We start from the raw sequence: 72089 nt of genomic DNA, 5'->3' as shown, positions 1-72089 counted from the left end.
ACACGTGATGCAATCAATGAATTTGTTTTTATGTTCATTTTCGCATGCAGTATCCGCAATTCTTTCTGGCTTTGTCTTCCTACACAGGCTTCCCAATTTATCAGGAGCTGAAAAAACTATGTTGATATCAGACCTTCCAGCAATCTTTATTCTGTGGGAGAAACTATGTATGTAGGGGATGACAGCAACCTTTCTTTTCTTTATGTCGGTGTTTGTACCATTCACTTGCTCGGAACCTTTTTTCACTTGGCTCGGGTAACCAGCACCGCTTAAACGTGAGACTTGCCATCTGAAGCTATTGTGCATTAGTTGCCGGCTTGGCTTCTTGAGCGCTTCACTGAAACACACCTTCATGATTCCCCCTCTTCAAGTTTGTATGCACGGAATGAAATGGTAAAAGTGGCTTACTTGCTCTAGGTTCTTAACCCCAGCAGGTTTTGTTATCGGTGAGCACAAAATTAATGTGAAGGAATCCAAACTTCCCGTCACATGGCTATCCTGCACCTAATGCACGATTGCTTCGAACGGCAAGTCTCACGTTTAAGCGGCTTTGTTTACCCGAGCCACGTGCTCATGTCAGTCGCAGCAGGACTGCTTAAAAAGGCACAGCAAAAAGGTTCTGAGCAGGTATATGGTACAAGTACCGATATAAAGAAAAAGATTGCTGCCATGCCCTACATACATAGTTTCTCCCACAGATTAAAGATTGCTGGAAGGAGTGACATCAATGTTGTTTTTTCGACGCCTACTAAATTAATGAGCCTGTGTGGGAAGTCAAGGCCAGAAAGAATTTTGGATACTGCATGTGAGAAGGAACATAAAAGCAAATTCATTGATTATATCGCGTGTGTTGTATACCGCATTCCTCTTGGGTGTGGAGGGTCCTACATTGGCCAAACTGTTAGATGTATAAATGACAGGCTATGAGAACACAATAACAAATTAAATACCCTGGCTGCTGACGGTTTTCTTGCCCTTCATTGCCAAAGATAAGTTCAAACCTAGATTCAAAAAAGCAGTCATCATGAATAGAAGCAGGTGCAAGATAATGCGCTGAACTATAGACACTAGAAACATATCAACATTTGGTGACGCATGCATCAGTAAGCCTTCAATTTCGTCATCCTCGAAAGAGCTTGATTATCTTTGTTCACGTTAAATGTGTACATGTGTCAATCTGTGTGGCTAAAAAAACTGCATGCGTGTGGTTCCTGGTTTTCTTTAGTTCATGTTTACCGTGCCTTCACACGTGTTGTATGACGTTTTGAGGGTATATATAGTGACGAGAACAGGAAATAAATCTGATGTTGGAAGTTAACACTGTGTGCATGTCAAATGTGCCTTTCTGTTGTACCTGTTGTTCAGCCTTGCGCTGCAATAAAATGGAAGATGCCATACAAACAAGCCCCTATAGCTACCCTCATTGTTAGTTTCGCAAGAAAAAGAATTGTCTTTGAAAATAAAATATAGAAGCACCTGTTCAGTCGGAAGCATTTTTTTCTGGATTCTGCTAAATCCGTATTTTGATTAATCCCAAAGAAAAAGTGTTGTGGCTATGGCTCTAAGAATATTTTGGCACAGACTGCAGGCAAATAGCATGAATTCCAACTAATTACCACGGAGTATCCCTGCTACGATATAAAGTAAAACTTTGAAAACACATCATTGCACATGTTTTAAGTTCAGTGTGTTTTTCTCTGCATCTATTAACAGCACGAAATTTGGCCATCCTGTTGCCATTGAAGTCGCAAACATTTGGGCAAATAGCTCTGCTCTCGTTGACTCTCAAAATCCACGAGAAGCGCTCATATTTGGACATTGCTTTAGTTTGAGCTTTACTTTAAAATTTCTTTAGGAGAGGCGGAATTCCCAAATTAAGCACGTCACCCAAGTAATGCTGTCTGGAACGACATGTTGCATTATTTGTTTGGTTCTGGGGTTGCCAGTCAAGGAATGGACAGAATAAGCAGTACTGCCTGTAGCTGCCACATATGGGGTCCATGTGTACTTGTTGCAGGTTCATTTACGTCGCGAAAGTGCTACAGGTTACTTCGAAAAGCACAGACTGACAAAATGGCAAATTTTTGGGGGAACACAGTGACTTATGTGGATTGACCTTGGGTGGTGTGTCTATAATTATAACTTTTTAAGGGGGTGGAGATAGTATGTTGACGCACTGACGACCATAACTTTCAATTATCATTGCTTAAGTAAAAAGTATATTGCACATTGATACTTTCATGACAAAAACCAACCAAATCTGAAAGAGGCTGAAAGGCACACATGTTGTATTGCAAGGCATGCTTTCTTCATATTGTTGCTAATTTATAAGCTGGTCATCTGGACAGTACTCTGGCTTGGTTGTTTTGCATCGGAATTGTACAACATGAGTGGTTTGAGCTCGTTTTAAGAGTGCTTCATTGTTTTGGGAAAACAGTGGAATCTGCAAGGTTTTCTATTAGAGCAGTGAAAGTTGAAAGCCATGGTCCGCAGTATGGTGGGGGTCGTGGTAGCTCTACCTATAGGCAGAAAATGTAAACTCTGACTGTCAATGTGCACGTGAGAGTTTTGCCTGTTCCAAGTGAGCCATCAAATAACTTGGGTAGATTTCATCTGAAGTTTTTCATGTTATAAGGCTAGGAACATATACCAACAAGGCAGAGTATGACATTTTTTTAGAGCACTGGTAGTTACATTTGTGACTTGGAAAACATTTATTGTTGATGTATCTGACTAAAAACGGTGATGATGGTGGTACAGTAAACTTTGTTACAAGAGGCACCCAAGGGACTTGGGAAACATGTCTCTTGTAACCAAAATTCTAAAAACACTGAGGAGTCGGACTAGACCACTTTATTATACATGAGCACCAAAGTGTGTTTAAACTCATCTTTGATGCGAACAGAGCTGTCTCATGGAAACATGGCTATGGCTCCGGAGTTTGATTACCGGCATACAAAGCGACCAGCACCGTATACGCTGTGACAGAAATCCAACTCAATGGTACTCTGTCACAGAGTCGGTGTGGGAGCGCGACGATTATAGAAGCATAATGGCAGAAAATTCAGTGAAATTGGTAGTCTCAACCATACGAGGAATGACAGCCGGCTGCGGAACGAAACAAAATAGAGCCAAGGGACTGAAAATTGCAGCGCATACCGGTTAGTACTAAGTTAGCCGCATTACGTGAGCGTGTCTGGGTTGTGTCTCTTATAAATAGTGTAGAATTTGCTCTAGGGACATAAAAAAAGTTGTCCTTAGTAACCGAGCACGGCCGCTGGATAAAAAAAGGTGCGGCCCGCCGCATGCATCGAAAACGCTGTGATCCGCCGCGGCGCCACACGTCAGGGGCTGTTGTCTGGCATCGGCATAGCAAATGCGTCAGGAACGCGCTTGGAACGCCGTCGCGCATGCCAGCCGACGGCGCGTTCCATCGCCGATGACTAGCGCCGTTCGTCCCAGCCAAGCGGCCGACAATGCAACTACGGCTGTCACATTCGCTCCCATTGCGACGCGTCCGACGCGGCAGGCCGCACCTTTTTTTGATCCAGCGGCCGTGAACCGAGTGTCTCTTATAACCATGTCTCTTGTATGCAATGTTGTTAACATGGCGAACATAGGAAAACCAACCAAACCATTTTGAAATGTCTCTCATAACCGTGTGTTTCTTGTAACGAGATTTTACTACTAATAGAGAGTCTTAATTGATTGTTTTTTTTTTCTTTTCAGGCAAAGGCAGGAGGCATCTGCAAGCAACCAGTCATTCCGATTCTCAACCAATCCTTCTAGTCAGCCCATTTCTAGTGTCTTATCTTGCAAGTTTTTTTCAGTAAAGCACAATAAACACGCAGTTTCGTTCAGATTCAGGTGGCTTGTTGCTTTTTGGGCACGAATTTGTATGTATGCTTTCTACACGTCATGTACAGAACTCAAATGCAACATGGCAACACTGACACGAAGATGAAGCGGTGTAGAAGACAGTTACACAAGGAGGAAACGTGCACACACAGCATTTTCAGTGTGGTGTATGTCCACTTATGTGCATTGATTTCTGCCCCATTTCAAGCTATATCTGATGTGAGTTAGCCATGTTGTAATGTACAACTTGGTATAACTTATTTCAATGAAACCAACAATTTTCTCATTTGCTGGAGATATACACCCGCATCATCATTTACAAAACAAATTTTGCACCTGTTGATACGAAGCAAGATAAAGCTGAACAAGTTCGTACGGATTCATGGTACAGGCACGCAAGCATAGAAGACATGGACACAAGAAGAACAAAAAAAAGGTGTTTCTGTCTTCCTTTCTGTTCTTTTTGTGTGTTTTATGTGTATACCTTTCCTCACTACGGTCTGTCCGTTTTTAATTAGGAAAGTACGGTGCTCAATTTACAGAATTTCCGTTCTACGGAGCTCACCGTTTTGTATTTGGAAAATACAGACAATTCTGTGATCACAACTACGGAAATAACCATTTTCTATTCGACGGAAATCACCGTTTTCCATTCGACGGAACTCTCCGTTTTCCATTCGACGGAAATCACCGTTTTCCATTTGACGGAACTCTTCGTTTTCCATTCAAGGGAAAAAATTTTTACAGACTATCCGTTTGACGGAAACGCTGTTTTTCATTTACGGAAAAGTGTCCGGCAACGTTTTACCTTCAACTTTCACCGTAAACTGAAGAAATTGTTTTTACAGTGTAGCATTAGTTAACTGCCACTGCTAAAATCGAATATAACTGATAGGTTAACTACCACCGCTATTAATACATTTATCATTACATTAGAGTTCTTTTGTACTCGCGTATAATCTTGTTAGACAAGACTTCTGCTGTAGAATCGACGACGAAAACAATTGAAATTGAGGATACGGCATGCAGGCGCGTCTTGCCCCGAGCGATAATACGCAGCGCATGACTTCGACTTCACGCTCGACATGCGCGACGGGGACTGACGTGCGAGTTGATGCACGATAGAACAGGTGCTTCTGAGTGACCGAGGCCATTTTTTAAAAATCTCATTCGCCGCGCCTAGTGCCCTATCTCTCCGATAAGGGCGGCGTCCCAGTCAATGACGAAGGGCGAAACGTGTGAAATGTTGAACGGAACGTGAGAAAATATGGGCGAGCTGTTTGCTCGTCAAACGAAAGGAGACCTTTTAAATATGCGTGAGGGCGAGCACAACTGCATCTGGCTGAATGCGCACCCCCGCAGTGTTCGCTCCTCTTGTCCTGCTTTAGCGCAACTCAGTATGAGTATGAAGGAAAAGGATAGACCGGTAGTGAAACTCTGGACCCGTGACACGAAAACCTTCGCCGGATTGCCGCAACCATTAGGCTGGAAGTCGGTCAAGTATACGAAATGCTAATGAGAGCCCAGCTTATTGTCCGAACAAGACAGAACAGCGGATGCAACACTAGATCACTGCGTAAGTGGGCTGGTAAATTGTTCGTGCACCAGCGCACCGTCAAAAGCACTGTAACAATCACCGTAAAAATGCGCGAAGTTGAATCGAACCGTCATAACGATGGAAGAAAATCGATCTCGGAACATTCGCGGCCATAGTAGAAGTTACGCTAGAAGTCCCCTAATTGTGGCTCAATCTCGCGGAAGACCTGGGAAACACGACGAACGTCAGTCAAATTTGAGCTCGGTACAAGTAACCTGATTTCTGAGGGGAGTATAACAATGTATCCCACGTACTTTGTCGATAATACTCGAGGATACGTTCGCGCGACGTCGACAGCAAACGTAAAGAACACGTAGAAAGAAATAATCCTTAAAGGGATACGGTCACAAAAGTTGGCAGGCGGTTTTTTGCATCGGACTAAAAGTTGAACTGTTGAAAATGACGAATACAACAAGATGCTTTGAAAAAAAGAACGAGAAACCTCTATTTTTTTCGATTTTCTGTTGCACCTTGCCTCCAAGCGGCCGCCGGCAGAAGCTGAAATTTGACGTCATAACAACAACCCGCGCGCGCTCGCGTGGCCAAGGTCGGCCTCAGCCGTCGCAGTGTTTTTGGGGTGTGGGTCCCTTGCAGCGTTTCTTTAACGCCTTTCGGCGATAATCGCACGAGGTCCGTCTGAAACATCACCGTCGGCGCTCCACGCAGGTGGTGCGTCTTACATGCGCCTTCCCGCGGTCGTCGCTCGGTATTGACGCGTTCGTCGCGGCGGAAAGAAATGCCCAGACATTGCTGTTATAACAGCATCGTCGGTCGTGACACGCCGTCGCACATGTTTCCCAGAGACGAAAAGGTGCGTAAACTTTCGATACCTGCCTGTCAGCCATCACGTCCAGCCTGGAGACTTCTAAAAAATGACTTCATTTGCGCGGACCATGTCGTTGACGATGATTATGTGACCAGCCCGGCTGTGCTGAAATGCCTCGGCATGCCGCTCAAAAGGGAACTCCTAAAGCCTGACGCTGTGCCATCGGCCTTCTCACGAAAACGCAAGGCGGAAATGATTATCAGTGCGTTTGAAAAGAGGAGGCGAAAAAGTGTCCGTATTTTTTTCGTTCACTTGCAGCCTTCTTGTGCAATGTGAGGGCGAGGCTAGGGCGAGATGCCCGAGGCTGGGCACGAAGGCAGTAATGCCTTTAAAAATGTTGGTAACAAATAGTAAACTACAAGGCTAGCGCGCGGAGCACGACTCACCAGATCAATCCTACATGGCAGCGGGGCACACACACACACGCCATAGAATAAAGAAAGACACACACACAGCTGTGCTTCTCCACAGGCTAAACGCGGAAAAAACTGGGGAGAACGCCAGACAGGTGCTGCCATCTGTCGGGCGGCTAGCGAAGTGGACGTGAGAGTCTCAGAGGTACTGACACCTCACAGCAGTTGCTCACGCCGACGGCATAAACTACTATTCGGTCATCCATGCAGTGCTGAAGTACCCCGCAGCTGCCTCGCCTGTGGCGCTCTTGAAAAAGCAAGTTTACAGAGGAAACGACAAATAATTCTTGCACAAGTGTTTGGTGCAGAGCGAAATCTTCGCGCTACGGTTCGCGAAAACCTGACCGGCACTTTCACGGCCGCCTGCTCTCTTTAGTCGCTTGACGCGGAAGGCTCGTAACCGTAAGCGGTAATATTTCTTGCCAAGTTCGAATGGTCCTCGTCTTCAGACGTAAACTCATCGCTGGTAGAGGCACCAGAACTCGAATCCATGCTCGCGATGGCGGCGTCGGCGCGCTTCTAATAACCGCGGCCGGCCGGTTGGCTATCCGACGAAGGTGTCGTGAGGTCACGCCTTCCAACTACCGCGGGTCAGGCGGCGATGCGCGCGCTCTAAAAAACGCCAAAAATAAAGCCATCGGCTCAAAAATGAGCTAAGTGACTACTTCTTTTCGGTGTAATCACACACTGAGGATTCATTTATAGCATTTACGTAAAATTTTCAGATTTGGTGTCTGTATCCCTTTAGAGCCCCTTGATCTTGAGAGTAGCGACACTCTCTGCCGCGCGTGGGGTTTCCTCCTCAATTCTCCTCGGATTTCTCCCCTCCCCGGGCCGGCGCGGTGCGCACGGCACGCTACACATTCCAGTGGCTCGCTGTAGCCGCATTAGCATCAATGCGCGCGCTTGTTTACTTGGCCTTTTGAAGCGTTCTATGGGAATTTAACCTTTGTGAAGCTGTCATGACGAAAGTACGCTTCCGATAGAACGTTGTGACTTTTTTTTTCAGGACGCTTCGATAAAGACAAGTGGAAGCGCTTCGAAAAAAGTGAGGACCAAGCAGTGGCGGAGCTGTTTGTGTCTACGTCGCCACTTGGGTTGTCCGTAACGCGGATGTGTATTGGGTGCATATAAATTAAGGAGCGTAGAGTATAAACGAAAATTTAGTTCACAATCCTGGCTCTTAAAAGGCTCAGAGAAGGTAACCAAGAAGAAATGTGATAGTATACTTTGAATTCGCCAAAAAGAGTGGGCCAAAACCTTTGTACCAATTCCACTGTGCAAAATACGTGCTGTGTTTGCGAAACAGCCAACATATAACTTTACACACGAGCCGGCATTCCGTCACCATGAACCGATGAGAAATTCCATTACATCACCTCTGGGAGTACCCTAAGTGTCTCTCTCAAAAAAAAGGGGGGCTGATTGCTCACACGGAAACTTCTGAGACTATGGCACTTGATAAACCACTTATACTTAAAGATGTCAAGTTTATCAGAACTGAAGGAGATTATCAGAAGCGGGTGGCTTGTACTTTATGAGCATGCGCTAATAATACATGCCCGATACGTAACTATGGCGTATGGCTTTTTACTTCACGGTGGCTGCCAAGATATCATTGAGCGGTTGGTAATTGACTTATTTTTATACTTTCGCTTAACCAACTCAGTTCATATGTCTATATGCAGGAAAGGAGATGATTGTTTGTTTTAATTCAACAAAATAATACTTATTCGCGCTTTTTCACACGATGAAAATCGCTACCAGTATTTCATATCTGACGGCGCGGAACAACAGAATGATCTAGGCGGCGCCGAATGTTGCGGAGCGGACCGATGGGTGGTTAGAAGAAAAGTACCCCGTTAACTACGAAGTATTTCTCCTTGGCGCGCACAGTTACTCACACACGCACAAACAGAAACATACATACACATAAATGCACACGCGCACATACATACACGTACGCACACAAAGTTACAAAATTTGACTTACAGGCATCAACTTATAAATTTCATACATTTAAAACTATGAGCAACATGAGAACAAGGTGAGAGCTGGAGCCAACGTTTCGACAAGTGGACTTGTCTTCTTTAAGGCAACATATGCAAGTCCACTTATCGAAACGTTGGCTCCAGCTCTCAACTTGTTCTTGTGTTGCTCATCGTCTTGAATATCCATCTTCCGCATTCCCCGTGTCTTTTATACATTTGAAAACTAACGCACGCGCGAGAACACAAAAAAGCTTTGTCACTGCACGAAGAGTCAACAAAAAAGTTAAGCGACTCACTTGGAAAAAAAAAACTATATGCACAGTTACAGGTGCTTTGTATTGAGCTGAACAAAGAGACCGGCTATGCGAAGAGCATTAAAATCTCCATGCAACTTCACCTACAAATATAAGGAAAGCTGTAAGATTCACCTCGCAAAGAACGACTTGCTCAGAAGGCGCGAAATCCTTTCTCCCGATGTTATGGAGCCACTGCTTCCGGCGAACGACATTCCGTTCTCCTCGGGGAATAGAAAATATTGCTAGCCCTTTCTCTCACCTGCTGCTGCATTGAAACGCGCAGCAGAAAGGCGTTTTCACGGAGAACGAAGCTCAGCTTCTTACGGAAAAACGGAAAAACTAGGATACGAACCTTCGGAGCGGCAGGGCGATCACCGCTTGGCATTCGCATGGGGGGCGGGCGGTAATAAAAACGCACGAAAGAAAGTTTGGCGCCCTTTTCGTGACGTCAGGGTCACCCGAAAGGGTAGTATGGCGCGGCGCAGCCATTCGGCGCGGCGGATGCGCTGGCTCCGTGAAAGGAGCGAGAAAAAGAAAACGTGGACAGCGCCGGCGAGGGTGTTGAGGCGCTGTCAACCTCCTCAAATCAAAGAGTGCTGCTACTTTCTAACATCAAGGGGTTTTAGCGCTGCTAGGATTCTTACGCGCGCCCCCGCAGCTGCCACCCGCGTGACGCGCCTCATTTGACGACGGCGAACCAGCGTGATTACCGGTACCACCCTCCGCGCCGATTGCAGGCAAGCTGCGTGCGTTGTGATCGGCGTTCCGCGTATGTTTTGGTAGTTGATCATGACAGCCGCGGAAGTCTTCAGCTGTTGGGGTTGCATAATAATGAAATATTATTCGCCGAAGTACAACGTCGGCCACCATTGCGGATGGCCTCATATAAACAACGTAAGGACCGCAACATGAAAGGGGCACTCTGGGTGGAAGTGGTGGTTGCCGCTGGTACCGACGTCGCGTTCTCTTCAACATTAGCGCGTTGGCATGTCAAAGTCTGCCTCATCAGCATCATCATTTTCAATGCATGCTAAAGTTTCTTTTTCGGGGACTCTGCTCCCATGATTCAATAGTCAACGAAGCACAGAGACCGCAGGAATAAAGCTTGCAGCGCAGTTCGAAACCTGACACAGCGATCAGCGGCGTAGCAAGCGAGTGATGCTATGCCGACTGCTGCTGCAGGTTTCACCAGGTTCACAATACTCGTGTTAAGTCGCAGTTGAGCTGAATTCGTCACTAGGAGTCCCGCAATATATTTAAAAATATAAAAACAAATTTTAAGTCAATACTTAATGTTTTATTGCCCTGTTTAATACATTGCTTAACGGGGCCGTTGAGCGAAGGCTAGGCTGCCTTGAACATGGCAGCCTAGCGACACTGCGCCGGGCGACGAAACGCGCGGCGAGGCGCGGCAGCTCGTGCGTGGTTTTGATACAGTGAACACTGTAGTTTGAGTGCGCGCCCTCTTCCTCCGTCGGGCGCGACGCGACGTCGAATGAGCGCGGCGCGTGCGGACGTGTTCCCACGCGTACGTCTGGTTGGGGCATAAGGCTCGATGTTACGCTCCCTCGAGTATTGTCGCTACTGACACTGGTGGCATGACTTCACCGCAACGAATGGCCGCTCTCGTCAGTGCTGGAACGAAAACGTGAGAAGAAAAGCGTAGTGCCGCGCAAGACGGGCTGTGCGGCGAGAATAACTACGAAATCGCGCCAGAGTATCGCGCGTCGTCTGTGTGGAAACAAAGCACTACCTGAGATGAGGTCTGTCTGCGGCGGCTGCTGTGAATCGCACCCACGCGTTGCCTCTCGCGATCTCCCGATTAGCGAGACAGGCCGGCCACATTTCGCTCCGTTCGGAACGCGCTGCAGGAGACATGGTCCGTGTCAGCCAATATAGTATCACGAAATGAAAACACGTATAGCGCGCTACGGTCTAATTTCGCATTAGGGAATATCGTTAACGTCGGTGAATTTTTACAGCGGAGCTGTTAAAGCCTCCCTAGGTTGGTCTCGTTGTCGTGCGCAGCATCGACAAGCTGGGAGAGCGTGAGTTGGGAGAGAGTGAAAGCAGAGCATAGCCAAGTATAGAGAGTCTGATGGCATAGCGCAACACAGCTGATGCGAGGTGGAAGGAGGAGGAGGGAAACGAGTGGTGGTGTATACGTGGGCGCTCGTGCTAAGCCGCGCGGTGGTTTCGGCGGGTATCCTCTTTCTCGCTGTGGAAAAGAAGTGACGTGGCTCATCGCTTGCTTCTCTGAGCAATGGCGAAGACTACCATTAGGGCTCCCAAGGCGGAAGCCGCTCTAATGGAGCGCCATCGTGAAGCGACTCGTGAGCGGATGCGGCGAGAGCAATCTGATCCTATTGCGAGAGCTAGGAAAGCTGAATCCAGGCGTCGCAGGAGAGAACAAGATCCTGTGGTTAGATTGAGAGATGCCGCGAGTACGCGCCGGCGAAGAAATGAAGATCCAGAGGCTCGTGAATGCAGTCGATTGACTGCATCGAGATACTACGCAGAACATCCTGAAGAAATTCTGAGCGCCAGGAAACGGAGGAGACTGGACGATCCTGGGTTGCAGGTGCTCGGGAACTTTTGCAAGATGGGACTGACGGTGCTAACGGACGATTTAAACGTGAGTTTCTCGACTTAGAATTTGGCCACAGCTTAAGGTTTGTGACATACTATGGTTTAGTAAGACGCTTTACAAGATTAGTGCTGTGCGGAACGAGGTTGGATGAAACATCCGAGAAGATCTTCCCGGATGAGGGTGACATCGATGAACTCTACTTGCAAGGCTTGTCTACTGCAGGGAAAGGTGCCGCCTATGAGTGCAGTGAATAGGTATCGCCAATCTCCATTGCCAAAGGACTTGCACTGCATGTCAAAAACTTAGAAAAGGAACTACTTACAAGCTTAGAGAAAAGTCAAGTGAAAGATAGAGTAAAAGCCAAGATAAAAGCAAGGTAATCGCAAGATAGAGCTAACAGAAAGCCAAACCAAACCTCCACAGCTCCGCAGGTCATTGGTGTTTAGCCAGAGCAAATTTTTTCTACGGCACCATACTACGCCTACACAAGCTCCGCCGCGGTCACCGCACCTCCAAAGCATCTGCCCCAACCACTGCTGCAGCCGCGCCGGCGCCACCTACGCGCGTAACGTTATAACCATAAAAGCGCAGGCCACGTACACAGGCGCCGTCGCCACACTCTTCCGTAAGGGCTTGATGAGGGCTAGTTGGTTCATGTCGTTGGTTTATGTCTGTGGTATTTGTTTCTCCGTGTCCTTGTTTTATTCGCACTTATATACATTATTGCCACTCTTCCCCTCTCTCCCTATCCGTCTCCAATGCTACAGCGATGTCACCACACTCTTTGCCCCTCTCCCATACGTGACGTTATAACCACAGAAGCGCAGGCCGCTTGCACAATCATCTCGATTCCTGTCCAATTGTATCGTGTCCTTTTCTGTCCACGATACGGACGCAAGCCGCCCAGGGTACCCCATCTGGGGACGCATGCGGTGGATGTATACGAGGGCTAGAGGTAGAACGCTTCGCAGTAAAACAGCTGTACCCGTGCGCCGCTCTTATAAAACAATGTAAGTAAATAGATATACGCGGATAATTTTTAAAGCCACGCATATGAAATGAGAGCTTGAATTGTCTGCGCTACTTAAATTTCCCTTATACCGTACTCCGCCGCGCTCCGGATGGTGAAAGCGGCGCGGCCATGGAAGCAAGCCTGTGACCTACTACTCGACAGCTATTTTTTAGAGCGCTTCCGCTAGTTTAACTCGTACTATTTTTTTGAAAATATTTGTCAGGACAACCTATCGGAAGTTTGCCATAGTCGTACTAGTGTTATTACGGGATGAATTCCACAGTAACGCTTCAAACAGCTGGAGCGACGAGTGCACGTATTGATGCTTCCGCGGGTGCCGCTGGTCTAAAAAGGGTGCTGTGCGCTGCGCGCTGGCCCGTGGGAGTGTGAAATCCGTGGAGAATTGAGGATAAAAGCGCACGCGCAGAGGCAACTGTGGCTACTTTCTGGAATAGAAGTGTTTTAGGGTGGGTAGATGGATGGATCATATATGTGCGTCCCCTTTGAAACGGGGTGGTGGTTGGCGTCACCACGCTGTTGTTCTTATTTTATCTAATGTCCTACCTATATTTATGAGAACAAATGTATTCCCAGCATCAAAGTTTCGGAACCACTATTGGGAACCTTGTTTTTGTACGCCTCAGTTGTTTGTAGTCTTCCTACTTCTCCAAACAAACCTCCAATCGCCTCTTACTCATCTCTATTGCGAACATGTTAACTTTGCCGCCCCCCCCCCCCCCCAATATCCCTGAACCCAAGGGCTTCAAGGAGGCGAGATGAATCTAAACCGACAGCTGGGTATCTTCACATTCTAATAAAACATGGTCCGTCGTTTCCTTAGCTTTGCCGCAGCGAGCAGATGCTTCTCGGTGTACCTCGCTATATAACTACGCGTTCTAAGGGATCGTGATAAAATAGGCAAACGATGTAGTTTTTTTCATGACAGCATGAAAAAAAAAAAACATGCGTATAACGTTGTAGTGCACTTCTAGTAGCTATAATAGTTTAGCTGTAAAGAAGAAAACCGTTTCTTGTTTGTCTTTCTTTTTCGAGATATAGGTACCTGATGTGACAGATGGCATGACCTTGATTCTTTCCGGTGCAGCTTTTGCACTCCAGAGCCGGAACAGGGCGACTGCTCACAGGCGCGTGGAGAGTCACGAAACTAGAGCCGGGTGTTGACGTCTGGCTGCGAAGCGAGAAATATATGGCTGTCTATGTGGCGATGACGACCCTGACGACTAACATTAATCACGGGCCAGCTTGTGAGCAATGCTCCTTAGACAAGCTCCGCAAGCATGTTTTTCAGCACAGTCGCCTGTCAGGTTGTGGAGCTTTTCGTGGAGGCTAGGCGGAATTACGAAGCACTAAAACAAGCAGCAAATAAGCTTAGAATAATACAATATTTTTACAACGAAGCTGTATATGCCTAGGCTGAAGCACTCGTGGTCCGACCACAGAAACGCGCTCCGGTGGAATTAAACTTATCAAAAACCAATAAAAAACTCGCGTCTCGTTCACATGGTATATGCCAAACTTGGCAAGGAAGGGTATGAATGCATGATTAACATGACTGACAAGGTCATGACATCAATAACGTCACATGCTCGTCGGTAACATCCCGAATAACGATAATAAAATCACATGTGGCGCGTGACCCGCATTGGATGTGTGGGTATGAGCCAGGGACAAGAAAGGAAGAAAGAAAGAAAGAAAGAAAGAAAGAAAGAAAGAAGAAACGCAGGAAATCCCGTGTGGCTCACACCGGGGACCGCACATACCAGGTTCGCTGGTTCAGAATCTGTACGCGCTGCATGGTCGGTGAAATTTTTCAAAACGCTACTTGTTATTGTTATTGTACAAATTGTTATTCGAAGAGAAAAGGATGGTCACGTTTTCATTTCTTGAATTGAGAACAAACAGCATGCACTTTGTTTTTAGAGCTTCCCCATGCTTTTGGGGATTACATGCCACATCTTATTAACCCACCGATATAACAGAAGTGATACCTCAATGTACAGTAGTTACCGTCTGGAGCGCCAAGTACGCAGAAGCACATGGCATCTGTCACACCATGGCGTCAAACACCGCGCGCATCTTTTTAAGACACCCGTCGTCTTCTAGCTACTTGCGCTTGTCTGAGCAAACATCTGCTGACCGCTCCAACAGTCCACGGGCAGTCCGGAACTTCCCGTTCGTGAAAAAATGAACGCAGTTCTGACAACTCTCGGACTAGTGGGCGGAGCTTCGGAAGCTGTCCGTGAAAAATCGAATGCGGCACAGCAGTCCCAAGCAGTCTGGAACTGTGAGGGACTGATAATCGAAGAGGCCCATTAAATCTATGCTGACTGCCGAGGAAAACCTGGGCGAAAAAAGTGGCAACCCCATAGGCACCGCCATGTTGCTATGACTCATTTTTGTAACACTAAAAATATTCCAAATATTACGAAAAAGCAAGCACTTACACGTATCACGTAGGCACGGACAACATTTGAAGTTAATTCCATATATTTTTCAGAAAGATGAAATTCCTATTCAAATACTTTTGATGTAAACTTTATGGCGTCTGAAAGGCTGCGTTTGCAGGCGCCTTAACTTTATGGCGCTACCATACGGACGGAGGCTCGGGATCGTATTGATTGCGCGCCTCGTCTTAATCGCGTCTCGTCGCCTGCGCCTGCGCGCCTGCACAGAGTAGAAACATGGCGGCGCTCTTGCGGTTCCCGATTTCAATACATGGGCGCTATGGAGAGCTTTTCCTCAAGAGTAGGTTATATTAACTATATGGCGCTAACCCAGCTATCTTCTCCAGACAAATATCGGTGATCTGGCTGGCTCACAAAAATACGAAAGGCTGTCTACGAAAGCGAAAATATTCAGCTAAGTGGGCTCGTGTCTTGCAGATTCAAGTTGCAATCGCTCGTGAGGTGCGGCAAACGCAAGGCGCATCGGCGCCAGCTATCGCGAGAGACCACCAAAGGATTCGCAACCCACAAATTTGATGTCTTAACCCCTTTGACAAAGTTAAGTCCAATACCGTCCGGCGTGCCCTAAGGATCTGTGTTAGGCCCGCTTTTATATGTAATCTTTATTAATGATATCGCGGAGGTTCTAGCCGACGCTAGGCCTAAGCCGTACAAGTTAGGAACGCACACCAAACAAGGGAGACCAGTCTCATTGAGGCGCAGCTAGCGTCTGCTCTGCTAGCGCCCGTTTATTATATCCTCACTACGGAAAGGGGAGAGGGGGGGGGGCAGAGCCCAAGGTTGCTGGACAACTGTCTGCTGTCCGCTGCAAAGGCCACTCAAAACACCCCAGTTAAGGCGCAACCGCATGCACGCGACATCTCAAAAAGCAGTTGCGACAAACTTTCAATTTGTTCCAATAAATGCGATCGTGCGCTCGAAAAGAAATTTCAAGCGCACCAAGAGGTCAACGCTTTATCTAGATCTATCTTTAATATGCTTTCATCCCCAGTGGAAATCCGTCCGGTGCCGTCAGCGTAAAAGACCTCGACTGAAATGTAAAATGATTGCGACTCGGTCGAGTTGGAACGTGTCCATGATAGCAGTGCACGGCAAAACGAAATGACGCGAAAAGAAGACAGCGCTTCTCCTGTCTTCTTTTTCCGGGTCTTATTCTTGCCGTGCGCAGTTATCATGGATGACGAAGTCATGCGCGAAAAATGTTAATGGCCAATAGCTATGCTAAAACGCGACACGAGGAATAAAACATGAGTGAAAATAGGAGGAATTAACCACGGCAGATAATGGTGCGTGCGACGAGGCACCAAACTGTAAGCTGGCAAAGCCTTCACGATTCGGCAAAAGTACGCATACGGCCAAGCTTACCTTTCGACGCGCTGACGCCGTCGGTGTACCACCATGCACCACTTCGAATTGTTGGAACGAGATCACGAGAGCGTTCGCATCACGTGCTGCGCGTTCTCCCGAGCTGTCCACAGCATCACAGCTGGTAGCGAAGCACCCATACAAGCCCATATGTGATAGCGAAGCACCCATACAAGCCCATATGTAAAAATATGGCGGCTGGTTGCAACCGTCGCCATCTATGTATCGGGGAAACAACTAGGGCGAAGACTGCAGTGCTGCGCGGTTCTCCAGAACAGTCCACACGAAATTGGCTCCAGCAACGCACAGAAGTGACATCACTAAAGGACAATGTCACATGCACGCGTCTTTCTGTTTTTGTTGGCTCGTGGTTTGATTTCTTGTTTGCACTTGACATTCTGTGTGGCCAATCCCCCTCGTGGGTACGAGCCATGTTTTGAGGCAACAGCAGCCACAACATTTAGTACCCATCCCGTTAGCCGTGCTTGTGGGACGCGATTTTCGGCTGCAGCTCGTCCGCAAGGCCTGGTACTGCTACGTCCTCGCAAGTCCTTAACGTCGTCCTTTTATATGTATGACTGCTCCAGTTTAACGCTATTCTATATTTACTAGTGCTATTTACATCCATTCTAACACCTATTTTGGTTGTATTTGTCGCGTATTTGCCGATGTTGCTCTTCTTGTTCGCGACCGCTTGCTTTGTTCATACGTAGCGCGGATTATTTAGATTTTTCCACGCATATACCGCTTACTAGAAGCCAGTGCAGTTCATTGATCAGATTTTTTGTCGCATTCTTTTTCTTGAGATTATTCTAAAGTCTATTGCACACATGTCAGGGGTATTGGTTCCCTGCGTCTTTATGGTTAAATATGCGGACCAGTAATTCCCATCGCGTCTGTCAGCGTTGCCACGCATAGGAGAATAAGGATTGAGGACTTGGTGTCAATGATTGCTGGCAAGCTAGCTTGGTTTGATGTTGCGTGTCATTGTACACGTTGGCGCTATAACGACGCAGTTGACAGTGCGTGTCAGCGTGTGTATGGACATGTAGCGCCTACTCGCTCAGGGAATTATTGAAAGGAATCCCACGGTGCAAGTAGCTTTTTCTGCCATTCTTCCTCGGAGGCAGAATCAGCAACGCCCATGGTAAGCTCAGTCCCATGCATTGTGCAAATTCAATGACTGCAGGGCGCTTAATGCCGCACTGATACAGTATTGCCATGAGTGTGGCATCACTTTTCTTCTGCACGGTCTCCCGGACAACAGGCCCAGCAGCTTGAGCAGGGATGGTGGTTACCCGAGCCGTTATGGTAACAAGGTCTTGGCAGACTTCCTGTATCAGGAGCCCTGCACCCTGCACCTGTTTCTGGGGAGAAGCCGCAGCCAGCAATGCAACAAGGTGACCCTGGGCACCTTCTTCATGGAGCGGCTGGACTGTGAAGGACTGCGTCCCTGCCATCTCCAAGGCTGACCTTCTTTCGTTTGGTTTGCATATTTTTCTCTCTTCTCCAGTAACATGTGGATCCTTCCATAGCACCAGCTCCTGTCTAGAAGACCAGCTCTACTCCCTGGCAGAGGCACAACACCAACCAGCCGACCACAACCTTTCAAGGAGCTGCTTTGCATTTTTAATGGTGTCCGCGTCTGCTGCAAGGAAAACGCTGCTTGGTGTGCCTGGGACAGCCTGCCTTCCTCCATTTTGCAAGGAACTAGTTTACCAAGCAGGGGGAATGCCGAAGGGAGGTCTGTTGATCCAGTTCTCCGGACACAAGTGGTGCAAGCATCACTTCTGTCAGGAGAACAAGGAGAGCCTTACAGAAGCAATGCTCCCGTTGTGAGCTCTTCTGTGGTGGAAGGAGAGTCCAGAACTGGAGAAGCAGCTGTGCCATAGGCTATCTGTCAGCATGACGACAGTGAGTGGAAACCGGTGGTATTGAAGAAAAGGCGGTGGAAGGCTGCGGCACTGTGCAAGCAAGAATGAAGCTGTGACCTGGCTGCAGACAGGGAAGTCAAAGTTCTTGCTGCAACAACTGTAAACTCCTTGAATATTGCTTCAGTTTTGACAGCAGTTGCAAGTCATAAACACGCATTGACAGCAGAAAGTCAATCTGCTTCTTCTACCGTCTCTGGTAGCAAGCTTCAAGGAGAAGCTAGTGCCTATCATGACACCATCTGTGATAGCTTTGACAAGATGCAGCATGTAGCTAGCAAGCAGCGGAAAGACTGCATGGCGATTGCTACAGCTGACTGCGGAGCTGTCAAAAATGGCGTTGCAAAGGAGGTCATTGTCTGTAAAGCTGTAAGAAGATGTCTGGAAAACAATAAGAAGACCAGCTGAATTCCTCTTATGCTTTCCCTGGTTTCATTGCCTGTCGGCTCCTACGTGTTTACAACTAACAACGCACTCGTGTAACTCGTGCACAAGTTCTAGCTGACAGCTGCAGCGCTATTTTCCTCACTACTGATTCAACAATCAACCAGCTTTGCACATGCAAGCTAAGCTTTGCGGCACACGCGCCCTGCAAGACTCAGCCAGCATTTGCAAACATGACAGACGGGTCGACTACATGACGCTGAGATGTGGCTCCCGCCAGCAGGCAAGGTGTCTTTTCTTCCACTTTCATTGATATGAAGCTTATTGCAATTTTGACCCTCCTTCTTTTTTCATGGTCTCATTTTAAAAACTTCGATTCGAATAATATTACTTTTAGTGGCTTCATGTGGTTGTCTGTGCGTTAGAGCATTATATGAGTAACCCTCGCTACGCAACCTATGACAAGCAGCCAAATTTATTGGTAAAAGTTGGGAATGAAATTTGCTTGTGTTTAAACAAGCATGTCAGTGTGCACACTGTTCATTTGTAATTTTCTCTTGTACCTCCCAGTTTGTCCAGTATTTCAAGATTCAAAATTCATTTTCTTTCTCCAAGAAAAAAAGGCCCGGGACAAAAAGCTGCCGTGAAGCAGCTTGACGGGGTCAAGCTGCTTTAAGGTATAAGTACTCCTAATATCTGTTTTACGCTGTATAGTTGGCATTTGTGTGTACTCTTTGCATGTTATGATACATTTTTCAGCTAAAGCCACGCCTTCACTCACTTTGCGTCGAAGGCGGTGGGGCCAAGTAAACTAATCCCCAACCTTGACGACAGTGTAGCATAGGTGGTACGATCCCGGAGACAATGTAACCAAAGTTGGTGTTTTATTAGACCGAACCCGATACCAGTGCGTGTCACCTCAATATGCATCTCCTGGCAAGGTTTTTTATGCAGTTTGCGGTGTAGGCCAATCCTGAAGGTAGCGCAACGTCACAGCACTGGTATGCGTAACAGCGTTAATGAATAGAGCTAAGCAATAACTGCCTAAATGAGCTGGATGAAAGTTTAGTAGGTGGATATTTCGTGCAGTAAGCACAGACACATACACCACTACCTGCGGTGCGTGTGTTTGTTTTTGCGCTTATTAGGTCAGTAAGTGTCCCCAGAGCAGGTCTACCAGAGAGCTATTGCTCGACTTTAGAGGGGCCCTGAGACACCTTTTGAACATACTAAGAAAACTCTGCCGATCTGTTAACGAGGCTCCTGCGAACATGTCAGCCAAATATTATTGCACTGCAGGCAGCAGGGAAATGAAATTCTCGTGTCAACGCCAGTGTAAAATCGCCTGCTCTAGCTTCCGCAATGTCGTTATGCAGTGTCATTGAAAGCAGCTGGAAGTACAACAGCTATTGCCTGATTTCGTAAGCACGAGAACATTCTCAGTAATATAATTATTGCTCATTTGAGGTATAATAATGAAAATATATATATGGCTGTGATCTAAAAAGACCGAAAATCCCTTTCAACTTTGCGCTTTCCTGTCTACACACGACAGTTGCACGTTGACCTCCAAGATGAAAACCATAGCATAGATACTGCGGCCAGCACGGGGAGCAACCCCGCGGCCACCGAGACGTTCATCCTTTAGGTTGAGCCAGTGGTGCATTTTAACATTTTTTATGTGTTTTCCCCCTTTATGGCGTCGGCCACTTTTGGTACCATCTTTCGGTCACGCCGAATATGATGCATTTTTGCGTAATGGGGCATATAATGTTTTTGCACCAAAAAAGACTGAATTACATCATTTGATACATGTAATACTGTTAAGAACTAGAACGATCAACGAAGGAGCTAGTAAATTGCAAGCACCTGGAAGCTGATCGTATCCAGTGCACCATCGCGATGACAGTAATGGGAGACAGGGACAGCACGTTCCCAGATGCACGTAGAATCTTACGGTCATAGAAGGGTCAGAGAATAGCGTCTGCTTCCGTCTTATAATAACTTTATAGCCTGGATGGACAAGTAGCGTGTTTTGCAAACTGCCTTTCTATTGCAGGATGTGGTGGGTACTGCGTTCAAGAAGGTGTGCAGTTATTATGCCATGATGAATAGTCACTGCTGCTCCCAGCAACGAGTGCACGGCGCCGCTATCGTAAAGTAACCTCGAATGTACGCACATTGGCTGTTCGCACTCATTTGTGCCGACGTGTGGTGTGAGTGATGTCCTTGTGCTGACAGCTGTGCTCCTCCATAGTATGAGGCGCACCGCCCCAGATATTGCAACGGCTCAGATCTCCGTCTCCTAACCCAAGAACACCGAGGCAGCCTTGTCTTTGACGTGGGCTCGCTCGGCCGCTATTTTTGCTCCACCTACATGTAATTCTTTATCACGCCACTGTGTCCAGTCCACAGTGGCATGATTTTAGGCAAACCAGCTGATGCTGCAGCTCTTTTTTTGTGTTCGGCTTCCACTCAGTGCCCTGTCCTGTCTTTCCTAGCGAAGGCTGCAATAATTGATGCAGTATACATGCTTAAACTCGGTTATAGCTTTAATGACACTTTGCCCGAGAAAAGAGCAAAGCTCTTCAACGATTCTTCTACTTCGGGCTATTATATCCATTGTGAAAGCCCGGCACGTGAAGTGGCGTGAACAGATTTTGACGAAGGAGTTTTAAAAAATTGTTGAATAAAATGTACCTCGCTTCACCAAGTTCGACTAGGCTAAGCTTGGTGTGCAAGAAAAGTAAGCTTGATTTCCTCTCAGCTCGAAATGCCAACATATATGACTGGTATATAGCTAGGTGAAGGGTGGGTGATGTCATTCACCAGGTGCTTCGTGTGTTAACCCTTTATGGCACAATGCACACAAGAGTGTATGCCAAGATATTGCACCTACAGCAAAAGCACTGATCAAAGTAATTGTATTTAAAATGTGTCGCATACATATTGAAAAACTTCAGTTTGAAGCTGTGCTGCAAGCTTGAATAAAATGTGCAAAAGGTTTTAGTAAAATTAGTAGGAACGTAGATGGTTGGGTATTTTTGCTCGGTACGAGTATTCCGTTGTGTGAAGCGGGCTTACATATAGGCGAATGTCTGAATGGTTAGGAAGCACCAAATCAATGTTTGGGATACAGCTAATTATAGACCACCTTGTAATGCATTGCCAGATCTGCTGGGGCACAAGTTTATTGTTAGTGCATGTGCAAGTACTGCTTAAAAATGCTGGCCACCTGACTGGGGAATTTTTAAAAGCTGCCTGACTCTACTAGTGTCATTGAGAAGAAAAATTTTCTTTCTCAGAAAGGAGCCATTTAAACAGTGGGACTCGGGGAGAAAAATGGGAGAGTTGTTTTTGTTGAAAAACAACCACATCAGACCAACAAATAGTGTAGTCAAGCAAAGCACAGGAGAAATAAATGTTTTTCAGATGAAATGTAGACTTAATAAGGAGAAGGGAAATGAAAGTGGAGGAGATGAGAAGTTGCCACTGGTGAGAGTTTAACACGCAACTACCGCATGACAATTGCGATGGAGCAAGGCAGCTACTTGGGTTTAGTGTATGAATATACTAGACACAGTTCTGCTTTAGCCAACATGATGTGCAACATCCTTTCAACTGCAGGCATCAAGTAATATGTGATCATAGGAGCCCACATGAACAGTGAGATTAGATGCTACTGCGAGTTTTTTCTTTATGGTATGCAATATTGCTTCTTGTCGAATGCTGCCAATTTCTGTGCACATGTAGTAGACCTTCGCTTACTGGTAGTGCCTTTGTCTCCTATGTATGTGGTGCATGCATGTGCTATGAAGCGCCTCACAGAAAGCTCAATGAGCTTCACTAGTTCAAAAGTATAATAGAGCAGGCAAGGTGACTGTACTGAAATAAACTGCAGGGAGCAGCTATGCGACGTGTTTTCAGGCAGCTGTCGCAGTCCAGGAAAGCAGATATTTCTACCATTGTGAAGCCACACAACTGGACAGCACTTAATGTAATGTGTGTCCTAATGTACTTTGCTGCACGGTTCTGCTGTTGTTTTTGTCTATGGTATGTAGGTGACTAAATTTCATACTGCAGGAGCTCCACAACCAACTGGTCAAGTGCAGCAAACTATAGTCTAACCAGAAAGACTTCAGCCTACATATTCAGACACAGCTTGCCCTCGCTCTTCTCTTGCTCATCCACTTGCTTCTGTCTCACAAAGGCACCGAAGTGCCGCCCACGGGACGCCTTATGCCACATGCTTTTTGCAGCTTGCCACTTAAAATGACCTTCAGGCCTCTAGTCTAACGTGTTGGCAAGAAAGCTGCATTTTTGTACCTTCATCAATGGCATCTTGTACAAACACATCAATGGCATGCTGTAAAACAGTAAAGGAAATCTTGATAATCACAACACAGCACCTCAAAGCACTAGCTGTTTCGAGGGGACAATCCAAGAAACTGGCATGTGACGCTTGCTTCAGATCTTTAAATGAGTGACTTTGGCACGAGAGGAGCATGCGCGCGATAGAGGGCTAATAGAGCATTTGGATGCTGTGCTGGAAGGCAGGTATGATTCATAAGACTGTTTGCATTTCTTTCTGTGTGCAGAGAAAAGGCACTGCTTCAATCCATACAGGGTCACATTTAGATGGAAGCATTATAGTAGCAAGTGCTTGTGACCTGAAGCATCCAGGCAACATGGTGAAATGACTTTCAATTTTGCAAAGTGTGATTTTTCTGAGAGGCTTAAATATGCTGTTGAATTCTCAGTTTTTTATTGGTTATCTTAGCCTCCAGTGAAATGACAATAAAAAGCCATAAATTCCTAGTAGCTTTGCCCATAAAAGGGTTAATGGTTAGATTCTCCACACATCTACTAGTACACAGTTTTTTCTCTGGATGTGTAATGAAGCAAATTAATAATGTTCATGTGACTACTTCACATGGCTAGCAAGCACAAAAACATCTACGCTTGTGTGTAGACTAGTGTGTTATTGAACATGGAAACCAGGTTTTGCTGCATAGCCGATACGAAACGCACGAAAATTAAAAACACAAAATTCGCTTGTCTATTTCATTATGTGTTCATTTTTCGTGCACTCACGATGTCAAAGAGGCGTAATCCTCCAAGTTTCACGGCAGATGAGAGTATTTTGCATCTGCATAATGACATGTAAAAAAGCATTTTTTGGCTAATTACAGTTCGCTGTAATGCCAAATGTTCTCTGTAATGGCCAGACTTCCTGTCATGGGAAATTGATGTGGCCACTGTACAGATTATGATCGCTAAAGCTTTGCGAGACCATTAGCTAGCAAATTTTGTAATACACTTGAATTTTTGTGACTGCTTAGAAGCACGACATCCCGGTTTTCGAGCTTAATAATACAAAGTTAACCTGTCCACAATAAAGGTTTAACCACAAAGAACAAGTTCCCGAAGGAATTTTGGCGCCAGCCGGCGTTAACAACAATGCAACTCGCTCGAGGCCGAAGTCTACCTATGCCAAATCACAGCGCGAAGGCTTGAAGTGGCTACCAAAGCATGAAAGCCGCTCGAAAATAAGTCAGAATCTTGTTCCTTTTGGTGATGATGATGAGTATTCGATGTTAATGGCGCAAGGGCTATGTGTGGCCAAAGCGTGTTAAGGCAATGCTAATCTGTTGTCAGTGAAGCATGAGCAGTGAATTTTGAAGGGTAGATGCCACACGGCTGTATAGAGGCCTAAAAAATAAGCGGCCTTAACATTATTGATGCCGCAGGTAACCAAATCTTTGTATGTGGGTTGACTGAAGTAGCAGAAATCGCAAGTTAGAACTTTTTTACGTAGTGAGTCACCCAGTACGGATTATTGTCTAACAACGTATCCGTCTTATGATACTATTTCCCCATGAGCCTGCTCATTTTAAATAAAGGTAGACAACCTTTGCTTGTAATTTTTTAGTCAACTTCGTGCCTGTTCTCTGTTCAATCAAATTTTTAACATCTTTTTGGCCAACGCTACATTAGGAAAAATCAAAGAATTATGCCGTATGTGCATCATTCTGGAGCCTGCATTGAGGATACAAGTCATAATAACCTAGTGGATGATTTTCTTGGTGTAGTACAGAGTGGGTGATTTGCACGGGCTTACAATACTGCCATTTCACAGCCAGTACCATTGCATGCCTTGCTTGGGTCGCTCTCTCTTGGCTTTACAGTACTACCATGAACACCACTACATGTAATCCTAATATATTCAAACTTTTAAGGTTATGATGCAAATGGACTTTTGTTAGACATATTTATTGTGACTATGTGCTTGCCCTCGCTGCACCACTAGTTGAAGCCTTCTTTAAAAGAAATGATAAAATTTTGCTTTAAATAATCTTTGCTGCCTTCCCCATGCAGTACATTTACAATGTTAGCAACTCTAGTTATGTTGGCACCAAATTCCATACGAACAGCCTGGTCACCAGAGCTGGCAGGCCCGTACAGGGATGTCAAAGCAGCCTCACTACACCAGCGTTATGTGGAAGCAATGTGCCCAGCTTTGTGTTAGGGTCACCTGCCTCTGTGCCAGGATTGCCTGTGATTTCCCCCGTCTTGCGTTGTTCGTGGCTAACAGCTCCTGCAGACAGTGACCTCCTTTGCAACGCCATTTATGACAGCTCCGCAGTCAGCTGTAGCAATCTCCAAGCAGTCTTTCCGCTGCCTGCTACCTACTTGCTGCATCTTGTCAAAGCTATCACAGATAAGGTCACGATAGGCACTAGCTTCTCCTTTAAGCTTGCTACCAGAGCCGGTAGAAGAAGCAGATTGACTTTCTGCTGTCAATGCGTGTTTCTGACTTACAACTGCTGTCAAAGGTCAAGCAATCTTCAAGGACTTTATACTTGTCGCAGCAAGAACTTTGCCTTCCCTGTCTGCAGCCAGGTCAAAGCTTCATTCTTGCTTGCACAGTGCCGCAGCCTTCCACCGCCTTTTCTTCAATAGCACCGGTTTCCACTCACTGTCGTCATGCTGACAGACAGCCTATGGCACAGCTGCTTTTTCAGTGCTGGACTCTCCTTCCACCACAGAAGAGCTCACAACGGCAGCATTGCTTCTGTTTGGCTCTCCTTGTTCTCTTGACAGAAGTGATGCTTGCACCACTTGTGTCCGGAGAACTGGATCAACAGACCTCCCTTCGGCATTCCCCCTGCTTGGTAAACTAGTTCCTTGCAAAATGGAGGAAGGCAGGCTGTCCCAGGCACACCAAGCAGCGTTTTCCTTGCAGCAGACGCGGACACCATTAAAAATGCAAAGCAGCTCCTTGAAAGGTTGTGGTTGGCTGGTTGGTGTTGTGCCTCTGCTAGGTAGCAGAGCTGGTTTTCCAGACAGGAGCTGGTGCTATGGAAGGATCCACATGTTGCTTGAGAAGAGAGAAAAATATGCAAACCAAGCGAAAGAAGGTCAGGCTTGGAGATGGCTGGGACGCAGTCCTTCAGAGTCCAGCCGCTCCATGAAGAAGGTGCCCAGGGTCTCCTTGTTGCATTGCTCGCTGCGGCCTCTTTCCAGAAATAGGGACATAGTGCAGGGCTCCTGATAGAGGAAGTCTGCCAGCACCTTCTTACCATAACGGCTCGGGTGGCCACCATCCCTGCTCAGGCTGCTGGGCTAGTGGTTCGCGAGACCGTGCAGAAGAAAAGTGATGCCCCACTCATGGCAATACTGCATCAGGGCAGCATTAAGCGTCCTGCAGCTATTGATTCTCGCAATCCAGAGGACAGAGCTTACCATGTGCGGTGCTGATTCTGCTTTCGAGGAAGAATGACAGAAAAAGCTACTTGCACAGTGGGATTCCTTTCAATAATTCCCAGAGCGAGGTGGCCCTACATGTCCATAGACACGCTTACCTGCACTGTCAACCGAGCCGGTATAGCGCGAACGTGTACAATGACACGGAACATCAAACCCAGGTAGCTTGCGAGCAATCATTGGCAGCAAGTCCTCAATCCTTATTCCCCTATGCGCGGCAAAGTTGAAAGACGCGATCTGAAATACTGGTCCGCATATTTAACCATAAATTCGCAGGGTACCAAAATCCCTGACATGTTGCGTGCAGTAGACTTTGGAATAATGTCAAGAAAAAATAGGACAAAAAATCTGATCAAAAAACTGTACTGGCTTCTATAGTCTGGGGTGTGTGCGGGGAAAAATCTAAAGAATCCGCGCTAAGTATGAACAACGCAAGCGGTCGCGAACAAGAGCAGCAACATCGGCAAATACGCAACAAATACAACTAAAATACGTATTAGAATGGAGGTAAATAACACTTGTAAATATAGAGGAGCGCTAAACTGGAGCTCTCGTGCATATAAACGGACGATGGTAAAGACTTGCGAGGACGTAGCAGTACCAGGCCTTGGGGACAAGCTGCAGCAGAAAATCACGTCCCACAAGTGCGGCAGACTGGATGCATACTGAATGTCATGTGCAAACAAGAAATCTAACCACGCGCCAACAAAAACGGAAAGACGCGTGCATGTGACATGGTCCTTTAGTGACGTCACTTCTGTGCGTCGCTGGAGCCGATTTCATGTAGACTAGTTTGGAGAACCATGCAGCACTGCAGCCTTCGCCAGTTGTTTCCCCGACACTCGAGTGTACTGTAGTGAATCTAGTACACTCTATCGATACATGGATGGCGACGCGTGCAACGAGCCGCCATATTTTTTACGTGTGGGCTTGCATGGTTGCATGGAGGAAGGAAATTCTTACTCCGTGGTGCTTCGCTACCAGTTTGTGATGCTTCCGTCCACTCGGAAGAACGCGCAGTACGTGAATCGAGCGCTCTCGGGATCTTGTATTCGACGTGGCACACCGATGGCGTCAGCGCGTTGAAAGGTAAGCTTCGCCGTAGCGACGGAATCAAAGCAGCAACAAATAACCATCCTATCAGACTCTCAAGCGGCATGCAGAAGCTACCTCAGGGGACGAGTATGCATCTCGATTATATGAGATATAAAACTCCGAGGCCAGATTTCACCTTTTATGGGTACCCAGTCATGAGGGAATCAGGGGAAACAAAGAGGCTGACAGAGTAGCTCGTGCGCACGCTACACACCACGGGTGCTCACAGGACGCCTCTGGCGACCTGCTCCCGATTGACCAGAACTACTCTGCAATTTTAAACTATCACAGTGGAAATAGAATGAAACTGCCACCCCCAGATAAGAATCTCATTAAGGAAGAACAGGTTATATGGAGAAGGCTGCAAACCTATACATATAACAACATGCACATTCTCTATAAAATTCATCCCGAAAGATATACGGACACGTGCCCATGGTGCGGGGCCACGCCAACCTTAGACCACATCTCATGGGTATGCATGGCATATACAGAAATGACAAACACAGAAATTACGGAGCATATACAATGGGAGGCGGCGTTGTCCAGTTCACAGGAAGAGGTCCAAAGGGCCATCATCCGAGAAGCATGACGGCCCGCGGAAGCCAGTGGGGCCCTTGCCTAGGGCCCCGTGTCACGTTTTAGCCTAGGTATTGGCCATTAACGTTTTTCGCGCATGACTCGTGCTTCGTTAATATGATAACTGCGCACGCAAAAAAGAAGACCCGGAAAAATAAGACGGGAGCCGCGCTGTCCTCTTTTCGCTTCATTTGCCTGAGGGGGTTGTTCTGTCTCCTGCACTATTTAACCTGTTGAATAGTTCAATTCCGCTGCGCCGGGAAGTTAATCTCCTGGTCTATGCAGACGACATCGCATTTTTCGCGACAGCAAGAGACATCAATTCCCTTTACATGTCCTTACAAGCGTACCTATGTATTCTAGAGAAGTGGCTTCACACCCTTCACCTGGCACTAAACGTAAACAAAAGTGCAGTCCTTGTCTTTCCGCTTTCTGGGCCGATACATTTATGATTAGTATATGATCAGAGAACCATCCCACAGGTAGAGTCGCTTAAGTACCTGGGTATCACATATGATGAAAAACTTAACTGGAGTGCTCACATAGAAAGTATTGTAACGAAAGGGACACGAGTTGTAGGTTTATTACGTAGAATCAGTAACCGGCGTTCTGGTATGCTAAGTGACACATTAATTATGATCTACCACATGTATGTACGACCTATTCTAGAATTTGGCTGTGTTTTGTTTTCCGGAAGTGCAAAATATAAAATAAGACCACTTGTGCTTTCAGAAAGAGAAGCTATTCGATTATGCTTATGCCTGCCAACATTTGTTGCTAATAACGTGTTATACCAGGAAGTGCGATTACCTTCTCTTTACACGAGATTCCGCATGCTTATGGTTCAAACCTACTTAAGGACTTATGAATATCCTTTTAGACGTACAGAATATATATTTATTAGTGAACCAAATTAATTTTTTGAGAACACCTGGCCACGGTCACATACCCCACAGGCTGTATTTGTGCAGGCACAATTAGCACCTTTAAATGTTCACATTAGAGAAATCATTCCGTTCAGTAGGTCCACATTGTCCCTTAAAATAGGATTTGCAGACATTTTCCCCAATAACGCAACACTGCTGCTACCAACATATTTGAATGCCCTTTTGCAAGACAATTTGGACCATTTCCCAATAAATGTAGTAGCGACTGATGCTTCCTCGTGTGAGGAGAAGGCAGGCGTGGGAATTTATTCACCATCCCTCGATTGGTCTTTTTCAATTCGCCTGCCAGATTACACATCAATTTTTCAGGCCGAACATCTGGCAACACTTCTTGCATTGCGAAAGTTACCGCTAAATGTTACAAAAGTTGTTATAGTCACAGATTTTCTTTCTGTATGCAGCGCGCTCAACGCGTCTACAAACTCGACAGCTTTGAACACGTTTTACACATTAGCTCCACGCCACTTAAGGTTAATTCATTTAGTATGGGTACCAAGCCACCGAGACATCCAACATAATGAAATTGCTGAATCTTTAGCACAAGCTTCTTTAAAAGGTCCGGCGATATCTGTGCTGCCGGCAACCTCGCATATCACTGCAGCCAGATATAGACAGTTTTCTTTGACCGAAGACAAGAAAAGCCTCGCATTAGCAAAATCTACAGATTTTATACATTTAAATTATTCTTGGAACCGACAGTGGTGTCCAAACCGGCAATTCCAAGTAACATTTACAAGGCGGCGTTGACGTATTCCACAACTAAATTTTTACTTACACAGATGTGGTATGGCGGCATCCCCATTATGCTACCTCTGCAATGAACCAGAATCCATCAATCACTTTTTATTATCGTGTCGGAGGTTTTCTAATCATCGACAACGAGTTTGGAAATCCCACTTCGCAATCTAGGACTGCCATTAAGCAGTTCACTTATATTCTCACTTGGAGCCACGGTGTTAGGATATAGCCGCGGGAATGTTTGCCGAGCCATTTATAATTTTCTTTGTGATACAAAAAGGTTGCCTCAATAATTTTCCCCATTTTCCTCGATTTATTTATTTATCGTTCTATAAATTATAGATTTAACAAATCCAGAAAGTAATGTCACAATATCGTAATTATACCATTATATTATGATTATTTAAAATTTACATCTATCCTTTACTGTATTTAATTTATTATGAAATTCATATTACTAGTCCTATCTAGGCAAGGCTGACCAACTTATTGTAGACTACTAAATTCTTTTATTATCGTTTCGTTTCCCATCTTGAATTATTCACTTATTTTCCTTTAATTTTTATTACTCATTTATTTCTAAACTAATTTATCTTAAATTTCGATCATAATACCACCCAGTTAGTGGCCTATCCCCCACCGTGGGTTGTGCCCTTGATTGAGGCATCATCATCATCATAATTTCGCTTTGCCGTGCACTGCTATCATGGACACGTTCCAACTTTCCCGAGTAGCAATCCTTTTACAGTTCAGTCGAGGGTTTTACGCTGCTGGCATGGGACATATTTCCACTGGGGAGGAAATCATGCTAAAGATAGATGTAAATAAAACGTTGACCCCTTGGTAGGCTTGAAATTTCTTTACGAGCGCACGATAGCAATTAATGGACCAACTAGTGAAAGTTTGTCGCTACAGCATTTTGCGATGTCGTGTGCATGCGGTTGGGCCTTAAGTGGCGTGTTTTGAGTGACCTTCACGACATCATTAATATAGATTAAATATAAAAGCGGGCCTAACACAGATCGTTGGGGCACGCCGGACGGTATTGGACTTCAATTTGTTAAATGGGTTGAGACGTCAAATTTCTGGCTTGCGCATTCTTTGGTGGTCTCATGCGATAGATCGCGCCCACGCGCCTTGCGTTTGCCGCGCCTCGCGAGTGGTGGCAGCTTGAACCTCCAAGACGCGAGCCCACTTGGCTCAACATTTTCGCTTTGGTAAACATCGTTTCGTATTTTTGTGAGGCAGCCAGAGCACCGATATTTGTCTGGAGAAAATAGCTGAGCTAGCGCCGCGCTTCGACGCGTATGAAGTGTCCTGCACCATCTGCACACGCGAGATGCACGAGGGCGCGAGCTTCCACGCACCTACATGCATACTGTAAGCGTAGTTTGGCCATTAGGCATGCCTGCCAACTCTCTCGATTTGGCTCGGATCTGGGCATAGCCATATGCCAGATTGTATGGGCAGGGCCATAAGACTGTCCAAACCCCAACACACACACACAAACAAACACACACACAAAGTATTTCCCCACAGTTGCTTCGTAATTGCCATTACGGGGTTCTAGAAGGCATTCTTGAAGTCTTGTAGTAACTTCAGAATTTAGGTGTTTTGTGCCGTTTTGAAAAGGCCCGCAGTTCAGATTTTGCGCAACTTGCGCATGCGACGTAAGCGTGGCCCATTGCAGCGAAAACAATATAAAACTGCTTTTGGCGATGGCTAAGCACCTGCCCGTGGAAGAATTTCAGCGTGAGTTGCTGGCACGGCTCTCCGTACTCAGGATTGTTCAACAGCAGCAAGGTGAGTTGCTAACAGCGCTGACAACCCGGTGCACCGTGAAACTTGTCTGACAACGCTCCTAAAGTTGTAGTGGGTCAGCTTGACAACTATGACGAGCTGAAGAAATTTGACCAAACGATAACTGTACCAGTTAGGGAGGTTGCGGTAAAATGTTGCTCTGCTTCTAAATGCTACCGCCTTGTCTGACCTTCCATGTATTTTGCACATGAAAATTAAGTTTATTACGAGTGTTTCCCAAAGGAAAGTTCTGAAAATTTTTAAGGCAGGCATGATCGTCAATTAAAATTTTGGGAGAAACCAATTTATGATGAATGTCGACTTTACTGTGATTAGCAATGAAGAAATGTATCAACACTAAGACATGTTTGCCGCCGCGGGGTTCCTCTTTTAACATGCAGCACCACATAGTGCTGCCGCAATGTGCCCGTGTGGGACGTGTGTGAATATATATATATATATTTGTATAGAAAAACAACGCGGGTTTCGTTTCGCCCAGCACCAAATTTTTTTTTCATTGATGAGTGAAAAATACCCAGTGGCACATCCAGTGACCCAAGTTGCCACCAAAAAGTTTAATTGAAGACAGGCACATACCCAGTTAATATAACTATAGTGGCCCAAGTTGGTGTCAAATAGGCTAATTGAAGGGCGCCATTTGCCATGCAACTCATACCTAATAACGTTTCCTTGCGGGCTAGTTGGTGACCCGTTCTTCAAACTGATACTTCTGTTGAACAGATCACGTGTTTGTCCTTCGTGTATATGTGGTCTAACAGATTGAAGGACGATGACTCAGGTTGGTGCAAAAAAGTTTATGAAAGACTGGCACATAAACCATGGCGCATGCCCCAAGGTGGTGTCAAAGAGGTTTATTTAAAAGCAGCGCATATGCAGTGACCCAATTTGACATACGAGGTTCGTTCACGCGTGGCACATACTTTCACATAAACAGTGACATAAGTTAGGATGAAGGATGTTCACTGAAAGGTGGCACATGAGCAGTGGCACATCCAGTAACACAAGTTGGTGTGAACCGAGTTAACTGATGAGCGTCACCTACGAAATGCCAAAAATCTCTGAAACAAGTTGGCCCGAGGATGGGACAGCAGCTCCATGCTCGCCATTAGACAAACTACCCAGTGACCCAAAATGGCGGGCAAGTATGTAGTGCTCGGAAGCTCCGTGAAATGCGCTGATAATCCTAATCCCATTAAAATGTTTATATAGCCAGATAGAGTGATGCATAGGCGATTGTATCAGACATGTACCACAGTTTTGCAGGAATGTGTCGTCGTGCAGCACCAATTAGGCTATTTTATGCTGGGGTCATGCTATTCTGCTGCGAAAGAAAGCACCTAAGATATCAGCCCAGTCTTAGCTGCTGGAAAGAGTGGCTGATATCTCGAAACAGGAAAATTTAGAAATTTAGAATCTTTTTTTAAGTTCATTGGAGCCTTTTGTTAGTATTGTCACGTAGTAGTGACGCTGAAGAAAACAGTCGTAAAACTGTGTACGACGAAACTGGTTGTTTATTGGGCGAACCTGTGCCCACAAAAGCAAGGTACACTCAAAGCACAACGATAGCGGCGAACACAGTCGGCGATCGTCGAAAATCTGATCAGCGGCGAAACGCGTCGGCTTTTATACCTGAGTCATCGAAGGCTCTAGATTAATCCCTGATGCCCGCGTGTCTTCCAGAAAGTTCTAGAGAATTCGCGTCAGTCATGCAATCAGATAACATAAGCGTCGGTGAAAACAGGCAATGGAAAGAAGCATCGATAACGTTCTAGAAACTTCCGATACAGGCGCGTCCTGCGCCGAGCGATAACGTTTAACATTTGTTAGCCGGTGGAAAGCGGCCACCGGTGAAAGATAAACATCTATACGTGTCAATACCCTCCCCTTAAAAAGCATCGTCCCGATGCTACAAACAAATGTGAAAGCGAAAACAAAACCACACGTAATAAAGAAAAAAAATTAAGTAACAAAGTACCTAAGTTCGTCAGCGGGCGTAGAAAGGCTTAAGACGCACCACATGGACGACTTCGGGTCGTGCGCGGCGCCGCTGTGATTGCGAAATGCCGTCTGGCACGACCTTATAGTCCAGTGCGCCAATACGTCGGATGATCTTATATGGTCCGAAATAGCGACGTAAGAGTTTTTCGCTAAGTCCTCGTCGGCGTATCGGAGTCCAGACCCAAACACGGTCTCCGGGCTGGTACTCGACGTAGCGTCGTCGAAGATTGTAGTGTCGGCTGTCGGTCCTCTGCTGGTTCTTGATGCGCAGGCGGGCGAGCTGTCGACCTTCTTCGGCACGCTGCAAATAGGTGGCAACGTCTAGATTTTCCTCATCGGTGACGTCCGGTAGCATGGCGTCAAGCGTCGTTGCCGGGTTCCTTCCGTAGACCAGGTTGAATGGCGCCATGTGCGTCGTTTCTTGCACGGCCGTGTTGTATGCGAAGGTCACATACGGAAGGATGGCATCCCACGTCTTGTGTTCGACGTCGACGTACATTGCCAGCATGTCGGCGATGGTCTTATTTAGGCGCTCGGTGAGGCCATTCGTCTGCGGGTGGTAGGCGGTGGTGCGGCGATGGCTTGTCTGGCTGTACCGCAGGATGGCTTGAGTTAGTTCTGCCGTAAAGGCCGTGCCTCTGTCGGTGATGAGGACTTCTGGGGCACCGTGACGCAGGAGGATGTTCTCAACGAAGAATCGGGCTACCTCGGCGGCACTGCCTTTGGGCAAGGCTTTTGTTTCGGCGTAGCGGGTGAGGTAGTCCGTAGCGACGACGATCCATTTATTCCCGGACGTCGACGTCGGAAAAGGCCCCAGTAAGTCCATCCCGATCTGCTGGAAATGTCGGCGAGGTGGCTCGATTGGCTGTAGAAGTCCGGCTGGCCTTGTCGGCGGTGTTTTCCGTCGCTGACAGTCTCGGCATGTCCTTACGTAATGGGCGACGTCAGCACAGAGGCGAGGCCAGTAGTATTTTTCTTGTATCCTCACGAGCGTGCGGGAAAAACCGAGGTGTCCAGCCGTTGGGTCGTCATGGAGAGCTTGCAGAACCTCTGGACGCAATGCTGCGGGTACCACGAGGAGGTAGTTGGCTCGGAGAGGCGAGAAGTTCTTCTTTAGGAGAATGTCGTTTTGCAAGAAAAACGACGCCAATCCTCGCCTGAACACCTTCGGCACAATGACGGTCTTGCCTTCCAGATAGTCTACAAGGCTCCTTAGTTCCGGGTCGGCTCGCTGTTCTTCGGCGAATTCGTCGGCACTGATGGGTCCCAAGAAAGTGTCATCATCCTGGTCGTCTTGTGGCGGCGGTTCGACGGGGGCGCGAGACAAGCAGTCGGCGTCAGAGTGCTTTCGCCCGGACTTGTAAACGACGGTGATGTTGAATTCTTGAAGTCTCAGACTCCATCGTGCGAGGCGACCTGAAGGATCCTTCAAGTTAGCTAGCCAACACAAGGCGTGGTGGTCGCTCACAACTTTAAAGGGCCTGCCATAGAGGTAGGGGCGAAACTTTGATGTAGCCCAGATGATGGCGAGGCACTCCTTTTCTGTTGTGGAATAATTTGCTTCCGCCTTCGATAGCGACCGGCTAGCGTAACTTACAACCCTTTCTAGTCCATCAGTCCTCTGCACAAGCACGGCGCCGAGTCCTACGCTGCTTGCGTCGGTGTGGACTTCGGTATCGGCGTTTTCGTCGAAATGCGCAAGTATTGGCGGCGATTGCAGGCGTCGCTTCAGTTCTTCAAATGCTTTGAGTTGCGGCGTGTCCCACTTGAACTCGACGTCGGCCTTCGTGAGATACGTCAGTGGCTCTGCGATCCGTGAAAAATCCTTGACGAAGCGCCTGTAATAGGCGCACAGTCCAAGAAATCTACGCACTGCCTTCTTGTCAGCGGGCGGGGGAAAGTTGGAGATGGCTGCAGTTTTCTGAGGGTCGGGGAGCACTCCAGACTTGTTGATGACGTGGCCCAAGAACAGGAGCTCCTCATATGCGAAGCGGCACTTTTCTGGCTTTAACGTGAGTCCGGAGGTTTTGATTGCTTGAAGAACTGTTTCAAGGCGCCGCAGGTGTTCTTCGAAGCTTGAGGCAAACACAACGACGTCGTCCAAATAGACGAGGCAAGTCTGCCACTTCAAGCCTGCCAGTACTGTATCCATGACGCGTTGGAAAGTCGCAGGTGCCGAGCAAAGACCAAACGGCATGACCTTGAACTCGAACAGTCCATCTGGTGTTATAAACGCAGTCTTCTCCCGGTCCCTCTCGTCGACTTCGATTTGCCAGTAGCCGGTTTTGAGGTCCATCGACGAAAAATACTGTGCGTTGTAGAGTCGATCCAAGGCGTCATCAATCCGTGGGAGGGGGTATACGTCCTTCTTCGTGATCTTGTTGAGGCGACGATAATCGACGCAGAAACGTAGGGTTCCATCCTTCTTCTTCACTAACACCACGGGGGACGCCCACGGACTCTTGGACGGCTGGATGATGTCGTCGCGTAGCATTTCGTCGACTTGGTGCCTTATGGCTTCACGTTCGCGCGCCGAAACTCGGTACGGGCTCTGACGGAGTGGGCGGACATTTTCGTCGGTGATGATGCGGTGCTTGGCGACAGGGGTTTGTCGAACTTTTGACGACGACGAGAAGCAGTCCTTGTATTGCAGGAGCAGAGCTTTTAGTAGTTCTTTCTTATGCCTGGGAAGGTTTTGATTGACGTCGAAAGTTGGCTCAGGTATTATAGTCGTCGTTGCAGGTGCACTGGAATCGGTGAAGGCGAAAGCACTGCTGGCTTCTACTATTTCATCGATGTAGGCGACCGTGGTGCCTTTGTTAATGTGCTTGTATTCAGGGCTGAAGTTCGTGAGCATCACCCTTGCTTTCCCTGCACGTAGCTCAGCTATGCCTCTAGCGACGCAAATTTCACGGTCGAGCAGTAGGTGATGATCGCCCTCGATGATGCCCTCCATGTCTGCAGGCACTTCGGTACCGACGGAAATCATTACGCTGGAGCGAGGCGGAACGGTGACTTGTTCTTCAAGCACATTCAAGGCATGGTAACTTATGCTTGTATCCGGTGGTAGCGCGTTGTGCGTTGAAAGCGTTATCGACTTGGATCTTAAGTCGATGACTGCACCGTATTGGTTTAGAAAGTCCATGCCTAGGATGACATCCCTGGAGCAGTGCTGCAGGATTACGAAGGTCGCCGGGTAAGTGCGGTTGTTTAAAGTGACTCGCGCTGTGCAGATTCCAGTCGGCGTTATTAGGTGGCCTCCAGCTGTCCGGATATCGGGTCCTTGCCAGGCTGTTTTCACCTTCTTCAACTTGGCGGCGAACGGGCCACTGAAGACGGAATAGTCGGCTCCAGTGTCGACGAGAGCGGTGACGTTATGGCCATCGATGAGCACGTCTAGATCGGTAGACCGGCGTCTGGCGTTGCGGTTAATTCGTGGCGTCGGATCACGGCTGCGTCGGCTTGCTCTGCTGCTGCTACGTCGCGTCGGAAGGTCTTCTTTCGGCGGCGAAGTGCTGTCAAGGCTGTTGCTAGGCGGCGTGCTCAGATCTCGTCGTGATGAATAGCGAATCGTCGTCGTCGGCGGCGTCGGAGGATCTTCGGCATTGCGTCGTACAGCAACCGCACCTCCATCGGTTGCTGCCTTTAGTTTCCCGGGTAAGGGCTGGGAGATCGGCCCCGGGTGGGACCGTTGTACTGACGGCGATGCGGCGAGATGTAGCGGCCTGGTGACGGCGAGCGTGAGGATGGTCGTGGTTGCCACTGGGCTCCGGCGAGGTAGTCGGCGATGTCGCGTGGTCGTTCACCTCGATCGGGACGCGGCGCGTTGACGGGGAACCCTCGTAGGCCCATTTCGCGGTATGGGCATCGGCGGTAGACATGGCCGGCTTCCCCGCAGTGATAGCAGAGCGGGCGGTGGTCGGGGGCGCGCCAAATGTCCGTCTTCCTCTGGTAGCTGCGCTGGGCGACGGGCGGGCGTGCTGGCGGCGGCGGCGGTGGACGACGGAACTGCGGCGTTACGGGGCCCTGGCGCGAGCGCGGAGGGGGGCCTTGACGACGGGCGACGGCGGCGTAGGTCAGCGCTTCCGGCTGGGGTTGCGGCGATTGTGGCTGCACATCGGGAACTCCAAGTGAGCGCTGAACTTCGTCTTTGACGACGTCGGCGATAGATGCCACGTGAGGCTGCGACCGGGGAAAGAGCTTATGCAGCTCCTCGCGAACGACCGCTCTGATGGTCTCGCGCAGGTCGTCGGCGCCTAGCGCTTGAGCGTCGGCGTAGTTGGTCAGGGCACGGCGGTTGTATTGCCTGACACGCATTTCAAGCGTCTTCTCGATCGTTGTAGCCTCGGAAAGAAATTCGGCGACAGTCTTGGGCGGGTTGCGCATCAATCCGGCGAATAGTTGGTCTTTGACACCCCGCATCAAGAACCGAACTTTCTTTTCTTCAGACATGTCGGGGTCGGCGTGGCGGAAGAGGCGAGTCATCTCCTCCGTGAAGATCGCGATGTTCTCGTTCGGCAATTGCACTCTGGTTTCTAAGAGAACCTCTGCCCTCTCCTTTCGTACGACACTCGTGAAGGTCCTCACGAAGTTTTCACGAAAGAGGTCCCACGTAGCTAGGGTGGTCTCTCTGTTCTCAAACCAGGTCCGAGCAGCGTCATCCAACGAAAAATAGACATGGCGTAGCTTGTCGTCGTCGCTCCATTTGTTGAAAGTCGCGGTCCGCTCGTATGTCTCCAGCCAGGTTTCAGGGTCTTCAGCCGATAATCCACGGAAGGTCGGGGGCTCCCGAGGTTGTTGCAGCAGGATGGGGGACGCTGGGGCTGCCATTGAGGTCGTTGACCTGGCCTTGATCGCTGTGGTCTTCTCGGGAAGAAGTCCGTACTCCGGCAGAAGTCCTTGCTGCCTACGGCTAGCTCGCTGGTCCTTGGTGACGTTGGCGTTGTCCTCCGGTTTCGGGCTTGGATCGCGGCTTTGCGGGGGCGTTCGCTGCATGAACGCACTAGCACCTCCACCAGATGTCACGTAGTAGTGACGCTGAAGAAAACAGTCGTAAAACTGTGTACGACGAAACTGGTTGTTTATTGGGCGAACCTGTGCCCACAAAAGCAAGGTACACTCAAAGCACAACGATAGCGGCGAACACAGTCGGCGATCGTCGAAAATCTGATCAGCGGCGAAACGCGTCGGCTTTTATACCTGAGTCATCGAAGGTTCTAGATTAATCCCTGATGCCCGCGTGTCTTCCAGAAAGTTCTAGAGAATTCGCGTCAGTCATGCAATCAGATAACATAAGCGTCGGTGAAAACAGGCAATGGAAAGAAGCATCGATAACGTTCTAGAAACTTCCGATACAGGCGCGTCCTGCGCCGAGCGATAACGTTTAACATTTGTTAGCCGGTGGAAAGCGGCCACCGGTGAAAGATAAACATCTATACGTGTCAGTATTGCTGTTATGAGCCAGCCAGCATTGTCATACGCATCAAAATGGACAGCTGTGATATTTATTTATTTTTATTTATTTATTGTTTTCATGCTGTAGGCCTATTCAGGCTTATACAGGGTACAGGTACAACAGGTACAGGTACATACAAGGTACAGAGGGTTCCATGTTAATGGAGAACAAAAAATAAAAAGGCACAATACATTGTAATCATGGACGACAACAACAACAGAAATAATGAACCAAACATTTGGTTATTTCAGTGGGCATACGAGTATCTATACACATGTGTAGGATAAATAAGAATGCGGCAGCAAGAAGTTATGCAATGTGTGCAGCGGTAATATGAACAAAGACAACACAAAGATGAAAAACAAAAAATCGTTTGAACAAAATGAGTCAATACACGCGCGATGCATTGTTTTCGCTTCCGTTTGCACACCGAACACTAGTGGCTTAAAGCAGTAAGTCAAAATAAGATTCTGCAAGCGACAAAAATGTGTCAACTGATTCAGCATTGAGAACCTGATTCGGCAGGTCATTCCACATTTCGATAGCTACAGGAAAGAATGAATACTTAAACGTGTTACAGCGTGGTAGAAAGGGGCGTATACATTTCTCGTGGTTATTTCTACTTGAGTGACGGTTCGGAGATTTCAAATATTTGTCCTTATTTATATTTACTAAATTATTTTCTACACCATCTTCTACACCATCAATATTTCTACGCCATCGCCTATAAATGCCAGACACTTTATGTGCCTGCTGTTGTAGCTCTGCTGACGACACCTTCTTGCCTTGCAAAAACCTGATTATGTAAGAAAATGTCAGAACAGCCATTTTACACTTTTTATGCAATGTGAATTTGGAACAGGACCTGCAGTTCTGCACTCAAGGTGGGGCACCCTTACAGGGCTCGAAAACTGAAATGTTTTCTTGCCGGGAAACTTCCTATTGGCCATGTTGAATTTCAGATACATGCATGACATTGTTTGTCATTGGCAGCAGATTAACTTGACACTTGGATATATAATACATTTGCTGAAGCTAATTTTTAAAAGAACATATCTCACATATGAAAAACAACCTTTGCGTGACTCAATAAGACAACATAAATATTTTCTTTTTCTGAAATTTTTGGCCTAGTCTAAAACCTAATTGACAGCTTATGTACACCCCTTAGTTTGTGGACACCCATTGTAAATCTTTGTGCGAGAATTGGCTAACAAATTCAGTGATTTTTGCTGGTCTAACCACATGAAAACAACACTGATGAACATATATATGCATGTAGAAGCTTTTGAATCAATATTGTTTTTCTAGTGTGAAATTTATGCTTCTTTTCGTACATGGCTCAGGAGTAACAATAAAAATTTCAATTTCGATGCTTTACCTTTTCGACCAGTTTTACATACCAGATAAAAGGTAAGTTTTCGTGAAAGTGCAGTAATCTTGGGCTATTTTTTGTTTGCACTTGAATAATTCAACTTGCCTGACTACATCCGAATATTCAAAATATTGCTTGCTTGAACTTTCGAACAGATTAACTCAATATCTCATGTTTGTGTTGGTCTAACTTGTAGACATCAAATGTATTACCGTCTATACGGTAATACATTTGGCGAAGGATGTTGTCCTTGTGGATTTTCTAGCCCTAATGCTAAATGGCCGAAACTGACATGTTTTTGATCGTTTGTCTACTCAGGTTCTTATTCTATTCCTTTTCGTCCTTTTGTGACTGTCAAGGAATTCGTTTTATCACTATAGTTGTTGCTTACTGATCCTTTGGGCACCCGGTTTGGACAGTCTAGAGAGCCATTGTGTAATGGTGGTTGGAATTTTTCATGCCCTACGGTGTAGTGCTGAGTCTTTAGAACATGACTTGCATGCTGAATGTCGCAACAGTGGCAGGCATGAGTAACGTTGCCCCTAAACATGATTTCTCAGCCTTCCATGTGCTGTTGGAGAGCTGCGAATAGATATACGGGAACGCGGCATCAAAGTGTGAATTTGTACAGCCAAGATAACAGGAAACAAGAAAAGACAAGCTTCAGATTGTTAACTGCAAAAAGACTATCTTTTCTTACTTCCTGTTTTCTTGAAAGATGGAAATCCCCCGATTGTAACACCTGCTTATATGTGAAGATTGTTTTCCGTTTATGTCACCCTTTTGAGTGCACTTAGTTTGCTGGATCTACATGTTGGGGTCTGAGCGAGTGAGGCACTCATAAGCTCACTTCTGTTTGGCATCTTCTTGTTCTGACTGGCTGCTGGTGCTTTTGGGAGCAGATCTGTGAGACTTCAAGGAAGTGCCATTGTTAACCCCATTTATCTTATTGCTCTGAAGCATGTGCTGCTTACTTCCTACTACAGTCGAATTCTGTTAATTCGACCCTGATGGGACCGACTAAATTGATTGAATTATCCTGTCGGGCGAATTTTGCAAGATGCAGACAAAAACTTTATAACACACTGCTGATTTGATTGTCAGTCTTTGCCCAATTCTAACACGCCCCTGAATCAAACGTGTATCTGCTTTCTAAGAGTATATTGTAATAAAATAGCGTAGAGATAGCATTAAAGCTCCTAACCAAAATAGAAATGTAACGCACAACCGATTTCTTAAGCAAGAAGAATGGGCAAGTGTGAATGAGTGGCGTACAGTAGCGGATGTTTTCCTAAACTCAGCTTCGCCGCCCTGTTCTTTAAAGTCAGATTCCCCACATACAGGCTTGTTATGCACCAAAGCACACGATCACAGTGAACGTGGTTTTCGGCCCTGTTTTCTTGGGAAAGAAAGGCACGCATTAGAATCAGGTAAATACTGTAATGAGACATTGTGAGCTACCATTATTGACTGATAATCTACCTGTAAAGAGTGCACGGCGGTGCACTCTTTACAGTGCTAGAGTGCAATATGGTTAGTTTTCGACTATTTTGGCACTAATTACGACCTTACCGTTAATTTTACCTACTGTGGTACCACTTCTCGATTCTTGTGGGCACCGCCGAAGCGAGCCTTGCAATCTCGCTCGATTTCCCAAAAGCGTGTCGTACGATGGCTTTGCCTCAACATGCCTATATCTACGGCGGCGCACTCTTTACAGCGCTATAGTGCAATGTGGTTAATTATCGTCTATCTATGCGCTAATTACGCCCTTACTGTTAATTTTACCTACTCTGGTACTACTTCTGGCTTGTTGTGGGCACCGCCGAAGCGAGCCTTGCAAACTCGCTGTATTTCCCAAAAGCGTGTCGTACGATGGCTTTGCCTCAACATGCCTATATCTATGGCGGCGCACCCTTTACAGTGTTGTAGTGCAATATGTGGTTATTTTCGGCTATATTGGCGCTAATTACGCCCTTGCTGTTAATTTTACCTACTCTGGTATTATACTTCTCGCTTTTTCCGGGCACTGCCGAAGCGAACGTTAACCGCCGGGGTGGCTCAGTCAGCTAAGGCGTTGCGGTGCTCAGCACGAGGTCGCGGGATCGAATCCCGCCCCTGGCGGCCGCATTTTGATGGAGGCGAAATGCAAAAACGCCCGTGTGCTTGCGTTGTACTGCACGTTAAAGAACCCCAGGTGATCAAAATTAATCCGGAGCCCTCCACTACGGCGTGCCTCATAATCAGAACTGGTTTTGGCACGTAAAACCCCAGAAAGAAGAAGAAGAAGCGAGCCTTGCGAACTCCCTCGATTTCCCAAAATCGTGTGAGTGAGTGAGTGAGTGAGTGAAATAACTTTATTGAGGTCCGGAGAAGACGCAGGAGACACCCCGCGCCACCCGGCGTGTCGTACGAAAGCTTTACCCCAACATGCCTATATCTACGCCGGCGCACCCTTTACTCGTTTCGACTATATTATTTTCGACTATATTAGCGGTAATTACGCCCCTCCTGCATGCTAACTTTACTACTCTTCGACTATAACAATCGCTTCTTTTGTTAGATGAACGTTTTGATACCTCTTGCGACTCGCAACGACGCTCTGGACGCGTGACAGGGCCGGTTGTGTGTCTGAGAGCGCGCGTGTTTATTACAGCGAAAGCTCTACTACGCCATGTCTCGCAAGGTCATTCATCGCATCGCAATGACCTTGAGCCGCCGGAGCGCAAGTGTGGCAGGTGTGATGACACGCCACGTCATCCGCTGCGGAGAGGCGTCACAGCTGCGCTCGCTCGGAGCCTCACCGCTGCGGTACCACGTGACTAGGGACGGTGTAACGGCTCCTTCGCCGGCGCTTAGTCGCTGTCTTGCCATGGATTGTGCACCGGCTGGGCTGTCTCTGCGTGCCTTTCAGTGCAATTGGCAGGCTGAATACGATCATCCAGTATATATATAGCTAGACGGCAGGCTGTGAAATCTCAAGCAAAGGAAAACTTGGCTGTTGAAACACAGGAGCAAAGGGAGGCCAGATTAGCATGGTATAGAGAAGCTTACCAAGCGTGGAAGCGTCCATTTATGAACAACTATTTGCATAATTTTTGCAAAACCGATCCAAACAGACCTTTCGTTCGTGAAAACTAGGTTTACAAGAGTTAAACCTCAGCCAATTTTTCGCCGTGTGTTTGTGCGGGCTGCGTGCGTGTTAAAGGGTTGGTTGTAGGATACCTGATTCCAGATACGCCAAAAACCATGTGAACGCATTAAAAAGTTAGCACGCGCATCTTCTGTATGAGGGTGAAGAAAGAAGAAATTGCCGCACGACTGGCCGCTAGAGGCACTTTGCATGTATTCGCGAGCTTCTTTCACGCTCAGAAAAACATTTATCTAGAACGTATTGAGCAACAGAAAGCTGCGTCAGCTGTTTTTCATGTTACTCTACAATTTTCTGATTCATCGTTTGGTAATTAGGACAGTACTTCACAAGTTAGATAATTACAATTCCCTAATTAAATCTCAGTAACGCATATATTACTGGCGCCTACTCCATTTTTTTGAAACAATATGCGCTAGGTTTTCTTCGAGTAATGCAACTGCTTTATTTTTTACCATGGTGCATGATAGTTTGGACACCCTGTAGGTGGAATATGATCACGTATTAACATTAGGTTTCAGTCGTGTAGCGCGTGTACGTATTCGTTGAAGCTTAGCAGTTCCTTCTTTTGTTTTTGCTGCATAAACATTCAGGGATCGGCTCTGGGCACACTTGCGTATGCGCAGTCAGCTAGCCTAGTCAGACGCGAGAGTGAATGGTTTGCACCACGACATTTTGCTTTTGGGAGAGCTTTATTGCATCCGACCCCCAAACTGGAAGAGAAAAAAAACACAAAGAACAACGACGCTTCAAGTCCGCAACCTTGCACAGAGATACCAGGAGACAACTTCACGTGGCAAAACCTGCAACAAAGGAATATCACATGCATTAAAGGGCACGTAACCTTAATTGCAACCATACGTGATATGACTATCTCTCGATTTTTTCGAGTGAACAGAAAATGACTGCGATCTCGATTAAGGTAACTTATAATTAACAAATTAAACCTAAACGTTTGTGCACAATGAAAAAATAAATGCCTATCACTAGCATGGGCGCTAATCAGCATAAAGTGGGAGCCATTCGCGTAAATCCCTTCGTTGGTTTTAAGATATGTCAGCTAAAGTAGGCAGACTCTGGCCGCAGAACAGCTTGCTCGTGCGGTATCTGCACTTTCGAACAGCACGATCACGTGATATAAAATTGTATGCGTTGTTTGTCGGTCTAGAATTACCACAGTTGAAACAACTCGAATGAATCGTTGCAAGCAACGGTCGTACTACGAATGATGCGAGAAAGCATTAATTTTTGTTTCCGTCAAAGAGACCAACTCACAGATCCCAGGGCGGTGCTGGCAGCAGCAGCAGCTCAGACAAAGTACATCGAGGTCTGGAGTCCGTCCAGGACCCGGACGGCCTCGACGTACTGGCTGGTGGCAACGTTGTCCCCACTGCCCCCACAGGAGTCGCTGCTGGAGCTGGACACGTCAACCTTGCTCACGATGTGGTTCTTGGCCCGTAACGCGGCCAGGTGAGCGTAGTAGACTGGCGCAGGGATGCTGACGCTGCGAGTGCATCGGGCGTACGTGTGGCAGAGGTAGTAGCTCAGCTTCTGCAGCTCGTCCGCCGTGAAGTTGGAGTCGTCCCAGACGATGTAGTAGTGTGCCGGGCGGCTGGTACCCTGCGAACCAGCACGCGAGGCATTTCGAGGGGCTGACCGAGGTTGCATGCTGGTGGCACCGCTGCATCAGACACTCGTAATGAAACAACGTATATGTAGCCCCGTGTGAACTTCAGTCCCACAAATCAGTCCTACAGAGCTCTGTTACGCAGGTAATTGCGCAGGGAATCGACAAACGGAGCCTATATATTGTCGCGGCGTCACGAAACTCGAGGTACAAACGAATGTGTAAGCAGGAACAGTAACAAGACCGGACGGCATTTAATAGTCACTACTTCTTCTTGCTTTCTATGTTTTTCACAAGTGCCGATACGTCTTGCTACGTTGTCGTTTTTGCCGCACTACAGACACGGCAATATGCTCAGTGTAACAATTATACGCCATCAAGCACATAATTACTTCTTTAAAGCGGATATAGCTATGCCTTCTTTCCCGTAGTTTAATTGACGCATGTGCTCAGTTGGCTTCATGCCAAGTCAACCAATCCTATACATAGTGCGATAGTAAAATGGGCTCATTCCGAAGAATGCGTGACGAAGAGTCGGAACTGATCCCGGACACAATATAAATCCCGGTCGCGTGGTGGGGGTCTGCGCGTCATGCCGGGCGGGTACGTATAGCTATGCTGCAATACGCGTAATAGATGATTACCAGTTTTATCGCACTTAATTAGCCGCGTCACGGAAAATTCCTTTAACTCTCATAGATTCTTAAATGGGCGTTGGGCCTGCAAAAACTTTCATACCCTAGAAAAGCCTGTTGGGCGAGTTTGCGCTGAAACACTTGAGGTGTTTTAATTAATTGATGGTATATATGGTTAGGAAATATGGTGATGAATGTAGAGGGCAACGGGAATATGTTTAAGACGACAATGTCTAACCTAATACCAAATAGGTATCTGTTCGACGAAGATTCTCGAATGTGCTCACAACAGAGTTATAAAAATACATCTTGGTACAACTGGTACATAATCCGACTTTCTAACTAAACGAATAATTTTTTTCTAAGAGTGAAAATCTAGGAACATATCTCAATCTCATTGATTATCTTACAAAACAGTCCCTTCAACGAGTTTTTAATTCTGCTTTAAAATGTAGCAAGTTTTCATTTCTTGACACTACACTCCAAAACATGCTGACGAACACGACAATCTTTTGGAATAAGGTACAAACCAATAATAACCCAAAGTTAGCTTTGTTTTATCCATCTGGTGAACCTGTGCCGACACATCTCTGCGTCTGTGTTTTAAATGGTGCTTTCGTTCAGTCATTTTCACCCGCAACACCTTGTCATATATGCCCAACCTTCCAGAGTGTCTCATGGATTCGGCAGTTTTTTTTTTCGGTTGGAATCTCAACACTGCTCGACAAACTAAAGCTAATTTCCGCTTGTGATGTAAATCAGATTAGCACGAAGTTTTTAAAAACATATCAGAGTGCTGTTTAATTAATTTACAGTATTTTTTCGCAATCATACGACCCAGGTTATTGACCCGATGACTGGAAAATAAGTCGGATCTTGCAAATTTTCAAATCAGGACAATGTAAGCCGGTAATCTTTCCACCTATTTCAGTTACGCCAGTGCCACGTAAAATTTGAGCATATTTTTACACATGTTGTCAATTTTATATAAAAGATAGCAGTTTTTCTTTACCTCACCACATGCCTTCCGAAAGTTTTTCTTGTGCAAACAGAACTGATAACTATCTACATACACATATATGTCATTGGCGACTCTAGCTTTATTATGGATTGTATTTAGATTTTTCCAAAGCTTTTGATGATATTAATCACCTTGCTGGTAAACAATGAAAGTTCGTTAAATGCTGACCCGGAAGTACCTAAATGGATCCGTGAATATCTTTCCTGGCGTTCTCCAGTATGTTAAAGCTAACTCTCTCCTCCAGCTTCAGTCGGTTCTGGCGTAACTCAAGGATCCGTCCTTGGCCATCTTATTTCTCATTTATTTTAACGACTTGCCCAAGAACATTTATTCCAGAGTTTGTTCGATGACGATTGTGTTATTTACCGGAAAATAACTAACGATTCGGACGTGACATTACTTCAGAATGATCTAAATGACCTAACTCAGTGGTTCCGCACGGGGTACATGGTACTAAATACTGATAATTACAAAAACCTGCGCGTAACTAGGCATGATATTCTCTCTTCGTTCTATTTCTTAAAAAATAACTCCCCGAAAGTTACATCCTCCTATCACTACCTTGGTGTTTACATATGTGGCGACTTGTCCTGGAAGCATCATGATGATGATAATGATCTCTTACTAGTTAGAGCGAACCAAAGATTAGGTTACTTGAAAATAAAGTTCTACCTTGCCCCATTCTCACTAAAATTGTTACTATAGTCTACCAACGTTCTACCCCAATATTATATATAAGCGTCTCGACGAGAGAGCAAAAACGAGGAGAGCGAAGTGACGCGACCAGGGACTCTGAGCTGTTGTGACTCGGGGTGGCGACCAGGGACTCTGAGCTGTTGTGACTCGGGGTGGCGTTTTGGCCGGTGTTCCTACAGCCATAGGGATGAGTACATCCTGGAGTAAGAGCGAAAGAAAAAGGGTTTATTCTACAATATTTACAGTGGCTCCAGATATGGTGGCCCACTCCATGTAGGAGCACTTTCACTGACTGACTCACTACATAGCTCATCACACATGTGAACAGATCAGGACACACCCACTGAACCAAATGTGTCTGCTTATAAAGCAGATAACTCTATCTTCTCTAGATAACCCGACTAGGGAATCTGATAACCTTGGTGCGGCCAATCAGAGGGGTCGTATTGTTCACAGAACTCCGCCTGTAATGTTGCACCCTCGGCCTCGCATTTGCCGCAACTGCGCAGCCCGTATTGAGTCTGGGAAACCGAGATCGGTCGTCGTTCCCACAAAGTTCGCCCCTCGCATCAATCCGTGGCATCTCCATCAGGGTCAGCTTGTCATGGTCGGTGTCGGGCACTGTCACCGTCTCGACGGCGCTGACGAAAGGGGCTAACTCGGGGGCAACACCCAAAGGAGGCGCACTGCCGATTTGGGGCGTTTGTTTGGGCGTCACCATCGGTGTCGGGCTGTCGCCGTCTGGGCGACGCTGATGAATGGGGCTGCCTCGATGGAAACAACCAAAAGATGCGCCCTGCCGATTCGGGACACAACAGACTCATCCGCCGCTGGAAGATCCGACCTGAGGGTGACCAGCCGTCAGGCTACCTGAAGAGTCAGTGGTCATTCCCGACCTTGGGATTTGTCCTTGAAATGATGGCCGATGGCACACTTGAGCTTGAGGTCCTAGCATTAACTTCATTGTCGCATTCTCCCTGGGAACACTCAAGCACACGCACACACGACCACAGGGCACAGGAAGGCGCCGTGCTCGCATCGACAGTCATCGGGTCTAGCGAACAAACCAACGCACCGGCCTTATCTACTAAAAGCACGAAAGCAGCCATCAAATCATTCAAACTTCACCGAAGTCCACAATTTTGATATTAGACGAGGATCCACAACCTTCTCGCAACATCCGATACGGAAGACTCATTCCCAGTGACAAAGCACCACATGGCGCGCAAGTGCCCCAAATCCGCTGAAATACCACCAGGCTTTGCTTGACCCAATAATTTGGGCCCCAAAATTTTTGCCGCCAAAGTAAGCTCTCATGTACCTCCGAGATCAACAAAACCAGATCGTCGTGCTGCAGAGAGCCAAGGTAGAATACTTGAAAATGCCCTGAATAATTGATAAATGGAATTTCACACGCAGCACAAACGCCGTGAACAGTCTGTTCGTAATCTACATCCGTTATTAACGCACGTATTAGTGCCATTGAGAGCCTCTTTGACTTTACGGATGTACTATCAGAGTCGCTCACTTTGCGGTCAAAACTCATACTTGCGACTCGGGCACTATCCTTTTCTTTCTCTTTTGCAAAAGGACACACACTAAAGAAACAAGAAAAACAAATCTTGCGTAAATTACGAGCTCAAAACTACCAAAAGATAAGCGCTTATTTCCAAGTACTTTCACGTCCTAAATGAAACTGAAACCGTTGCCGTCTTCCAAATACATGTGCGAGACACGCACCAACGCTTTGCTTCTTTGTGCCCGCGCATGACACGCCTTAAAGGAACGGTACAAGCACATTCTAAAAAGATAAAGTTACAGAACAGCTCCTTCATATAATAACGCGTTTTACCTTCAAAGAAAAAATCTCGCGAACACTTCCAAAAAGTGAACTGATAATCAAGCGCGCCACTACAGGCTTCACGCAAACAACCTGGACTTGACGCTGCAAGCGTAGCTCACACACGAAAAAAGAAGTCTATCTGCTTAAAAAAAAATCGCGACACGGTGAAAAAAAAATGTTTCGCAAAAATTTATGCGTGCGCAAACCATCTCTTTCCGAGCATTGCTAAGTTTCTAACGAATAAAAAAAGCTCGAAATGGGCTTATTGAAAGATTTAGAGTCTCAGAGATCTCAAAACATTTAACCAAGCACTAAAATTAAAGAAACAAACAAGCTGTTGTTTCCACAAAGCCATTACTGCCGCTTTTAATTCCGAATAGCCTACGGTTGTGTCAAATCTTTAAGCCGTACTCGAGCCTGGGCGCTGTCTGAAAACTTGTCTTGTAAACGAGGGAATACAAAGGGCACGTAGGTAATTCTCCTCGCTGCCGACCCCCAACACTTTACATACAGGCATGATGTCTTCTGGCCGTCGTGCGACGACTTCGCGGTAGCGCGTTTTTAATTCGCTGTCGCCTTACCATCTCGCACTCCTGTGTCATGCCTAGTAAACCTCGAAAAGAACCCCACGAGGGGGAACATAATTGCCGCCTTGCTTTTGTCCACTTTCGCGCGGAACGGCCCTTTCCTTTTTTTTCCTGCTTCGACGGTTCCATGTAACAAACTTGGCGGTTCTGTGTCCAAACATTCCAAGTAACGAACGCGCCTTTCGAACTCTTTGACTGCGTTCCCCCCTCGGTTTAGCGCTTTTTTTCGGCCACGTTGCCCTGTTTGCCGCATTCCTGACTTTGTGACGCCGCTTCATCCTAGCACGTTTTATAGTGCTCATTTTGATCCTTGCGCTCGCATCTCGTGTTGACCAGCACTTATATTGTCGGTCACGATGCACATCACAACCGCACAGTCTGAATGAGCTGCGGGTAAATCATTCCTCTGAATGCTACATCGACTGGCGGAGAGCTTCAAACACTTAGGGACAATGCGTCTATTTTCTATTGCGGAACGTAGCTCGTATACCTGGGAGCTGTCAACAATTGCACTGTCCTGCCTACCTTGTGCTTTAGCGCACTTTTCTGAGCGATTGGACTCTGCACTGGTGCTCATGTCTAACTAATCGGTGTTGCTTCGGACTTCTCCAAGAGCTACCTGCGTGACGTACTCCCTGGACAACTGTGCCAAATCGTCCACAGCTGGCCTAGCTGCTTCTCTAGCATTCCATTGGCACAGTATCTCGTCGTGCTCAATCCGGTCTGATCAACGGGCTCCTCAACAACTACGCCACGGTCTACGGATCTGGCATCACCTATAAACACACATTTAGGCTCTCGAGGTCTATATTCACTACTTTAGGATTTGGCTCAGCTATTAACAATACTTGCTGCGAAACCCGCACAAACAACAATGCAAGTAAAAAGCTGCCAGTGGCTCAATTCTGTTTCCCCAAGAGAATTTGAAGCGTGGAAAATGTAGCAGAAACCAAACGCCCATGCACAGAAGTAGCACCAAGTCCCCAAGCTCTCCTCCACCACATCGAACCAATAGCAAGAAGGCGTAAGTCCTGAGTCGCCATTAATTGATTAGAATTCCGGTAGGTCTTTACGTCCCGATTACTCCCACATAGATAGGAGGTCTGTCTTTAGTAGTTAGTCCAGATCTATGTTGAAAGCTGCTTTCTGCTCAGATGCGCAACAACCACAGTATCAAAATGGGCAGTTGTACACGCTCTATCGATTTTTAGAAAGTCTAGGCTAAAAGATCTGATGACTCAAGCGCAAAGCCGCGGACACACGCAACACCGTGCAGTGATGATGCGCTGCGTTTATCCAGCCACTCGCGAACAAGTTGTTGGCGACTGGCGTTGACTGCAGGCACAATCTTGCCGCTGTCATCCAGTCGGTCACAAACCACTTGCCGGTGACTGGCGTTGCTCCAGTTGCTCGTGAACGAGGTGTTGGCGACTGACGTTGCCTGAAGGGTCGATCTCACCGCGGCCATCCAGTTTGTTGGGACTCGGAGTAGCGTCTAGTCCGGTGATCATCCAGCCATAGAGATGAGTACGTCCGGAGTAACAGAGCACGTGAGCAAGCAGCTTGCCTTGCAGCGTTCAAAAATACAATAAAAGGCACTGTAAAATAGTGGCGACGAAGGAATGAGGCCCCGCGAAGCAAGTTTTCCTGGAAGACGATGCCTAAACGCGAACTACCAGAATTTGTGCCGGCACCGACTGGTCATCGTGGGTAGAGCGCCTGGAATTCTACTATGTAGCCAACGACATCGTCGAATCTTCCTAGAAACGAGCGGTTCTACTCACGCTGTGCGGTGAGCAGACCTACGAGACGCTGATGGTCCTGGTGTCACCACGGAAACCTTCTGAGGTGGATTTGGTGGAAGTCGTCAAGTTACATAGCCAGCACTTCGACCCCCGTCCTTCCGAGTTACTTGGACGATATCGCTTCTAGAAACGAGACGAGCTCGCTAATGACTAGGTCAAAGACTATTTGACGGCTCTGCGAACTTTAGCAAAAAACTACGACTTTGGCAACGCAGACTCCACGACGGTGGGTCCCGATAATTCAGGTGGAAGCGCGGAAGTCCGGTCTCAACCAGTGCTTCCGATGTTTAGCAGATCATAAGGCCGACAAATGCTACTTCAAGAATGCTAGGTGTAATTTGTGCCACAAAATGCGCCACATCTCGAAAGCTTGCCTGTCGAAAGAGGCTAAACCACAGAAGTACCAAGGCAACCATCGTTTAGAGGAGGACGAAGTTTTAGAGGAACAGGAAGGCGGCCTCCTTACTGTTTTTTCCACGGGACTAGAGATGACAACCACAGCTAGATTCGTCGTGAAAGTACGACTGTCTGATCGGCCGCTCAAAATGGGAGTAGACTCGGGAGCAGCGTTTTCTATAATAAGTGGAGCGACGTTCGCTCACCTCTCGCCTGACGATGCCCCGGTGTTAAGAGAACGCAAGCTCGCTTTACGGACATGGTCGGGAGAATGTTTGGACATCCTACGCTTTGTGCTTATCAATATATATTTCAACAACAACAAGGTACAGCTACCCTTGCTCGTGGTTGGAGGAGATGGAGCTAGCTGGTTAGGAAGAAATTGATTCGGAAAACTGGTAATTACGTTTTGCGTGCGCATTGACCTTGCTGAAGACGCGACATCCAAATTCTCGAAGTGCCGGCAAGTGCGTTTTGCATTGCGAGATGCCGTATATCGAGAACTCGACAGAACTCCAGGCCATATGCGCCGACTACGGGGGGGCTCTGGGGCTCGAGCCCCCCCCCCCCCCCCGGAATTTTTCCCGGGGGGGGGGGGGGCTGAGCCCGCCCTCCCGGAGATCCGCAGCCTACCCCCCCCACCCCTAAACTGTCATTACAGGAGTTCTGTTACGCACATACTTTGCGAATTCTCTTGCGTTGCCTCCACATTTTCACTTTTGTTATGGCTACAAGCTAACGGCACTATTGTTGGCGCGGACGTGCACTCCTTTTAATTTATACTTGGGCTTTATTTCGGCAAATCGTGACATTAGGAGGACAAGCGCATTAGAAGCACCAGTGGCGGCTACCTCATCCGTGTTTCCTCGCTTTAACATTTTTTTAATTACCGCTGAGAACTCGCACAGACACAATATATTTATATACATAGAAAGGACAAATTTTATTATATTTTTTAAAGAGAAGGAGGTAGTCAACTGAATGGATAGCCTATACCTAGAGAATGAATATGTTGATGTATGTTCACCTTACTTCAAATTACTTTGCGTGCTTTTTTGACCCCGAAAAAAACACCTACAGACTTCAGTGACCCCTTCGCAAGAGTCTTCTATCAAGGGCGTGTGAAAAGCACGTGAGTGATATGAGTCTCAATATTGATTCTCTTTCCAGTAGGCAATGCTAACAACTGGCGATAAAATAAAATAAAAAAGCTCTTCTAATTATTTACAACATTTACGCATTAGGGATGGAAACATCGCCTCTTGCAAGCAGAGGCCATAAATATACGGGGTGCTTCAGCAAACACTCTCAAAAAATGTTTAAAGGTTGCCTGTGGCAGATAGCACAATTCTAGTTCATGAGCTGGTCTACTCGACGAGGTGGACAATACTTGCACAAAAAATTGAAATGCATAATCCACTAATTTAAAAAAAATCACCAATTAGGTTTTTAACATATTAACTTATGGCCCGTGTTGCAATTTACTAATTCTATCCGTGGAATTCGCAAGGCGGATGCACTAGGAACTAATTCTCAGGATGGCACCAGTTTCGAGATATTAATTCCCGAACATTGCGGAGAAAGCATTGGTGTTCCAGTTACTTTTGCGCTCAACCTCCGTGGTTGTTTAGTGTCTATGGTGTTGGACTGCTAAGCATGAGGTCGCGGAATCAAATCACGGCCACGGCGGCTGCATTTCGATGGGGCGAAATGCTAGAACACCCGTATACTTAGATTTAGGTGCACGTTAAAGAACCCCAGGTGGTCTAAATTATTCCATAGTCCTCCACTACGGCGTGCCTCATAATCAGATCGTCGTTTTGGCACGTAAAATCCCATAATTTGTTCTTTTCATACTTTTGTGCTTTGATGCATAAAACGACGTTTTATTGAGAAAGTGACTGGCACGCCAATGTATTTCTCCGCAAAGTTAGAGAATTAATATCTCGACACTGGTGTTCATCAGGCCCGCGACGCAGCAGAGAGGCTGGGCCTTTCTGTACCGATGTGGGAGCGGCCCGCTACGAGCCGACGCGCGTTCCGAGGGACTGTAATAAAGTTTTATCATACCATACCATACTTCTGTCAGCCTGAGATTTAGTTCAAAGTGGATCCGCAGTCCACGCCTAGAATTTGTAAATTGCAACATGGGCCATAAGGTAATTAGCTAAAAACTTAATTGGTTAATTTTGTTAATTAGTCGATTATGCATTTCAATTTTTGTGCCAGTAATGCCCGCCTCTTAGAGTAGATGAGCTCATGAACTAGAATTGTACTATCTGCCTCAGGCCACGTTTAAAAATTTTGGAAACTGTTCGCTGAAACACCTTGTATATAGAATTCACACAGTAACCGAAATGATGCCAAGCCGGATTCACTCAAAATCAGAATAAATAGAAGTCTAGAAGTCATGCGCAGCAGTGCTTATACTCGGACTCAAAGTACTAAAAAAATAAAAGAGTGTAGTTTGGCCGGTAACGCGAAGCAGTATTAGTGATAGCGAAGTAGAAGACAATTAGACGAAGGAAGATTCTTACCGTGTGAAACCGTGTAAGGATCGCACACGTGTAAGGGCCGCACCCATAACTAGAAAGCCAATATGTATATATATATATATATATATATATATATATATATATAAAAAGACATCCGACCGAGAAGCAATCGCGTTCCGTGCGCTGATTCTGATCGGGCTCAACAGCGAATTGTCGCGCGCAGCATACTTTCGCGCGTCGCTACTGGATGTCGAGAGGAGGCGATCGCGAGGTTTACGGCGGATTTCTTACTCGTAGTTAGAAAAAGGAGGTCAAATGGCCCGCTCCCATGAAAGGCTCGTCAAAATCGCGACAGAAAAGTGTGGCCCTTACACGAGTCTATACGTTAGTTATAGTGCCCATATAAATTGTAGTAAACATTCACCTAAAATTAAAATAGTAAGCATAGTGGAAATAGTAAGCACAGACCATGTAAACCTGTAAATGCCTTACTGAATGATCCCGAGCACTCGCTTTCACAACGCAAGCATTGTGAAGAACGCCGGCAGCGGAGGCGAACCTTCGTACAGCCGCGCGATTCACCGCAACTCTGAAAATTAGATTCATCATCATTATCTGTCTATTCTTATGTTCACTACTGATGACCTCTGTGAGTGATCTGCGATGACCTCTGTTTCTTAACTCTGCAACACTAGGGGCGCAGAAAGGCGGCCCGGCAAGGCAGACAGCGCCCACGAAGTTAGCAGCCATCCCTGGTCGGCCTTTATCATTGCACCCACCATTGATTACCAACAATTAGATATGGCACGCGGGCCCCATAACCGTCAGCCGCGCACAGACATTCACAGCTATATGGCAGGTCTAGAGGAGGAGACGCGTGCTCTCCTTCCCATTCGCGTTTGATTACGTGACCTACAACAAACCCGAATATTGAGCGCGTGGGAAATAATGCTCATCAAGCCGCCATCCTTTTCGGCTCACTGTTACGTGCTTTATCCCGCACCCACAGGGTATGGGTCGCTCATGTATATGGCTTTTGTATTTATCGCGGAACATTACGGCGACGACAACCGCGACAATTTGCCCGTGGTGTCGATATAATTGCTTTCGCCATAAAGCTAGAAACAGAAAATTGTTAGCAGAGGGTATATATATATGCAGGTTTCGGAAAGCTCGTCGGGCCCCAGCCCCCCCTCCGGTAAAATGAAAACTTTCCGCCTATGCTCCAGGCTCAAGGCATAATCGAGCCAATCTATGCCTCTGACTGGGCGACGTCAGTGGTCGTTGAGAGGAAGATACTTATGATTGTGCGGGCACTACAGGAGCCCAATAAACACAAGCATCAAGCGAACACCGTATCCTCTGCCAACGGCTGTTGAGGTGCTTGCAACTCTTCGAGGAGGAGAGATCTTTTCAAAGATTGACTTGACACAGGCTTATCAACAGCTGCACGTCGACAAGGCCACTTCAGAGATGCTGACTATCAACACAAATAAAGGCTTGTACGCAGTGAAGCGTCTGTCATAGGGTGTTTCGGCCTCACCATCTATATTCACACGCTTCATGGCTACTCTGCTGGCTGGACTGCCCGGTGTTTGCGCCAATTTAGACGATATCCTCATTATGAGATCGTCAAATGAAGAGCATCTACATCGACTGGAAGCAGTGTTGCAGCAGTTTGCGACAGGCAGGTCTCTAAGCAAACAAGAAAAAAAATTCATATTTGCGGTATGCGAAGTGCACTTCCTGGGCTACAAAGTGAGCGCTAATGGAGTTGAGCCAACGTATGAAAAGGTTGAAGCAATAGCGAGTGCACCAGAACCAACAAACATGTCGGAGATACAATCATTTTTAGGAATGATAACTTTTTTACAGCTGGTTCCTCCGAGACGGCTTCCATCGCCGAACCTCTTCATCGTCTATTGGATAAAGAAACTAAGTGGAGATGGGAAGCCCGTCACAATGCGGCTTTCAACAAACATAAAGAAGCACTACGTGAGTGTATGGTTCGTGCATATTACGACGACTCTAGTTCACTGATCCTGAGCTGTGATGCTTCGCTATATGCGTTAGGAGCAATGCTTCCGCCGTTGGACACAAATGGACATAAAATTCTAGTAGCGTTTGCGTCAAGAACACTCGGCAAATATGAGTGAAACTACCTCCTACTCGACAGAGAAGAGCTTGCAATTGTGTTTCCCGTCAAGCATTTTCATCAGTATATTTCCGATCGGCATGTACTCATAGTGACTGACCGTAAGCCACTTGGAATAATGTGCCTTAGGAAGCAAAATCAGCAAGTGTTATCACCGCAGATGCTTCGTGGGTGCGTGATTTTGAGTGCCTATGACTACGATTGTTGTAGGGGCGTAGCCAGGGGGGGGGGGGGGGGGCTGATGGGGCTTCAGCTCACCCCGAAATTTTTTCGTGCTGACATACACTGCCGTCCAAAACAACCACCGGCGCCGGGGATCATTCTGGATTTTAACTACAATGTCTTTTTCATGATCGAAAAGACATTTCGGAATGAACATTGCGACCTCGGGCTGGATTTCGTGGCAACGCCCGTGCACCTGGAGTCACATAACGCAAGGAGCCCCATCCGAGCACAAAGTTTCAAGGGCTTTTCGATAGCGAGCGGGCGCGTCGCGGCATCTCGCAGCGGTCGCGGAATTTACGGAGCGCATGGATATCAATTCCGAAACTTTATGGGTAAAAAGTTCTCGTAAACTCTTGACTCGAAAGGTGCGCTGACATTTCCAAAGGCGTGCTTTAGATTTTCAAAATTCTGGAACTTTATGGGTTTAATTTTACTGTGATCGCAATTATATGGACACTTCAACCGGATTTCTGCCGTCGCCGTCGTCGTTGCCGTCGCCGTCGCCGTGAGGTTCCCTATAGAGAAAATCTTTGCCGCGCGCCGTATGCCCGAGCGGAAGCGTGCGGGGACGCGCGCTATAACGCAGAGCGAACGCACTCAATCACCCACGCGCAAGCAAGGACGCGGGAAGCCAGCGCCGGAGGAAGCGCGGGGGGGGGGGGGGGGGGCGCACTTCTACTCTGCCCGCAACCGCGCTCGTCGTTCGCTCGCCCGCACAGTCTCTTATCTCCACACGGATCTGACCTTTATGCGCCGTGCATTCGCCGCTCAGTTTCTGTTGAAGCGATAGACCGCGCGTACCTTCGCCCGCTTCGCGGCGTATGCGCTCGCTGCCAGCGTGTTGACAGTCGTTGTCTGAAGTCATTCAGTGTGATCTATTCATGTTTGTTTGTGCGCGCTCACACCACGCTTTGTTCATTCAGTTAGTAATAGTCGGGCCACATTTTCCAACGCACGCTACACATGTAATGCTGCCCAGATCGGCAGTGCAGCACTACAGGTGTGTCCATTCGCACGCGCTGCCCACGGTAAGCGCTTCTCATCCACACCACCGTTTCACACGCGCCTTCTCGTGGTCATCGAGTCTCTCTTCATGTCGGTCTACTTACGCCGCAGCACACCTGCTTAATTAATCAGCTCATGTTTACTACAATTCATATTGCTACCAAGGCCGATCGCCTTACTTCGTATGACATTGCTGTGTTGCTATCGCATTCATTGCTTCGCCCTTTGGGCGAAACTGTGACATTTTTTTTTCTTTAAACTTGGGCCAACATGCGCGCAATGGAGAGCCCTCGTGTTAAGCCGTTCCAGAAATGGAAGCACGCGCTCGCAATCTTCCACAAACACGAAAATACTAAATATCACCGTGACTGTCAGCTTGTAGCTGATAATTTTCTCCAAACGTTTTCAGGAAGCGCGCCCAGTGTGATCGATCAGCTGGATCAGCACATGCAAAATAAAATAAGAGAAAACAGAAGAAAGTTAACGGCCTATTTTTGAGACAGTTCTTTTTTGGAGGCGACACGGTCGGGCTCTCCGTGGCCATAGCGACAGTGGTCCTACGGATTTAAACAAAGCCCCCGCTGAAAATACTGTTATTTTCAGAGCGCGTCTTCGCATGCGAGCTTATTGTGGAGATACATATCTGAAGAACCATTTCCAAAGTTGCCCCATTAATGACTCGTATGTAAGCCCAGATGTACAAAACCAAATTATAGACATTTGTGGCGGTGAAATTATCATAGAAAGGCTAGATGCAAAAAATAAACACTGCAGGCTGCTTCTCCCTACTTGCTGACGAAACGACATATATTGCTGTAATCAAACAGCTTACTGTTTCTCCAGGGTACCTAAACAAGGATGTCAATGACATAGAAGAAATGTTTTGACGTTTTATGCCTGGAATAGATGCCCTCTCTCATTGCGACTGGAGCTTCTATGTAAATGTGTACAAACTGCTGAAGATTGTGGTCGCCCTTCCAGTGACCACTGCCCGCGCAGAGATAATATGCAATGTCTGAGGAACGCATGGTTAGGCTGGCGCTTCCATACGCGCGCAGAAACGTCGGCATCAACGTGTGCAAAGTCATTGACCGCTTCGCTAAACTTCTCCGCCGAATGATGTTTGTACTTCGGATAGCGAAGCCGCAAAAATCAATGCAGCTAAAAAGCTCTGTTACTCCAGGTCCACAAGCTCGTAATTATGAAAACGGATGACTGTTCATTAGCTTTTAAAACCGCAGAAATTTTCGCCCTTTATTGTAATAGTTAGCATCATGATTAAAATTATGATGCGAATACGAAAATTACGAGGACATTAATAGCAGATTTTGACCGACCTTGCTCATTGAAAGCCCGGCCTAGGCAGCGTTTCCCAACAAACACACTCGGTTATTGGGTAGTTCAAATTGCCGCATCATGTGTGGCTTTCGTGTGTCCTTTTCTTTCCTTTTTAGCTACCTGGTTTTACTTCTTTTCTGAAACGAAGCAATACCCTTCTTCATTTTGGGTGCAGAATAATTGTTGCCGCTGTGCAGGCAGTTAAAATACACATTTTCGTACTGATTTCGGCATCTTCTCTATTATTCTACCCATATAAAGCAGGACGGTCCAAGTACATATCACAATTTCTGCGATCATTGTTTTGTTCTTGCCGGGATCGTCTGTCTTTCTATGCGTTAAGTTTACTATGCGTGACTGCGCAATATGTTTATTTGTCTTGTTTGACGCATCACATAGAGTGACCTTTGCTTAGATATGTGGATTTATGGGTGACTTATACGTATATTTATATATCTTGTTGCGAGATTTTGTGTATACAAGCAGTGAACTGTTTTCAGCGAAGTGTCACCCTTTATCAAGTTGTACCTTCGCATTGGTATATTGCATTCCATCTTCGCATTTCTAATGTATATTTTGCAGAACTCCTGTTTTTTATATGTACTCACTGTTGCCACTATAATTTCAGTGCAATTACTCACAATACACGACCGGTAACAGCTGATCCTGCGCAATCCATTGCAACGAATGACAGCATCATTGGCCGTTGCTATGTACAAACAAGCTTCTTGAATGACATAGATTCCTCAAAATATTTGTCCTCAATTTGTTAATTTCATGGCGTTTACGTTTTTCATATCAGCTGCATGAACTACTTTGCTGGTATCGAACTAATATAGGTTTAAAGTTCGCGTCTTATGTTCTTTACTTATCTGACACGAAAACGCGGAAGCATTGATATCAGTTATTTCAGGCACAATTTTTGGGACATAGGAATATATTCTTTTATGAAAAAATACATAATTTCCTTGTCATGACAGTGCGTAGCGTTCAATAATTCGTTTGCAGCATCTAATATACAATGGCATTGGCAATGGCAATGCAGTTATTATTGATATATATGATCCCTCGACAAATTCCCTAAGGATGAGGCCGTGCTGTGGGTGAGCCCCCCCCCCCCCCCCCCGAACAAAATTTCTGGCTACGCCACTGGATTGTTGTACCGAGAAGGAAAAAGACCTACGAATGTGGATGCGCTCAGTCGATTTCCTCTTGCTTCCGATGTCAATGCACGAGCGGCACCAGGTGACGTGTTGATGTTTGAAGGTTTGCGCAAAGCTCCATTGACTGCCGAGGAGATAGCAAAACTGACAGTGGAAGACTCGACGATTTGTAAAGATTACAAAGGGCTGCAAACAGTATCAACAGCGTCATGGCAAGGTATACACTACCAAACTTACAAGAGTTGGGCACAAGAACTTTCCACGCACCGTGGTTGCGTATTATGGGGCACACGGATTGTGATTCCAGCTGAGGCTAGAGAGGAATGTTTGACTCTCTTTCACTCAAACCACCCGGGAATGACTACGATGAAACTCTTTGCTCGCAGTCACCTGTTGTGGCCTGGATTGGACGCCGACATCGAGACTTAGGTGCGGTCGTGTGAGACATGTCAGATGCACAGCCGTCTTCCTCCAGCAGTTGCAATGCCGGAATTGCCGGTCCAGGTGAACCATGGGAGGTCGTTCATGTTGATTTTGCAATGCCGGTGAATTACCAGAGCTTTTTAATTCTAGTGCACTGCCTTCTCCAAGTGGCTTGATGTATGAAAAGTGTCGTCACGGCCTATTTCCGGCAGCCACAGATGTGCTACGATCACTGTTCGCCACTTTTGGCATACCGCAAGTGTTAATTTCTGATAATGGCACACCGTTCGCTTCGTCGGAAATGCAACGCTTCTTCGAACTGAACATGATCAAACAGGTAACATCAGCTCCATACCACCCGGCTACAAATGGACAAGTAGAGCGCATGGTAACACAAACGAAGATGGCACTCAAGAAACTCATGGAGGGAAGCCTCTCCTGCCGGCTGTCAGTTCTTTTTAAGCAGCATGCGGACACCGCACACCACAACACAGGAAACGCCTTCGGAATTAATGTTTGGCAGGCAGCTTCCTTCTCATCTGGATGCGCCACACTCCCGAAAAGACACCGAAAAGGGGAGGGTGAAAGACATGAGAAAAGATAATGCGCCAGGTGACAAGGTGTGGATAAAGAATTTTCGGAACAACCCCGCTTGGTTAGCGCTCTAATAGTTGAAGAATGCGACAGGAGATCGTTCATAACGATGCCTCAGGATTTCAGGCGGCACAGGCTCACGTGGATCATATAAAGAGAAGATATAGGTTGAATATAAAACGCTCTTCAAGAATCGCCTTATTATTTTTGTCCAGGAAATGACCCACTAGAAGACCACCGCCTCACAACCATAAGACCCCTACTCAGTTGCGGCGCCGAGCGTCCGAACGAAGATGCACCCACGGCTTTTGACTCTTCTCCTAATGCGCACCGGGATTTGCCCACTACAGCAGGGACGCCTGAAAGAACTGCAGCGATCAGAACAGTCACAACCCGTTCCCGTCTGCATATCACGCAGTTGCTATGGTCGTGTTCTGAAGGCGCCAGAGTGACTAGGCATTTCAACAGATCCACATAATATAGACTGAGATGTGTTGAGGGGTTCACTAGAGGGGGGAAGTATTATATATCAGCGTTCACACAAGCGAGCGAAGATGAGGAGAGCGAAGAGGCGCGACCAAGAACTCTGAGCTCGTGACAAAGAAGCGTGCATTGCTGCGTACTGAAATGACACTTTACAATACCCAGCTAGTATACGCCTAGACTCTATGGGACCCACACAACAAGAAACTAATGCCGGCTATTGAAGCCATACAAAGTCGTTCCACTCGTTTCATCGTAGCCAACTAGACTGCCAGTGTCACAGAAATAAAAGCTACTCTTCCCTCCCTAAATAGCCAGCCGTAGAAGGCAGTCATGCAGTATCCTTTTTAACAAAGTATTTCCACATGCCCGCTCTTCGTTCCTTGTTCATTGTTTCAGTACCATTTTGCTCACATCCGCTTGATCATCCCCATAAGTTTAGCATACCATATTTTCAACGACTGCAAGCTTACAATCATTTGTTCTCACAACCGCAAGGGCATTGTTATCATTTACCCGCCTCCAAATGAACATAACTGATCCAAGTGTTTTTAAAAATGCGCTAGCCTAACTTCTTTACTCATACTGTACGAATAGGTGCGTATGCGTGTGTGAATAAATAATCAGTGACAGTGATACATCCTTATGCCACTGAATTTGCTTTTGAAAGTAATCTACGAATCGACACCGCGTCACGTAGCCCCCCTTCTAGTGCTTTCTTTCTGTAAGGTGCTTGCACTCCTCTTCAGGTATACTGTTTGTGCTCCTCATAAACAAGAGTTGGTACATTGGTGTTTGTTAGTGTCTGTGTTCTTCGCCCCGGATACGTACACCACGGCATTTTATGCTCGCGGGCAAAAGGCTTCGCAAAAGTGGCAGCACCTGCCACGAACTGAGTGTCCAAGGTAACTCGCCCGTATGGAATCTGTTTCCCGAGTGTTTTATTTGCACTACAACGGCTTTGTCAATTATTAAAATCTCTAGCCCAAGTGCCCTTGTCGTCTGGCAAACTTAGTCTTTTTTCTCTTTTTTGTTCTTTCTTGTTTTGTTTTTGAATATTTAGGTTTTACGTGCCAGAACCACGATTTTATTGTGAGGCACGCCGTAGTGGGGGACCCCGAATTATTTTGACCACCAGGGTTTCTTTAGGTCCCAGGGACACGGGCATCCTTAAATATCCTCTGTTGGTCACGTAAAGATCTCCTGGTGGATCCCCTGGTGGTCACGTAATGCACGGGACACGGGCGTTCTTCCATTTCGCCCCCGTCGAAATGCTGGATTTCTTCCCGCGACCTCGCGCTTAGCAGCGCGACACCATAGCCGCTAAGCTACCACGGCAGGTCATTTTATAGTTTTCGCACGGGTAAAACGCTTCGCGCAAGGTGCACCGGAAGAAAGCTATTCCAAGACATTCGCACGCACCTGGATGCCGAAGTGGCTGCAGAGGAAGAAGTCAAAATCCAGCGGGTGCGTGACCACGGAGTCGACGGTGGTGCCCGGAGGCACGTTGCTGAACTTGCCGACGCCGTCGCGGTCGCTGGCCGGCATGAATCGCGTGTGGTGGCGCTTCTGCACCACGATGAAGGTGAGTGCCGGCTCGTACGACTCATTGGGCGACAGCTCCTTGCACGCCAGCCGGATGGCGCTCACCTGCGAGATGGACGAGACGCGCCCTTCTATACACATAGGTCCTCCATTTGTTATATACGGCGGGAGAAATGACGCAATGTTGGTTTTAACAGAACGATGAATACTGGCTGTAGTTGGTGCACGTTCGCTGTTATTGCGCTATGCACACTAACGGGAACAAGACGAACACAGACTGCAAACGAAGACACAAACTAACACGAACAAGGACGTTTCTTCCTGTCAGTTTGTCTTTTTCGATACCAGTCAATGTCCATCTTGTCTCCGTTAGTGTGAATGGCGGAAAAACAATAGAGTTTTCTTTTTAAAATTTAGTAAAGTCTGGCGCTGCAATCGTTGAGCTATACCGTAGGAATGGCTTAGTATAGCACGTGGAATAAACAAATTCTTGTGCTTGTGACGTTTTTGTGGTTTTAACAGGCTTTATCTGCCTTCACTATATATAGCCCACATTTCCAAGCAGTCACATTTTTTTGCGCACATGCATAATCATTGCAAATTGTTGCATTTGAACGCAATACTGTGTTGAATGTCATCAAGTTCAAAGTCACAAATCATTCCCATGCTTGCCGCCTCGTCATTAAAAAATTATATTCTGGGGCTTCACGTGTCACAACCACGATCTGATTATGAAGCACGAAGTAGTATACATCCGGAATAATTTTGACCACATGGGGTTCTTTAACATGCACATAATATAAGTGCGCGGATGTTTTTCTCATTTCGCCCCAATCCTATAATGCGGCCGCCGTGGCCGGGATTCGATCCCGCGACCTCGTGCTTAGCAGCCCAGCACCAGGCCGAGTCGCATTTGGTATTTTCCTCAAGTATTTTTGCAGAAAACTATGACGCGTAAGGAGCCTCGATGGCTGTATTATCGGTCGTACTACTGCGAAGTTGCAAACGTCTGACGGAATTAAAAAAAAAACAGTCGCAGTTTCGCCCGAAAGGCGAACCATCGATTGCGATAGCAAAATAGTAGACAGCTATACGAAGTAAGGATAGTAGTTTTATCGGCGGTATAAAGTTGTAAATATTCTTTTACTAACTAAATAAAGAAGCACAGTGTCACGCGAGCGCAGGTAAACATGAACACATCTAGCTCGATGACCGCGGAAACTCGTCAAAACGCTGGAAGGAGAAAAGCGCGCCAGCGGCAGCGAGCAAATTGACCTTCGTGCTGGCTCTCGCTTCAACGCGAACTAAATGCCGAAAGCAGAGCACATAGGAAGGTTCCGGCACTCAGCGAATGCACTTTGTACCCATCGGAGATCGCTTCGAAGATGAGGCCCCCGCGGGCGCACACTTCGGCCACATCGCAGATCGTTTTCAAGATAAGTGACCGCGCAGTAGCTCCGTACGTAGCAGCCGCAAGAGCAAGTGACGCTGCGAGACGGATTCTCAATCCGTGCCACAATTTCAGCACTTAGTGTGCAATTATGCATGAAACAGATCATTGGCTCGACTAGCAAGAAGACCATGTTGCTATATTTCCTGTCTATATGGTGCTCGAGTGCTATTGAAAGACGCACCGATCCGCTATGCTGCACACTCTTACCTCGCGGTTTCGGACTTCGAGGAACTGTCCCTCGCTGACACCGTCGCGGTAGAAGATGATACGCTCCGGCTTGTGCCTGGTGGCACGGAAGAAGGCCTTGAGCATTTCCTTCACCATCTCCTTGAGGTCCCTTATGATCTCGACTCGCGCCTTGGCCTCGGCTTGCTCCATCTGGATACGGATGGTGGCGTGGAACTTGGACGGGATCGAGTCGAGGCTGCCCACGCAGGCGGCGATCGAGGGCCGGATCCTGTCGCCGGGAGACGGGTGGGACACGTCGGCGCCGATGATGATCACGGGCTTCTGGAAGAGAGCGGGCTTCTCCTGCGCTAGCAGGCTGTTGTTGGTGCCGCCCATCTTGGCGTTGATCTTCTGGCACAGGTTCTGCACGAGCGCCGCGTTGCACTTCTTGACCACGTTGTTCTCCAGCAGGCACTGGGTGCGCAGCCCGAGCTCGGTCTCGGCCACCTGCTTGATCTCGGCGTAGTTGGTCGTCTTGGTGATCACTATGATGACCATCTGCAGCTTGCTGTGCTTCTGCTGCTGTTCGTCCAGGATGGAGCGGATGGAACGCCGGTTGTGGTCAGGTGCCGATACCTCGAGTGGCTGATCGATGCGCATGCCCAGCTCGAGGCCGATGCGCATCAGCATCTTGACGAAGTTGTCGAGGCTGTCGCGCTGCGCGAACCGGCTCAGGCTGACCAATGTCCAGCGGTCCATGGTGGCCGGCTTGTAGAAGTGCTGACCACGAAGTTCCCACGTGCCCTCGCGCGGCTTGCTGAGGGAGTTGTTCGCGAACACCAGCGAAGGGGGCTCGAGCACTCGACCCTTGAGCTGCGTTGGATCGGTGCTGATCTTGATGTTGAACTCGCGCAGGTAATCCTTGGTGCTGTTGACCAGGTCGCGCACTGACTGGCGGATCTCCTGCAAAATCACGATGAAGTGTGAAAGCGAAAACTTATTCGCGCGAACTCGGCGATGGCGACGAGTATGGACAATAGCTTGTCTCTCATGCCAGGTGACCCGTGTATAGAGCACTTATTTTCTCAAGAGGCATAAAAAAGCCTTCTCCTAATTTGGGTTTAGTTCGCACAAATTGGGAATTTCAGGTGTCTCAAACTGCCTACTAATGCGATACTATATATACGGGGTGTTTCTACCAAGACTAAGTAATTTTTTTTAAATTAGCCGTTTTGAAGTAATAGAACGGTTCCTTTCGAGATATGCCTTCAGTGGTGACGACCGTGAGATGAAGGGTGATACATCAGAATTATTCGCTAATGAACAATTCCTTATTTATGTCTGATTTTAGTTAGAGGGCTCATCGTAATTGCGAAATTACGGCAAACTCTCCGTACAAGCCATATCAATTCCTGGATCTGGAAAAATGGGATTACCCGCGCAACTGTGGCACAATTAAATTGGGCTATCAGAGCGGGCGAAACCGAAACTGGGAGGCTGCAGCGAGCGCAAAGCGGCGCCCCTCGAGGCGACGTTCTGCTCACGTCCCCCAGCAGCGCGCAGCCAGCGCGCTGGATGCCTGCTTCTGGGTCTAAAACTAAAAAAAGCATAAAAGCCAATTCTACTTTGGTAATTAGAGACTAATTAACCACGTGTCACTGCATGCCTCTGGTAGAACCGTCCTTTGATTTCAAAACGACAATTTTTAAATATTACGTAATGTCTTCGTAGATGCACCCCGTATACAAAGTTTCTGACATTAATGCTCGGATATATTAGGATAGGTCACTCTCCCGCTTATATTCGCCGAATGCAGGCACTGGCTAGGGCTAACACAACGAATACCTGGAAGCGCTTTGAAGGCGGCTTGGCCGTGCGCTTGATCATCTCGGCGGTCTGGTTTTCGTCGAGCTTCTTGCGGCAGTGCTGGCCCTCGACCATCTCGCACACCTCGAGCGGAAAGTAGACCGGGTGCTCGAGGCTCCCAGTCTGCACGCAGGGAAAGTGCGGGTATGCCAGACGGCTGTATCGCTTCCCGAAGTACTCGGCCACGGAGGTCCTCTTGCCGTCCTCACTGAAGAAGATCTCCTTCGCCGACTCCTTGGTGACGCGCACGACCTTGTACTTGCGCGGGTAAGGCAGGTGCGTGGCCTTGACGCGCAGCCCCTTCAACTCCTTGTTGAGCCGCACGTGGTGGAAGTCGCGGAGCTTCTTGAAGTCTGCGGGCGCCATCTCGCGCCGGCTGTCGCTGAAGATCTTGCACATAAAGCTTACCAGTGGAAGAGGCTCGTAGAAGGCGGTCGCCGACATGTCCACGTTCAGCATGGGCTTCCACTGGGCCGGACGCACGCTCGTGTAGTAGCCGAACCAGACCTCACGACCGCCGCCCAGCGCGTTCAGCTCGTGCGGTGGCGGCGCCTTGAAGAAGGACCGGCCGACGGGCGTCAGCTTCATTGACGGTGCGTGACGAACGACGATGTCGATAGCTTGCAGCACCTCCTGGGGCACCGTGTTGACGCGATTTTGGTACACGGCATGCAGGGCGTCCAGGTTCACCGTGGCCGCGTACTGGATCTTGACGATGAACTTCTGGATCCTCTGGTCCTCATTCAGGTCGACAGAGAAGGTGCGCTCGCGGAAGTTGAGCTGGTGTCGCGTGTACAGGTTCTTGCGGCCGTCGAAAGCCGGGATGCAGTTGGAGAGGTCGTGGCGGTACTTCTGGACGAGCAGCTCGATTACCAGCCGGTTGATCTTCGTGCTGAGGCAGCGGTACTTTTTCTGTTCGGGCACCTTGGCCCTCGCGGATGTCTCGGAGTAGATCTCCACGTCGTAGTGATACACGTTTCCGTCGGGAATCTCGATGCTGAAGTGGTTGGCGACCAAGTGGATCGGCCGGCCAAGCTTCCCGTGCGCGGGCCGCCGAGGAAAGTGCGAAGGAAGGGTCCGTTCCATCTCCTGCGACACAATTATGTGAGTTTCACCAATCTACTAAGCTAATAGATTTCTGGCGTGACCGTAAACGTCTTGTATACTAAACTATAGACGAGAAAATCCTCGCCAGACGGCGCTACTGCGACTCCTGACAGCGCCCCCAATGTGGAATTGTCAAGCCGCGCGGTCGCGCCGTCGCGCACTCTCCGCTTTGTTTACATTGTTGTGAAGTCCGATGGTCCCAGCGGCCACAAAGTTCACACGGCTGGTGTCGTGCAAAGTGCCGGGAGAAGAAGATATCCAGAGAGTTGAGAAAAGCGTTTTATATGCATGTGTAATAATGTTTTAAAACAAGGGCTCCATGGTGATCGGAGCTTACTACATGCTCACTCATTGCATATCCGAGCGACCCTCACAACACCCGAGCTCCGCTTTTTATGCAGTTAATTTTCCCTTTCACTTGTTGAGGAGTTCACTTTATTGTTTTCGGTCAATCACAATCTTAAAACCAGTTCGTAATATCCCGCCCACGATGTGGCACCGTTCCGCCAGGCTCCGCCTCCAATGTCGCCTTATCGCTCCCGCACAACAGGCAACAGGTGGCAACTTGGGAATCAAACGTCGTCGTGGTTCTCATGGGAATGCTCGACGTGAAGGTCAGTTTAACAAGCTGCGGAGACTGGCCATCGCGGAAGCCACCATTTCCAGGGAAGGCGGCTGCTGCTGTCGTCTTGGAAGGGGGCTCCGAGCTTGCGCGTCACAGTGGGCGCCGGGCCTCGTCGTAGTTAGTCCGGGCGGGCACTGATGTTTCCCGGAAACACCCCAAAAGCGACGTGTTCTTCTTAGCGCTGCACGAGGCCGATGACTCATTGCAGCGTGGAGTCCAAGAACTCATCTCGCCCATCAGCTATGGGCAGTCGAACGGCCGAAGATGAGAGACATAATTGCTCGTTCATTCGCCCCAGGTGACACTGAATTAGCCGGCAGCTCCTTGGCATCGAGAAAACGATGCAGCGTGAGCAGCACTCCACAGCTGCACGTCTGGCAGTGAAGCATTCTTTGTCGCGAGGGACCGCCAAGCACAACAACGTTGTTTCGCCCGCGCTTTCTTTCACTGCTCGTGTTCACGGTGCGCCGTTTTCGACGGCGGCAGACCGCCCGCTTGCGTACAGGGAACCAAAGATTGCAATGCGGTTTCAAGAAGGTTCCCGACGCCGGCAGCTTTTTTTTCGCGGTGGTAACCTCAAGAAAGAGGAGCATCTGCTTCCACACGTGTATGGCATTGAACAAATTGTCGACGGTGATGTGACAGTGAAAGCCAAGTGCGTGTCGTAGGTGTCTGACAAGATCGTATACGACGTCTAGTTAGAGGTATACACCGAGTTCAGTGATTGAGTCACTTTTATTTCTCTATGACGCAGTCACAAAGTGGTCATGCATGCTTGTACAAATGTGCAGTGACGGTGACGATTGCCGTTGGTTTCGTTGGTTGCTGGGCGCGCACACAGTGCTGCCGTTCATATGCACCAGGCCTATATGAACGGCAAGCCAGTTCAACCGGTCTTAACGATTCGTGTGCTCGTCATGCTAGTCCAACACAACACGCAGAACACGGAGGCCATTGCCTGGTTAAAAAAACAGCCCAGCAGATCATTGGCCTCATCAAAATGATAGCCACAAAAAGTAGAGGTACGAGGGAAGCTGACGTATGCAGGTTAACTGAGGCTTTTCTGATAAATCGCGTCGACTATGCCTTCCCGTATTACCATCTCCGCCTCTGCGGCAAGACAAAAATTGACAGTGTAATACGCATGGAATACAAGGCAGCCCTAGGCCTTCCACGTTATGCCAACACTGACATAATGTTCAAACTGAGTCTACAACACGCTAGAGGAACTCATAGAAGCACACAAAACATTGCAAAGGGAACGTCTGTCCAGATCGGAGACAGGTCGATACATCCTAGGACGGCTGGGAGTTGACCCCGTTGCAACATCAGCGGGATGAAAAAGGTCATCGGACGAGATAACACGACACTTACTGGTGCGCCCCTCGCCCCACATGGTCGTAGACGCAAAGCAAGGGTTGAGGCACTTGACGAGAAACTTAAACATGACACAAAAGTGCTCTATGTAGATGAGGACAAACAGGGCCCCCAAAATTATATTATCTGTGTGGTGACTAGAGACGGTACCGTCCGAACTGTGGCATTCGTAAAATCACCCTCCACCCTAGAAGCAAAGGAGGCGGCCATAGAGCTAGCACTCTCTCAAACCGAAAAAACTCCTAAGTGATTCCAAGCGTGCCGTCTCAAATTACGTTGAGGGGTACGTAGGCAAACATTCGTATAGTATCATCATTTATCTCCAAACCGACCGCACCACAGAACTTGTGTGGGTGCTTGCTCACTCAGGAAATGCCGGGAACGAGGCAGCGCACCAAACAGCCCGAGGCTTAACTATCCGGGCGGGGTGCTCCTCAAACTCGGTGGACTTCTGGAGCGAGCCAGTGACAACATTTAATCAACTCACCAGATTTTTCAAAGAGGTTAGGAAAATCTATCTAGTTCCTAATAAGGAGCTATCCAGGAAACAGGCCACGATTTTACGTCAGCTACAAACTGGCTCTTTCCCCAGCCCACACAGATTGGCATATATTATGCGCGGACAGGTGGACCCAATTTGCCTAAATTGCGGTGAGAACCAGCTGGCCACCCAAATTCATATCTTATTGGGATGCTCTGCCAAGGCCCCTGAAAAAAAAAACTACTGCCAGCTCCCTAGGAAGAAGCTTGGGAGGCCCTTTTAAGGTTAGAGGACAAGACCATCCAAGAAAATATCACGACCTGGGCTCTCCAGGCAGTCTCAACCGAGGCCACCTAGAGGCCAAGGCCTTCAGATCTACTGTCTGAAATTTTGAATAAAGTTTTTTCCTCCTCCTACTCGCCGCCAGTACGGAAGTGTTCGGCAGTCGAGTTACTCATGTTATTCTGGTGGTATCGTTGCTGTAGGGCCCGTTCAATGGCTGTAGCCTCTTTTGTGAACTCCGCCACTGTTGTCGGTGGATTTCTCACAAGGCCGGTAAACAGTTGTTCTTTCACTCCCCGCAAGAGATACCGCCGATTTCTTTCATCTGGCATGTCAGGGTCTGCCCTACCGAAAAGTCGGGCCGTGTCATTCTGAGAACATAGCAACGCTCTCATTGGGTTTTTGAATGCGGATTTCAAGGAGACGCTGAGTATTTTCCCTCCTGTCAATGCTTGTAAAAGTATCCAGCAGCTATGTGCGGATGTCGTCCAAGGTGGCCAAGCTTCTCTCCCGGTTGACGCACCACGTACGAGGATTGTGCTTGAGATAGAAATAGACACTCGAGAGTTTGTCCCTCGAGCTGGTCTGATGGTTGTACTTGGCGACGCGTTCGAACTGGTCTAGCCCATCTTGGACGTCTTCAAAGGGCTCACCATGAATGCTCTCCGGACCCATAGGATTCTGCAGTGCTACTTGCGATGGAGCCGCGGTGGCCATGGTAGTTGCAGGAGGCACGCGATTTCTTGAGGTTTCTTGGAGGGGACTGGACTCGAGTGCTAGGCCTAGTAGGCGGCGACTGAACCGATGGACCGGTGTTTCGATGCGTCATGGCGATTCCGGGCTCGAACGTCGGCTCCGCGAAGGGGTGTCAAGCTTGAAGGATACCCCGCACCTCCACCAGTGTAACGACGTTAAATTGACGAGGACGCTGAGCAGCACCAACAAATACACATTATCAATCGTCGGAAAAACCAGCGTCTTCTTCGTCTCTACGCTTAAACTAAAACCGAACTACTTCA

At 47.5% G+C, this 72089-nt stretch overlaps 1 protein-coding gene and 1 long non-coding RNA gene across 2 annotated transcripts in view; one reads left to right on the top strand and one right to left on the bottom strand.

Annotated features, from left to right (window-relative positions):
- Positions 1–3860, top strand: part of LOC125942286 (uncharacterized) — a 10480-nt gene extending 6620 nt beyond the window's left edge. Inside the window, exon 4 of the long non-coding RNA XR_007464965.1 lies at positions 3730–3860. This is a non-coding gene — a long non-coding RNA (uncharacterized LOC125942286). The remainder of the gene's footprint in view (positions 1–3729) is intronic.
- Positions 3861–44384: 40524 nt separating this feature from the next.
- Positions 44385–68284, bottom strand: LOC119442988 (protein argonaute-4). Its single transcript, XM_037708096.2, has 5 exons — positions 67178–68284; positions 65372–66295; positions 63589–63816; positions 44951–45295; positions 44385–44478 (listed from the first exon to the last, which is right to left on the bottom strand). The coding sequence occupies exons 1-4, from the start codon at positions 68282–68284 to the stop codon at positions 44984–44986; spliced, it is 2571 nt and encodes an 856-aa protein (XP_037564024.2). The 3' UTR covers positions 44385–44478; positions 44951–44983.
- Between the last annotated feature and the right edge of the window lie 3805 nt (positions 68285–72089).

The sequence above is a fragment of the Dermacentor silvarum genome, chromosome 1 (assembly GCF_013339745.2).
Source record: "Dermacentor silvarum isolate Dsil-2018 chromosome 1, BIME_Dsil_1.4, whole genome shotgun sequence".
Lineage (NCBI taxonomy): Eukaryota > Metazoa > Arthropoda > Arachnida > Ixodida > Ixodidae > Dermacentor > Dermacentor silvarum.
The sequence above is the reverse complement of the archived record's forward strand: the minus strand, read 5'-3'. Positions and strand labels throughout refer to the sequence as shown.

What these genes read in the sequence shown, in the direction of transcription:
- LOC119442988 (XM_037708096.2), bottom strand. Translation starts at nt 68,284, where the DNA reads ATGGAACGGACCCTTCCTTCGCACTTTCCTCGGCGGCCCGCGCACGGG. An exon ending in CGCCTTCAAAGCGCTTCCAG is followed by an intron (nt 66,296 to 67,177) that starts GTATTCGTTGTG and finishes GTGATTTTGCAG; the next exon opens with GAGATCCGCCAGTCAGTGCG. An exon ending in TCGAAGTCCGAAACCGCGAG is followed by an intron (nt 63,817 to 65,371) that starts GTAAGAGTGTGC and finishes TCCATCTCGCAG; the next exon opens with GTGAGCGCCATCCGGCTGGC.